We start from the raw sequence: 68,300 nt of genomic DNA, 5'->3' as shown, positions 1-68,300 counted from the left end.
AAACTGTCCAAAATAAGACGCTTCATCTGTACCTATTCTATCGTCCAGTTAAGCTGAGTGGTTTCATTCAAGCTAACTGTTACGGCGCTAGTGAAGGGAGCGTCTCAGCCCCCCTCTCACAGCTCACAATTAGTTCCTGTTCTATCCTCCAGTTAGCTGAGTACTCTCGCTCAAAGCTAACTTGCTACAGTGCTAGTGAGGGAGTGTCTTCGCTCCCCTCTCACGGCGCACAATTGGTTATTTTATTTAATCGTTTATTTGACAGGGACAATGCACTGTAATGAACACTTAAAACATTTAAAGGTGTCAAGCGTAACAGTGCCAGATTTAGCTTTGAGCTATTTTCCATTCCCTCACATAAAACATTAAGGAAATTACTTTTTACAAACAGGGTAAAAAAAAATATATATATATATATATATATATATATATATACACATGATATGCAAAGAGTGGCAACGACACATAAAGTGTTCCATCCTCCAGTTAACTGAGTGCTCTCGCTCAAAGTTAACTTGCTACAGCGCTAGTGAAGAGAGTGTCTTCACTCCCCTCTCACAGCTCACAATTAGTTCCTGTTCTATCCTCCAGTTAGCTGAGTGCTCTCGCTCAAAGCTAACTTGCTATAGTGCTAGTGAAGAGAGTGTCTTCGCTCCCCTTTTCACTGCACACAGTTGGTTCCTGTTCCATCCTCCAGTTAACTGAGTGCTCTCGCTTAGGCTAACTCGCTACGGCGCTAGTGGAGAGAGTATTCCGCTCTCCTCTCACGGCATAAACCCATTAACTGACTTCATTTTTTCTCACTCCAGTTAGCAGAGTGCTCACGCTCAAGCTAACTACTATTGTGCTCACTCCCCTCCACGGCATATTTGTTTCCTGGCCAGTTATTTACAGGCAGCTGAGTGCTCTAGCTATCGCTAGGTCTAACGGCTCTAACACCTGTATGGCTCCTCTTTAACCAGAGGATGGCCATGACCTTTGCCCCTCTTGTCTTGGCCTCGAGCATCTGAGGGAGTATGGAGCTAATTTCCTGCCATAACTCCACAAACAAACTAAACAGGTTTTACAAATGCCTTATGATTCACTAACAAACACAATGTGGTTTGCAAATACAAAACACCATCTACAAACTAATGAATTTAGTTTTGCAAAGAAAAAACGTATCTATCAAACAAACACATAACAATTTTTCTAATAAATCATGTTTCAGAGACAAATTCAGCTTAGGTTTTACAAGTACACAACTTTTTTTTACAAGTGCACACATTTGTTTTACAACTACAACACTTTGTTTTACAACTACAAAACTTTTTTTACAAGTACAAAACTTTTTCTTCTCACGGCGGAATATTACTGCCAAAAGTCACGTGACTGGAATATTACTGCCAAAAGTCACGTGACTGAGTCACGTGACTTTTGGCAGTAACATTCCGCCGTGGTTGTGCTCATACACACTCACACATGCTCACTCACACATGCTCCACGGCAGCAGGGGCACTACTGAGTCCATTGGGAAGGCGGGAGGTTGAGCAGAGCATGGAACAGCTCTTGCCAGCCTGATCATGACAGCGGTGTTTCTAGCGATCCAGCATCTGAATTTAGCGATCACAACGAAAACAGCCAAGACACATATTGAGCCCAGAAAATGAATGTTCTTAGGGCTGTAAATATAATAAGCCTTTGTCTAAAATAGACAACATTGTAACTAAGGAGATTTAAACTATACAGCGATTCTGCACTCGGTCAATCAGCTGCTCTTCATTTTCTTTCCTGCTATATTCAATGAGTGATACAAATATTTTTTACCATACGTTCTGAATAAAACTGATACTGTTGGACTCGGTACTAGTTGACTGCTACCAGAAATAAAAGGAAGTACTTTACTGTGTACTTTGTGAGTAATCCTCTGTCAGAGTCCCCTCCATAGTACATAATGCATGTTTTTTGCTATCTTTGATGAATGATAAAAGGGTCATTCCAGAATTGGAGGACAATTTAGACACCAACATTTTGGAAAAATGAACCTTTCATTTGATTATTTTTTGTTATGTATTTAGGAAAAACAGATAATAAACCATAAAAAAAAGTGATTTGCCCAGCTAAGGCATCAAATGTATATTTTCCAATGAAGAATTAACCCTGTTACTCTAATTATAGTAACAGGGTTGCAAGTAACAGGGTTGAAAATCAATGCTAATTTTAGCTTTTACCTCAGGAATTAATGCTAGCTGCACAATGTAATGCTATTGTCAAGGAATGGACACACTTTATATTATATTTATATTTATATATATTTAACAAAAGAAAGATACATTTGAAATTAATTTGTTTTTGTTTCATAATTTGAGTAACAGGGTTGCGTTTGTATGAGTGCCACACTCCTTCAAGAGTGACAAGATTGGAAATATATTACAAATAAAAGAGAGGACTTAGTTTTGGTCTACCCATGGTAGTAGCACATGGCTTGCTGATGTCCTTTCCACTGTGTCATGCGACAAACAGTTTTTTCACTTCCTCTGCCAAGCTAAAAAGGTTTCGGTAACAGGGTTGCGCGCATGTTGAGGGACACACCTTCTGTGCAAAATTACTGTTATTTAAAATGTGTTTATGATTTAACAAATTGATTTTACCATTACAAGACACATATATCAATAGAATAATACCAAAAAAGTAAATAAAAACCCTATTTTAAATGTTATAGTTGACATGCAAGTTGGTCACCAAGAAGCTGGGACAAGAGAAAAGGGCAATTTTAGGGGGTGTTCGAGAGCTATTTGATATTTTAAATAATATTTTGAAACCACTTTTTCTACAACTTTATATGCATCTTGTCTCAAGACAAGTATATTTAACACAACAAGTGCATGTCTTAGCTTTTTGGGCATGGATTATTAGATTTTTTATATGGGGGACATGAAATGTCCTCCAATTCTGGAATGACCCAAAAATAAAATGTTACCATTAGTTCTTAATGAAATTGATACGGTTTGACTTTGTATTAGTAAGCCTACTACTAACAATACATTGAAGTACTTTTACTGTGTATTCTTTTGAGAAATACTCTGTCAAAGTCCCCTCCTGAGAACAAAATCAAGCCACTTCTTCTAAGTTTGATGAGGGAAAAAAATATTTTTTGGGTGATTTAATGGGTGATGTAACATTAATGACAGACATAATATGAGGTCCTTGGCACTCTAGAGGGGTCATTTTGTGATCATGGGGCATCACCCTTACAGCATCAGGACAATATCATATGGAGTCAGACACTGGAAGTGGGCTGGAGGCGTTAACTGGGACTGATGGAAGGATGAGGCTGATGAGACTGAAGAATCTGCGAGGAACGAACTAGCGGCAGAGGAATAATTATATATTAAAAGACAGCAGCATCATAAGAGGGCAACCATGTGACAGAGTGTGTTACTTTGCTGAAGGATATTTGTGACCAGCTATCCATTCCAGGCCAGACTCTAAAGACTTTCCAAGGTGTGAAAATGCTGCTGCCGGAGTACTGACTGGAAGTATTGCTGATATCATGTCTACCATCCTCTTAAAATACTCTGTCCAACAATATCAGTCTCAGGAAGAAATGTTTTTTAACGCTTATTAAAAGAAAAACATGCATTCTTGTACTCAGGAGGGGACATTGACAGAGGATTACTGGAAAAGTACACAATAAGTACTTCATAGTACTTGTGGGGGGTAGTATCAGTAGTACTGAGTCCAACAGGATCAATCTCACGAAGAACTAATGGCAACAAAAAAGAATTCCCTCATCAAACTTAGCAGAAGTGGCTTGATTTTGTTCACAGGAGGGGACTTTGACAGAGTATTTCTCAAAAAATACACAGTAAAAGTACTTCAATGTATTGTTAGTAGTAGGCTTACTAATACAAAGTCAAACCGTATCAATTTCATTAAGAACTAATGGTAACATTTTATTTTTATCATTCATCAAAGATAGCAAAAAACATGCATTATGTACTATGGAGGGGACTCTGACAGAGGATTACTCACAAAGTACACAGTAAAGTACTTCATTTTATTTCTGGTTGCAGTCAACTAGTACCAAGTCCAACAGTGTCAGTTTTATTAAGAACTTGTGGTAAAAAATATTTGTATCACTCATTGAATATAGCAGGAATAAAAATGAAAAGCAGCTGATTGACCGAGTGCAGAATCGCTGTATACAGGGGCGGACTGGGACAACAAATCAGCCCGGGACTCTCGACCGGCCCACTTCGGTACCGCCGGCCCACCTCGGTACCGCAAGTAAGCGGCCCACCTCGGTGGTGCCGCAAGTAAATACCGCGAGGAAATTGTCGACGGGGGGGAAGGGGGGGTGAGCAGTGACTTATCCGACCGGCCCACTTCAGTACCGGCCCATCGGGATTCGTCCCGAACATCCCCTGGCTGTATATATAGTTTAAATCTCTTTAGTTACAATGTTGTCCATTTTAGACAAAGGCTTATTATATTTACAGTCCCTAATAACATTTATTTTCTGGGCTCAATATGTGTCTTGGCTGTTTTCGTTGTGATCGCTAAATTCACCTTGTTTATAATATTATCACTATAAACACCTGTCATCAGACTGGCAAGAGCTGTTCCATGCTCTGCTCAACCTCCCGTCTTCCCAATGGACTCAGTAGCGCCCCCTGCTTGCCGTGTAGCATGTGTGAGTGAGCATGTGTGACTTGTGTATGAGCCAGCCACGGCGGAATATTACTGCCAAAAGTCTCAGTCACGTGACTTTTGGCAGTAATATTTCCAGTCACGTGACTTTTGGCAGTAATATTCCGCCGTGAGAAGAAAAAGTTTTGTACTTGTAAAAAAAAGTTTTGTAGTTGTAAAACAAAGTGTTGTAGTTGTAAAACAAATTTGTGCACTTGTAAAAAAAAGTTGTGTACTTGTAAACCTAAGCTGAATTTGTCTCTGAAACATGATTTATTAGAATAATGTTATGTGTTTGTTTGATAGATACGTTTTTTCTTTGCAAAACTAAATTCATTAGTTTGTAGATGGTGTTTTGTATTTGCAAACCACATTGTGTTTGTTAGTGAATCATAAGGCATTTGTAAAACCTGTTTAGTTTGTTTGTGGAGTTATGGCAGGAAATTAGCTCCATAAGGGAGGGCCTTTCGGAGGACCCGTGCATGAATTGCACCATCATGCCTCGTGCGGTAAGAGCTGCGAGGTTGAACTACTGACTGAGGGTGGCCTTCCCCCCCGCACAGTCGACTCAAGCCCAAACCTACCCATCCTAGGCGTTGGGCCGCAGAGGCTGCGGGTGCAACCGCCCAAGAAGAGGACTAAGCCTGATAGGCTGTCCTCCAGGGTGGACCTACTCACTACTGAGCTAGCCCAGATGAGGTCACTCCTCTTGGCTCTCCATTCCCGAAACAGCGCCTGCCAGTGCGTTCTTTAGGCGCACTCCGGCACCCGCCACCCGCCACTGTTCCTCCCTCTTGTGAGTATCTGAGGGAGTTACATGCATGCTGGAGGGACACTAAGGCTCTTTACAGTCTTACGTCCGATTGGCCGAGCCTTGGTAGCCATGCAGGATGCGGCAAGAGTTGGCCTTGACCACACGCCGGCTGTTGAGCCTACCATTGCTTCCCTCATAGTTTCCCCTGACGAAGCCCCCTGAGGTCATGAGGCCAGGTTGCCCCCTCGACTCCAATGTCGGGTCACTGATGACCTGCTCACTAAGGCTTACGATGCAGCGGCGCGCATGGGCCGTGTAGGCACCTCATGCTCGCCCTCTCAGTCTTCCCTGCAGCAGGATGCTCTTAGCGCTTCCTTAAACTCAAGGGTACAAGCTTCAGTTCCGACGCTTGGCCCCAGTCTTCAGCCCGGTCAAGATGACCACCATAAGCGACCCGGCAAAATAAATCGCCCCTAAACCAGGAGCTGTCAGTCCTCCTTGCCAAGGGGTGCAATCGAGCCTGCGGACCCCATCTCACAGCCCGGGCTTTCTACGCGACCTACTATCATGGTAAGGAAGAAAGGCGGTGGACTTTCGCCCAATCCTCGATCTGAGGGAGACTCAACAAGTTCCTAAGGATTTTACCTTTCCATGTGCTGAGCACAGCGGACGTTCTTCGTACCGTGGCCAGGGGGGAATGGTTCACGTCCGTCGACTTGAAGGACGCTTATTGTCATGTGCCTATTGTGCCTCATCACAGGCAGTTTCTTCGCTTTGCCTTCAGAGGTCGTCATTTCCAGTTCAGGGTGCTCCCATTTGGACTCTCCCTCTCTCGGACGACTGGTTAATCTGTGCACCATCCCGGTTACAGACGATCCAGGACACGACTCTCCTTCTCTCTCATGTCGCCCGGCTAGGCCTCAAGGTGAACATGGAGAGGAGTTGTCGGAACCCCTCTCAGAGCCTAACCTTCATTGGGGTGGCTCTGGACACAGTCACTCAACCAGCGAAAACAGTGTTCTCGCCCCCACTCCTGGTAGACGTGATGCTTTATTCTAGCAGCAGCCGACTGGATAAACCGTCCTGCTAAAACTTCTTGTTTTTTCCAGCTAGGTGAAGGCAGTGCTCTCGCTCCCGCTCCCTCTGCTGGTAACATGGGTATAGTTACATCCCTTTTGTGTTCGGCGAGTAGGAGCGTTGCTCTACTCTTTCCGTTCAGCAGGTAGCTGGTGAAGGCTGTGTTGTCGCACCCCGCTCCCGCCTACGCTGCATCTGGCATTCGTTATTAACTCAACCAGTGAGGGCGGTGTTCTCGCCCCCGCTCCTGATAGACGCGCTTCTTCATTCTCCCCAACAGGAAGGACCTCTTGTCTCAGTTGGAGGGTCGGATGTGGCACCCCGACCCCTGCCACCTCCAGCTGTGGGTCTGGCCACTGGGCCCGACCCACTGCTGAGCGACTGCATAGAGTCTGTCAGGAAGACTATTCTCAAATGCTAGGGCACAACCTACTCGTAGGCAGTACGAAAACAGGTGGAAACTGTTTTTTGACTGGTGCCAAGGGCGAAATGAGGACCCAGCATATTGCTCGGTGCCTACGACCCTTGAGTTCCTTCAGTCCCTCCTGGACGACGGCCGGTGTCCCGCTACCGTCAGGGTGTATGTGGCTGCTATATCAGCTCAACACGCAAGGGCTGACAACAGCACAGTGGGGAGCCATAGGCTGGTATCCCTCTTTTTAAAGGGGAGCTCTGAGGCTTCGCCCCCCGAATATCCCAAGGGCCCCTACATGGGACCTGCCCTTGGTGCTGGATGCCCTATGCTTGCCTCCTGTTGAACCTTTGTTACAGGCAGAACTGAAGTGGCTCTCAGCTAAGACTGCTTTCCCTCTTGCCATCACCTCAGCAAAACGTGTAAGCGAGCTTCAGGCCTTGTCTGTGAACAGCTCGTGTCTGAGGTGGAACTCAGATGGCTCAGGTGTCACCTTATGGCCGAACACAGCGTTCCTCCCTAAGGTGCTGGCACGCTCTCATTTTAATCGGCCTATCCAGCTGGCACGGTTTGACACCCCCATCAGCGACACCCCCGAGGGGCCGCCAAGAGAGGTCGAGAACTCCTATGCCCGGTGCGGGCCCCTTAGAGCTTATGTCCAAGACTACCGCTGACATGTTGTCAGTCTTGAGCAAGCTCTTTGTGTGTTACGGTGGTCCTAGAAGGGGCTGTGCGCTCTCAAAACAGCGCTGTCCCACTGGATTCGTGGACGTCACATTGCCCAGGACATACTAAGGCAGAATGGACCGTCCCTTGCCCACCTAGAGTAAAGTGCCCACTCTACCAGGAGTTGTCTCCACATCATGGGCGACCTGGGGAGGTGTGCCCCTGGCGGACATATTGATGGCTGCGCGCCAACATGGGCATCTCCGAAGGCACATTCGCCAGATATACAGGGTGAATGTTGCCGCCCCTCACCCGCTGGGTGTGGTCCTCCTGCAGAGTCCGTCCTAGGGCCATCCTTATAGGTGAGTATTCAGACTTCCTCGTGACCTGTGTTGATATAGGTTCATCCAGTGCTAAAGGCACCGCCTCTGGCGGTCAGTAAGTATGAAATCGATACCGATAGTTACGTATGTAACAGGTTACGGTTCATATGAATACTGGATGACCCGCCAGAGTTCTTGCGTTCACTCGGAATTTCGTGTGTTTCTCGCGAGAAGATTCCATAGGACTGAAGCCCAGTTGACAGCACCGGAACTTATACCTTCCGGTGTCATACGGGGGTCCACACGTGACTTTGTTGATATATAATATCTAGACCTACGCATGGCGCGACGACAAGAAGATCTCCAGTGCTTAAAGCCACCGCCTCTGGTGGTCATCCAGTATGCTCAATAGAAACCGTAGTTACATACGTAAACTATCGTTCTTTCTCCATACAGATGAAGCGTCTTTATTTTGGACAGTTTAAGTGCCCGAGGTGGGATCGTGATCGGTTCATGCACGTTCCGTGATGGCCGGCCGGCCCCCAGTCAGACTTGATACCGCCCCCCCCATGATAAATACATTTAATATTGTGAAGCCAGCTGCAATGGATCATGATCCACCAGGGGGTGCAGTGGGGTTCCACACTGGAGTCATGTGAAATCAACTTCTAAATAATAGATGTTGTTTAGTCGGAAAAAACGAACGAGCCGGCTCTCCCGATTTTTAATCCTAATTTAATCATCATCATTGATGTTTATGTTCGCCGAATTGACATGAAATCACTGACAAATATGAATATTCTGTATTCAACTTCATTGAAACGATCAGGATGGGTGTTATTTTTCCCCACAATGACCAAGTCGCTGCAAATGATCCCATGTATTTACATGTACATGGCCACATTCTCAACAAAGTTCCATTAACGAACATTCTGTATTCCTTGCTTACTTTTTATTTAATGCTTTATAACAGCTGGAATAGTTCGTTTAGAACAGGCACCTCACTCGCAATCTGCTCCTCCGCAACGCCTACCTCCGGCTGAAATTATGAATGTACAGTAAGGCATAGTAATCATAGATAACACGGCAGGGTCCGTTACAGTTTGTTTTCATCTGATTTAAATATTTCAAATGTCTGAAGTTAATAAATACATTCTCAGTGTTCAAGTCAATAATAGTCATATAAGAAAAGTACTGATCTAATAACAGAGATTTTATAAGGACTTTTCAATGTTCGACATCGCTCATGTGAAATACAGTAAACTGGATGTTGTGGTGCCGTAGAGGCGGGGTATCAAAAGTAACAGCTAACTTTTATTAGCATCTGAACACACTTGTAAACAACGTGATGCCCGGGAAGCCGAAGACCCGGCGGAAAACAGCTGGTCTGGTTCACTAAAATGTCCGTGTACAGTATATCTGCGTACTAATGTAAGCGGATCTTTGTTAAGATCCATATGTCACGGATAGAAACTCATATTTGAGCTTTAAAACAAATGATATATATTATAATAAAATAAACACCGGCTGTTGTTATGCCTGCTGTAACGTTTACTTTCTCCGTTCTCCGCTTAAGTAATTATACTTCCTGGTTAGCTTTCCGCTCGAAATTTAAATCTGAAAATGGCAAAATAACGGAGAAAAAAACGTTCACAGAGAAGACGACAACAATTGTCACTTGCACTTGTCATTTAGCATCTGAACACACTTGTAAACAACGTGATGCCCGGGAAGCGAAGACCCGGCGGAAACAGCTGGTCTGGTTCACTAAAATGTCCGTGTACAGTATATCTGGTACTAATGTATAGCGGATCTTTGTTAAGATCCATATGTCACGGATAGAAACTATATATTGAGCTTTAAAACAAATGATATATATTATAATAAAATAAACACCGGCTGTTGTTATGCCTGCTGTAACGTTTACTTTCTCCGTTCTCCGCTTAAGTAATTATTACTTCCTGGTTAGCTTTCCGCTCGAAATTTAAATCTGAAAATGGCAAAATAACGGAGAAAAAAACGTTCACAGAGAAGACGACAACAATTGTCACTTGCACTTGTCATTTAGCATCTGAACACACTTGTAAACAACGTGATGCCGGGAAGCGAAGACCCGGCGGAAACAGCTGGTCTGGTTCACTAAAATGTCCGTGTACAGTATATCTGGTACTAATGTATAGCGGATCTTTGTTAAGATCCATATGTCAGTAGAGATGGGATGGCAGAAGGTGCTATATATATATATATATAATTCCAAAGCTGGTAAAGACCTTTCAAATTTAGCAATAATAGTCATATAAGAAAAGTACTGATTTGTTCTTGAATCAACTTTTTTATGGAAAATGTTTTATGTAATTTTATTTCATTTTAAATAAAATGAAAGACATTCACAGTTAATGTAATTAGATATACATTATGAATGCCATACATTTTTAAATGTAATTAGATATACATTATTAATGCCATACATTTTTGCATAAATATTTATTCAGTATGATAGCTGTCTAACAGAAGTTAAATCCATTTCTCACTTATTCTGACAATGTACTTAACCCCAAATAAAAGAACCCAATAAAAATAGTTGTTAAATAATAGTGAAGTCACGTTGTAATAACAATAACTCATCTCTCTCGGTTTTTTTTTTGTTTTCTTTGTGTGCTTTGCCAAAAGCCACTGTGTCAAGTGTCCTAGTTGGGTTACCGTAACGAACAGCAGCCGGCTCTCGATTTTTAATCCTAATTTAATCGTTTATGTTCGCCGAATTGACATGAAATCACTGACAAATATGAATATACTGTATTCAACTTCATTAAAATGTTATTAACGTGCCTAAACTCAGTAATTCACTAAAAATTACTGATCCCTCCGCGTCGCGGAGGGATCTTGATCCCTGGGTGTTATTTTTCCCCATAATGACCAAGTCGCTGCAAATTATCCCGCTTATTACATGGCCACATTCTCAACAAAGTAACGACATGACTCCCAATATTAATTAAAATGCTTTTATGGATTTAGAAAATATTTTTATTGATTTAAAACATAGTTCTATGTATTGATTTAAATTTACATGCATCCGCTAAGAAAAATAGTCCGTTGTTACCGTTTTTTAAACAGTCAGAATGAAACGGCAGCTCTCAGCTGTGTGTTCACACTCCTAACTCTGATCTTTCTTTTCCAACAGTTAAGTTAACTGTAGGTTACTCTGAGTGACAAGCTTACAGTTAGTGAAGTAACACTTTTTTTTTGTGAGTCACGACCTCGCTGTTTCATTCTAACATAACGCTCCAAATATGACTGTTTCCACTCGGACTTCAATACAGCAACACCATTGTTTGGTTTCCATGGTAGCGTGTCTCTTTAGTAGCGTGCACTCCTTTCCTGTAAATTACAGGTCCAGCCAGGCAAAACAGTAATATGAAATATGAACGTTAGTTTTTAACTGAAATGATCAAATAAAGTCAAAATGTCACAGTGTTTACAAACATTGACCATACCGTTCACCAGCCCCCACCCCACTCTTTGTTTTAAAACGAATTGGCCATCGGAATGTGTGTGTCCCAACCCCCCCCTGTGATATCTCTTCACAGGGGGGAGAGAGTTAGACGCTCGTGAATTGTCAACGGGGGGGGGGCCTCTCTGCACGGAGGAGCCGCGGAGAAGTGAATCACAGTGATCTGCTATTTTAAAGTAAATTCAACACATATCGACCCTAAATATAGCATATATTAAGAACGAGAAAGTGTTAACATCGTTTTTTGTAAACATATGACCAATGTGCGAGGGTGATGACATCAGAGCATCGTCCTATGGGCTTAGCCCCGGACAGGTACAACAGGTATTCACTCAGAGGGGGGTAGTTACCCATTTACATGTCAAAAAGCAACATACAGTAGGCGGGTGGGGGATGGTGAACGTTTACATTTCTCTACAGCAGTGGTTCCCAAACTTTTTGTGCCCAAGGCACACCAAAGGACAAGTAAAAATCTCAAGGCACACCTATTGTGCGAAATAGCCCTTATAACACGTGTTATCACTCATATCATGTAAAATATCTGTAAATGTGCATAATTATTTACTAATGCCAAATAAAATGTATAGATAGAACAATCAGTGGTTCAAGTTAGTATATTCCCTCAGTGTAACATATCCACTAGTTGCAAAGCTTAAACATTTTTATATATTTTTTTATTTTAAGGGAAAGGATGTTTTCACTACTCAGTTTGTCAACTATGTTACGGACAAACTTGATGTCATTACAATCATTTGATTAAGTCCTGCACTTCAAGTAAAATCAAATTTGAAAGGCTCTTGAGTCTATTCTACCATATATCCAAAGATTTTTTAAAGTTTAAAAAATAATTGTATTAAAGTTTTGTTTTTTCATGTGATATGTTCAGCACTGTCATTAAGTTTAGGGATATTTTGTATTATAAAACTACCATACAGGTCATTTTGATAGTTTTAAGAGATGTCATGTAAAACTCCAACCTGTGTAGATATACATTATACTATAAAGGATATCAGAAGCACTATTTTAGATATTTTAAATTTGAAAAAATGAGGTGCAACATAGTTGACAATGAAAGTCAAACATTTGACGCAAATAACATAGTAACAAAATATTGTAAAAATGTAGAGGACAATCACCACAGTGTGTTCAAAATGTCTGCCAAAGAGGAACATGGCATCATGTGATGCTGGTGACATGGTATTGGGACAAACAATTTTTGAGTTAAAGGGGGAAGTTCTGTTAGTAACATAGTTGACAGAACTTTGCGGACATTCATATATTAAGATATTTTAAATTATTTAAAGGGGGAAATCAATTAAAAATATGTTATTATTCTTTAGTATTTAGACTTTTGAAATAAATGAATCATTTTTTAAATTTACTTTAATGGTTTTTATTCATTATTTTGAATCCAAGACACCCTCAACTGAAAAACGGACATAGCAAAAACTGACAATTTAAGAACATCATGACACATTTCAAGCTAAATAAAGCATAGGATGCACATAATGTTTGTGTGATATTATAACATGCTTTCCAATAATAGGCAAAATATGATATTTTTGAAGAAAATAGTTAGAATAATTATAATTATCATCAATGGACATCAATGGACATGGAATGTACCCTAAATTGTAGAATCACTCAGCAGTTACATACACCAAACCTTCCAGTTATATTCCTATCAATATTATGAAGGCTTTTACGGAAGGGTTTGGTCATATATAATTCATAGCCTGAATTATATAACATTTTATACCTAAAAACATGGTGAAAATTGATATTTTAGGGCTGTTGACAGTATTTTCTGATTTATGGAGTGATACAAAGAGATATCCAAAATCCCTTCTGTAAAAGCCTTAGATACTAATATGACTACAAAATGAAACAATAATTTTGATCCTGGCTTTATCCAAAGTTCAGATTTCGGTTCCTGAAATGTGTTTAAAATATGCGCATATTTCATGAGATAATGGTTCATTTGGATATTTAAACATGCTATTTCAGAAAACTTGTAATACAAAAAACAATTGCCTTATTGTAAGTAATTAACTGGAGAAATATTTAGCTGATATCTTTAAGTTAAAAATACCCTATTCACCTGGGGTGTCTCGCCTTAATTAGATGTTTGATAAGTGCAGATCACATAGTAAAACACGTACACAGATACATTATTTTGTATTTTTATTAAATTCGACAATGTCAATTTCACTTTCCACTATGTCCACCGTTGTTTTTCACAACCAATGGCAGAACTTTATTGAGGCCTGTAATTAGTCAACTACAGGTCTCTTGAGTCAGTCTTTTTCTTCCAAAAAGCTTGTGACAAGATGTTATTGCTCTTGGGGCATTAAAAACAAGATTTTAACTTTAGTTTTTATATAATATCTGCATTTTCTATTGTGAAAAACTAAGTCTTAGTTATTTAATATATAGCGCCATCTCCTGGTTAAACCCTGAAATTGGAGAATAGTGGGAGGGCCTAACATTCCTGAATACTGGTCTTTGGCAGGCAACTGGCTGGCAACTGGCTGGCAGTCGGCAGGAAGCTGTATGCTGGGGTCCAAAATAAGAGGCTCCATCTGTATGTCCTGCCTTTATCTCTTTTCAACAATCAAAAATAAAAATATAAATAATCTTTTTGTTGTTGTTTTTTTCTTCCCAACCACTGGTCCTCAACCTATTATATGTTGTCAATGTTTTAAAGAAGAATACATTGAGTTTCAATTTGTTTTATGTTGCTCAAAGCATTTAAAGAATTCTGATTCTGATTCTGAAAAGCTTGCTGACAGGATTATCTATTGATTATGCTGCTCGCAGGGTTCAATACAAAGAAAAGTATGTTTACTATTATTTCAGTGAAGTATAGCAGTGCAGGTGGAAACACAGTAAGGTCAAGCATGGATTTCCAATAGAAAACAGTTGTAGGAGCCTTAAAGGGGGTTAGGTTTTCTGTGGGTTTTCTCATAGGCTGACCCGTAAATTCCAATATGAGTTTTGTGCTTGCTTTGCTCAAGTTTGAAATGCCAATGTCAATCGGTATTTTACATTGTATTTCAATAACATATTACAAAACATTTTAACTATGTTTTTTGTTAAACAATCACCAGAATGCTACACTTTGGTAAGTAAGCAAGCCCAGTGAGAAAGAGCTTTGAGCTGAACTGGTAGTACGTTTGTTGATTATTGTATAGTGCTTTTTCAGTGTTGTTCCTTATCTGACGTAATGATTAATAATTCCCCCTACGATGAAATCGTGTCTATAAAATGTTGCTACAGATGAGATATTGATAGGTGCAGTGTGTCAACAGTGCGTTGGGAAGCGATGAAGAAAGATTAAAAGAAAGGCGGACTCAAATGTTGGATTACTAATCTACAAGCAACTCTTTCTGAACTTTTTCCATTACTCATCATTTTCTGATACATTTATATCCCAAGTAAATAATATTTTGTTCCTGCAGCTTTAGTTACGAACCATCAAGGTAAATTAAATCTTACCTGTGACTTAAACAAGATGTTGTTCTTTCAGGTTGATGGAAAACTACACCTACAACAGCCTTACACTCCAGCTGGAGGGTCTAAATGTTTCTAAAGAGTATTTGTACCCTGTCTTTCTGTTTCTCTTTTTCTCTTACCTGTTTATAATTGTCACAAATGTGAGCATTGCAGTTCTGATTTTCATTGACAAAAACCTTCACCAGCCCATGTATCTACTTTTTTGCAACCTGCCATTTAATGATATTCTTGGAAACTCTATCTTGGTGCCCCGTTTGCTTATGGACATGTTGAAGCCTCCCTCTGAACGCCTTATTGGTTATCATGAATGTGTGCTCCAAGCTTTTACCTCACATATGTTTGGTACCACCTCTCACACAGTGCTCATGATTATGGCTATTGATAGATATGTGGCTATCTGTTATCCTCTGCGCTATGCTGCTATAATGACAAATAAGATGGTGATTAAGCTGACATTTTCTGCCTGGGGAGTAGCCTTGCTTTTGGTCGGGATTCTTCTCGGTCTGACCATGCGGCTGAACCGATGTAGGACTATGATTGAAAGCCCTTACTGTGACAATGCCGGTCTGTTTAAACTATCCTGTGATAATGTGTTTATTAATAATGTCTATGGCCTCACCTTTACTGTAGTCCTGTTCACAGCTTCAATTGGCACTATGGTTATCACCTATACTAAGATAACAGTAGTCTGTCTCACCAGTAACAGCAAGTCTTTGAACAGTAAAGCTCTGAAGACCTGCAGCACTCATCTGGTTCTTTTTCTGATTATGATTTTTAGTGGAATGTCTATTATTACTCTGCATCGCTTCCCTCAGTACACAAACTACAGAAAATTCACCAGCATTTTGTTTCATATTGTCCCTGGCAGCCTTAACCCCATCATTTATGGTGTGCAGTCAAAAGAGATACGAATGTTTTTGGCCAACTCCTTTAAGTCGAAGAAAGTTTGGCCATTATGTTAGAGAACATGTTCTACCATGTTTGTCCATTGTCTATCATCACTTTTTATAGATAATAAATATGCAAAGTCCTTGTTAAATCTTTACGACAAACACCAGTAAATTCTAGAAAAAGGTTTTGACATGTACAGCATGAATTGTGGCAATTAAATGCAAACCCACCTATGTTCATCTTCTCTATTATATAGGCAATAGTACAATAAAAAAATATTTTTGTGTAATAATCCTAAAGATTTCACTATTAGTTGCAAGTTCATATACTATAAAAGAATGAGCAGATACACACGATGGATACACATACAGTACTTTGAGTGTACAAGTGTATAACCAAGACATTATACTTTGGTTTTCTGTGCTTTATAATGGAAACAGAACGTTTTTGCAAAGTAGTAATGAACAGTTCCATGTATTTTGTGTTCTGTTTTGTCGTGTTCAACACATCATATAATGTGCTACTGAGTTTCTTCCTTTTAAAGTACACAGTGCATGATCACTTTTAACTGTATGCTCAGTAATAAAGGTTGCAAAGTCCTTGCAAAATATGTGCAATAAATACCAAAAGAGTCATTTTATAGAAAAACTGTTTTAATACGATAAGCATGGCTATTAAATGCATGCCACCTTTGTTCTGCATTAGTACATCAAATATAGAATATATCCTACTTCTGCCTTAAGGGGCTTCACAATATATAGGGCACACGATACGCTCTGTCTTTAGGCCCTTGCAGCTGCTATGGAAAAACTGAGTTGAGATCCCTTTCCCAGGATATTGTGTCACAACACCACGATACAATTACAACACAGAATAGACATTAGAATAGAACAATTTGACTTAACAATACGTGTTGCAGAGGGCCTAAATTAGTTATTGGGGCAGCCTGATACTAAAGAGTAACAATATTCCACCAAAAAAGGAAAAAATATATTAAAAAAGGTTTTCCTGCCTATTTCTGAGACAAGATGTGCCTGGTTTTTGTGACATCACATATATTTTATTGGAGGCAGTCCCTAAAGTTTTTTTTAATGTTCCAGTTAAGAACATATCTTAACAAAGATTCCTTGGAGATAATTCTTGAAGCCAGGGTAATACCTGGCCAAACTTTATTGTTTGGAAGTTGTTTGTGGCGAAGTATAATCATTTCTGTGTAGAACATCTAAACATTGCAGGTGATTTAGGCTTCTATGTCATTGAGGCGCGCTTGATGTTTAGTTGACGTACTTTAATCTGACTTGATCGACAGACATAACTCGGTATCATCTAATCGACAATTAAAGGTTATGCAGTCTTTACTCATTATATTGCCTAAAGGAAGGTGAATAAAAAAGGTCCAAGGTCAGAGCCTTGCGTGACTATAGGATTCATTTTATTGTATTGACGATTCATCAATAACATGTACAGTACAAATGGAGATCTCTCAGATTAATAGATTAGATTAGTGAGATTCATTTAATGACAATTACATTTTCCAGTCTCTGCTATAAAGTGTGCTGGTGAAAGTTGTTGAATACAGCACTAATACCTTGTCTGATGCAATTAGAAGGTCATTTGTAACTCCCACTAGTGCTGTCTCTGAGCCGCTTTCTAAATCTTGACAGGAAATCTTCAAATAAACTATTGTTATGTAAAGAAAATCCCAAAACTGTTTTATTTTGAATATTATTTTTTTCGTAAAGTGCCTTTCTCTGTAATATCTAATATTTTTGTTTTAAAATTCAAGCCAAATACGATACCCGTCTCCCAAACCATTGCCATTACAGAGGGTGCCCATCCTCTGGTTTCTAACCAGCCCTTTATATCTTACAATGACCTCACAAATCTGTCTACTCTAAAGTTATAAATATCCTGTTTCAAGCAGACCTTACTTTATACTTTTTTAAATGATTTTTTATGGGAAACAAAGTGGTCTTCCCGGCTTCCAATAGCCATCCTGTTACAGGTTGTACTTTTATTTTTAAGAGTCTACTTTCAGTTCACACATTCCCGCGCAGTGCCGCAAAGGTTTGCTCTGGTCGGAGAACGCACTGCAGAATAGCGTGAAGCCTAAAAATGGTAAATGTGCAGACAGCCCACCACCTCAGCAACAAACTGTTCTGTCGGCTGACGTCTGGCAGGCGGTACCGCAGTATCCGGACTAAAACCACCAGACTCAGGAACAGCTTTATACCACAGGCCATAAGAATGCTAAACACCTGAGCTCTGTTAAGTGCCTCGATAAACATTCATCTGTTGTCATCTTGCAATTTATTTATTTTTCTAAATATTTTATTATATATGTTTCATTGTTGGAGGAGCTCGGGTCCTAAGATTTTCATTGCTATTTCTACACTGTAGCTTATGTGCATATGACATTCAAACCTTTGAATCTTGAACTGCTTGCACATCTGCATGACCACAGCGATCCACAGCAACTGAAGACTAAAACATTTACGAGCCTTTAAAGTTATGATTAAGGGAAAGGCCGCATTTAGTAGCATGTGGATGCACTAACATGTTGTGCCGCTAGCTGTCCACTCCGCTGCGTCACACCTCAACTCCACCAACTATCAACCTCATTGCTGATTTAAGGATAAGCTGGGCAATTATATCTTTCATGAAGCTGCAACTGGGAAAGCACCTTGGTAACTGTTATTATATGCAAAGCCAAACCAATTTAGCGCGTTTAAAGCTCAAAAGTCCTTTATATTAAGGTTAAGGCTTGCAGTCTTTCAGTTTCTGTTGACAGCCTCTGCCACATACGAATTATAGGAGAATTCCCTAAAGTTCAAATCTACATGTACAAAAGAGTGCAACAGCGAAAAACGTTTCAGTGTCGTTGGATTTTACTAGCAGGGTAGGAGATTCAAGAAAAAACGGAAGAACTTGAGACAAAAAGGTATGGATCTAACAACTGTTTAACACATTTCACAACTTCTGGGAATCATTTCTGACACCTTTCTTCTTTCAGCAGCTAAAGAAACAAGGAGAAAAAGAAAGCACATACCTAGACACATACTTCCTTAAATGTTCTTTAGTGCAACAAAATATAATAAACCAGAATATCTGTTAATTCAAGGGAAGTTTATGTTGCATTCACTTATACTATCTGTACCCTCTCTTAAAATATGATCCCTGATTGTTTTGTTTGCTCTTTCAGGTTGATGGACAACTACACATATAACAGCCTTGAACTCCAGCTGGAGGGTTTCAATGTCTCGGAAGAGTCTGTGTTCTCTGTCTATCTGTTTTTTCTTTTCTGCTATATTTTTATAATTGTTGCAAATGTGGGAATTGTTGTTCTGGTTTTTATTGACAAAAACCTTCACCAGCCCATGTATCTACTTTTTTGCAACCTGCCCTTTAATGATATTCTTGGAAACTCTATCTTGATGCCCCGTTTGCTTATGGACATGTTGAGGCCTCCCTCTGAACGTCTTATCAGTTATTATGAATGTGTGATCCAAGCGTTTACCTCACATATGTTTGGTACCGCTAGTATGACAGTGCTCATGATTATGGCTTTCGATAGATATGTAGCTATCTGTAATCCCCTGCGCTATGCTGCTATAATGACAAACAAGATGGTGATTAAGCTGACAGTTTCTGCCTGGGGAGTGGCCTTGGTTTTGGTCGGGATTCTTCTCGGTCTGACCATACGACTGAACCGATGCAGGACTATGATTGAAAGCCCTTACTGTGACAATGCCGGTCTGTTTAAATTATCCTGTGATAATGTGTTTATTAATAATGTCTATGGCCTCACTTTCACTGTAGTCCTGTTCACAGCTTCAATTGGGAGCACAATTATCACCTATACTAAGATAACTGTAGTCTGTCTCACCAGTAATAACAAGTCTTTGAACAGTAAAGCCTTGAAGACCTGCAGCACTCACCTGGTTGTGTATATGATCATGATTTTTAGTGGAATGTCTATTATTGCTCTGCATCGCTTCCCTCAGTACTCTGACCACAGAAAACTCTGTAGCATTTTATTTCATATTGTCCCCGGCAGCCTCAACCCCATCATTTATGGTGTGCAGTCAAAAGAGGTACGGAGATTCTTGACTAAGTGGTTACAGCCCAAGAAAATTATGCCATCCTTCTAAAGACAATTTCCAATGTTTATTTATAAACGTATTAACACAAAAAATATTTAACGTGAAAAGGCTGCCCTACTATAATTCATGATCTTTTGTTTGCAACTCATGACAGTCCCTCTTACAGCTTGATAAAAGAAAGGTATACATATATCATTTCAAGGCATTTATTTTATATATTGTCATAATGATATGCATCTTCATTTTTTATAATCCCAGATAATACATATTTGATGTGCAGTTAAATGTAGAGATGATCATAACCACTTGCCTAGTTCTGATGTGTGTTTTCTACAATTGTGCCATCACTATTAAGCTAGAAATCTGTTGATGATTAACAACCTTATTGTCTCTATACTATAGTACCATATTGATTTGTCAGTGAATATGAAGTAGAAGTAGCATTATAGCTTTGAACATAGCGCAGAGCAGTGTAGTTATAGTTTATCTGTTGGTGATTAGATGCTAAACCTCTTCAAGACTCACGCCAAGTCCCTGTTTCCTGCTTGCAATCTGTTGATTAAAGTGAAATTCAAAGTGGGGAAACCTTCGAAGTCACAAAAAACTCCTGCTCAGGGTCATTTAAGGTGGGCTAACATTCAAGTTGGACCACTTAAAAAATAAAATGTGAAAGTTGAGTTGCTTCTCTGAGTCTTGGTCGGTTGAGATTTATTTTCTATGTATTATCCCTTAACAGTTTTGATTATATTTAACTGTCCTTTTACAATGGGATTATTCTGCTCATTGCTTTATGTCTTGATGTTTCCAGGTTTTTTTCCATGTTAACCACAAATGGACTTGTAGCTGATATGTACTAATAAACTGGCCCTGTCTTTGTTTTATCACTTTTTTTACTTTTTATTTCAATATATATATGGGTTCACCTTTAGACTTTTTAAAAGCTGATTTAACAGTCCTTTTCATCATTTGTAACTTTCACCAGTGCTTTGCCATTATCAGTCTTTTAAGGCGAGACACGGCAGGCAAAAACATCGTTTTTCCTGCACTGGTCAATTTTGAGATTTTGTGCTATTTTGATTCCATAACATGTTTTCTTTCAGGCTTTTGGAAGGAAAACGTACAAAATACACATTTAAGTGTTTATTTTACTATAGTTTGTCTATTTGCGTCTGTAGATTTCTCCTAAATTCACCAAAAGTTAGCATTCTAACGTAACATAAAGTACCGCGACCGCTGTTTGCACCATGTCATCAGAGGTATCGTTGGAAAGCTCCGTGTCTCCTGCACAATCTCATCGGATCCAAATATGGTCATTTCCTTTGTATCAGCAACCAATCGTGAAAGTACAAAGGGGTCTTAAACCAAGAAACGAAATCTCATTGGCTGGTGTCAATTTCTGACAACGTGATTCATTCAGATGCGTCACGTGGTGTGCTAAAGCACTTCCTGGTTAGCTTTCCGCTAGAAACTTAAATCTGAAAATGGCAAAATAACGGAGAAAAAAACGTTCACAGAGAAGACGACAACAATTGTCACTTGCACAAAGCAAGGTGATACAAAAAACAAATGACCCCGAACATGAAATACCTTCAGGGAGTGCGTCGATGCGCAAGCTATCATCCAGATAACAGGAGGGTTTAGGTAGCGTCACACTGCAATCTTTAAAGGTCGTTTTCTCAAAATGAGTTTTTTCTCCTACTCTGAGTTCGAAATTTCCACTTCAGTAGCAGTTACATACACCAAACCTTCCAGTTATATTCCTATCAATATTATGAAGGCTTTTACAGAAGGGTTTGGTCATATATAATTCATAGCCTGAATTATATAACATTTTATACCTAAAAACATGGTGAAAATTGATATTTTAGGGCTGTTGACAGTATTTTCTGATTTATGGAGTGATACAAAGAGATATCCAAAATCCCTTCTGTAAAAGCCTTAGATACTAATATGACTACAAAATGAAACAATAATTTTGATCCTGGCTTTATCCAAAGTTCAGATTTCGGTTCCTGAAATGTGTTAAAATATGCCCATATTTCATGAGATAATGGCTCATTTGCATATTTAAACATGCTATTTCAGAAAACTTGTAATACAAAAAACAATTGCCTTATTGTAAGTAATTAACTGGAGAAATTTCTAGCTGATATCTTTAAGGTAAAAAAATTACCTTATTCACCTGGGGTGTCTCGCCTTAATACAAGGCATCTTATTGCCAAAATCACTAGTCCAATTTCATGTTAATGGATCAGTATGTAGAGTACGAAAGCCATTTTAATAAGAAGTTGTCAAAGATTAAATACTTGCTGCCAGAAGAAATGATATAGCTAGTCTAAAGGGTAGAGAATTAAAGAACATCAAAGAACACAAACCTGACCAACGTGAAAACTGAAATTGTAAGAAGTGTTTAAAAGAAAAGGGCAAGTCGGGTGGGTCTGTTGTTTCGAATTGGATAAGAATAAGGAGAATAAGCCAACAACGAGGACCAAAACACCCGTCTGCTACATCCTCTGACAAAATATCAATCAACAACAATGTCAGACTTTATCTTTTGAGTTTGGTACACATTACTTCCAGGACAATGCAAGCCCTTTAATTTCTATCCAATAATTAAAGAGATCACATCCTCCTGCCTTTTTCAACTATTGTACTTTATAAAGATAACTCCCAACAAATGAGATGGAGGCCCTTCTACTTTAAAAAGGGACTAAAACAACTTCAACACTGTTACAAAGTTTGACTTACTTTGCATGTAGTGACTGGTTTTCCTCAGAGTACAGTTAGCAGTTTGGGAATATACATTTTTTTCCACGTACATTTTCTTTGTTAAAAGGGCATTCCATGCAGCATTTTTAGAGCGGATGGTTATCAATTTCAGACTCAGCAAAAAGAGAAACAGTTCCCTTTCTTGTCGTGGGAGGTGATATTGTAGCTTATTAAAAGTTGAGAGGCAAGGATTAAAACGTTTTAGCGTTGCATCACACACTTCCTGACGGTAGATTCCCCTACAGATGGAAACACGTCTTTACGACATTTTAAAAGAGCACACCTGTTGGATATTGCCACCAATGGACAGGGTGACACAAGAGGAGAAGTGGAAGGATTGGAAGCAGAGCCACTCAAAGAAGGTTTTTACTTATCTATATGTTTCCCTACGATACTTTATTTTCTATTGTATACCTTATTTCTATATTGTTGCTACTTCAATGATGAATTTACTAAGAGAAAACATAGATTACAAATTTGGAAAAAACAAATGTAAAAAGTATGATATATTTAATAATATGGATATCCCAAAGCCTCATGTTTCTGTTGTGGTTAATAACACACTAGTACTTAAAATAAACACAATCTCTGATATCCAAACTGCTCGGACATTACTCTGACATTTCTTTGTTATTTCAGGATGATGGAAAACTTCACCTACAACAGCTTCATGTTACAGCTTGAGGGATTGAATGTCCCAGATGATTCTATGCACCATGTGTTTGTTTTTATCTTTTTATCCTACTTATTTATAATGTTTGCAAATATAGGCATTGCTGTTCTGGTTTGCATGGACAAAAACCTTCACCAGCCCATGTATCTCCTTCTGTGTAACCTGTTATTCAGTGATTTACTTGGAAACTCTATCTTGGTGCCCCGTCTGCTTATAGACATGTTGAGGCCTCCCTCTGAGCGCATCATCAGTTATTATGAATGTGTGCTCCAAGCTTTTACCTCACATATGTTTGGTACCACTGCTCACACAGTACTCATGATTATGGCTTTTGACAGATATGTGGCTATCTGTTATCCTCTGCGCTATCATACAATAATGACAAATAAGATGGTGATTAAGCTGACAGTTTCTGCCTGGGGAGTAGCCTTTGTTTTGGTCGGGATTCTGCTCGGGCTGACCATACGACTGAATCGATGCAGGACTATGATTGAAAGCTATTACTGTGACAATGCTGCACTTTTTAAACTGTCCTGTGATAATGTGTTTATTAATAATGTCTATGGCCTTATTTTCACTGTAGTCCTGTTCACAGCTTCAATTGGCACTATGGTTATCACCTATACTAAGATAACAGTAGTCTGTCTCACCAGTAACAGCAAGTCTTTGAACAGTAAAGCCTTGAAGACCTGCAGCACTCACCTGGTTGTGTTTCTAGTCATGATTTTTAGTGGGATGTCTATTATTACTCTTCATCGTTTCCCTCAGTATACATACTACAGAAAAATGTGTACTGTTTTTTTTCATATCGTTCCCGGCAGCCTTAACCCTATCGTTTATGGTCTCCAGTCAAAAGAGATACGAATGTTTTTTTCCAATGTCTTTCGATCCAAGAAAGTTTTTGCAACGTAGTAATGAACAGTTCCATGTATTTGGTGTTCTGTTTTGTCGTGTTCAACACATCATATAATGTGCTACTGAGTTTCTTCCTTTTAAAGTACACAGTGCATGATCACTTTTAACTGTATGCTCAGTAATAAAGGTTGCAAAGTTCTTGCAAAATATGTGCAATTAATACCAAAAAAGTCATTTCATAGAAAAACTGTTTTAATATGAAAAGCATGGCTATTAAATGCAAACCCACCTTTGTTCTGCATTAGTACATTAAATATAGAATATATCCTACTTCTGCCTTAAGGGGCTTCACAATATATAGGGCACACGATACGCTCTGTCTTTAGGCCCGTGCAGCTGCTTCAGTCCTTGAAGTTTTGTTAATTTCCAGTTAAAAGAATGAGCAGAAACATAAGATGGATACACATACAATATTTTGAGTGTACAAGTTTTAAGAAATAAAATCAATGTGTATATGGCGTAATTTAAATTAAATACACTGTTTTAATGTATAGGACAACAAGAAAAGCAAGCCAAGAATCGCTCTCTTCCGCTCGCCCCACGCGCCAGGCAACAGCTGATGGGGAGAGAGCCTCCACTCGCAAAATCTCATTTGTATATCATCGCATTATTTTGTTTAATTAAATGCTGTTAACTTTTATAAGCTTCCTTGGACTCTTTTCAGTTTATCCTGGTCTCGGGGTTTAAGAATTCCTAACAAAGTCTATAACATAGACATTACACAGTTTGGTTTTCTGTGCTTTATAATGGACACTGGTTGGCTATGTCACCTTCAGCAATTTAGAAACTTCTGGGGTTTAATGTATTACATATTTACAGAAAAGAAAATGGGTTCCTAATTCATTATCAGTCTTTTAATACAAGGCATCTTATTGCCAAAATCACTAGTCCAATTTCATGTTAATGGATCAGTATGTAGAGTACGAAAGCCATTTTAATAAGAAGTTGTCAAAGATTAAATACTTGCTGCCAGAAGAAATGATATAGCTAGTCTAAAGGGTAGAGAATTAAAGAACATCAAAGAACACAAACCTGACCAACGTGAAAACTGAAATTGTAAGAAGAGTTTAAAAGAAAAGGGCAAGTCGGGTGGGTCTGTTGTTTCGAATTGGATAAGAATAAGGAGAATAAGCCAACAACGAGGACCAAAACACCCGTCTGCTACATCCTCTGACAAAATATCAATCAACAACAATGTCAGACTTTATCTTTTGAGTTTGGTACACATTACTTCCAGGACAATGCAAGCCCTTTACTTTCTATCCAACAATTAAAGAGATCACATCCTCCTGCCTTTTTCAACTATTGTACTTTATAAAGATAACTCCCAACAAATGAGATGGAGGCCCTTCTACTTTAAAAAGGGACAACACAACTTCAACACTGTTACAAAGTTTGACTTACTTTGCATGTAGTGACTGGTTTTCCTCAGAGTACAGTTAGCAGTTTGGGAATATACAATACAGCTTGCATGCCTGGGACAGGGATTTAAGCAAGTCATTTTTTTCCATGTACATTTTCTTTGTTAAAAGGGCATTCCATGCAGCATTTTTAGAGCGGATGGTTATCAATTTCAGACTCAGGAAAAAGGGAAACAGTTCCCTTTCTTATCGTGGGAGGTGAAAGTTGTACATTGTAGCTTATTAAAAGTTGAGAGGCAAGGATTAAAACGTTTTAGCGTTGCATCACACATTCCCTGACCAACCCGGTATCACGGCCAGACGTGAACATGTGATGATCTACCATGCTGGGAGACGTGAAGATGTCGCGATTTCGTCCCTTCAAACGTGACAGTTACACAGTATTGTTAACATGGTCCAACCAGTGGAGATATACCCGGAAATGCCAAGCAAATGCTACCCCGACGGTCGGTTCTTATTGTCAATATTAATATAATAATGATTTATTTTGTAATAGTCACACTCGATTTCGCCAATTTTCTTGTTGCCCCAGCTGGTCGACACCTCTTTTAGCAGAAACAAAGGCTACATTAATGTATTAAATCGATGTTAATCCATGTGTGTGGATGTGGAATTAACGGACGTGACGTTGTGCGATTGCGTTGCCAGGCAACAGCTTCGGTTCATGTTAATTTACAAACTCTTCAACTAGAACCGTAGTTATATTTACAAACATTTTAGAAGGCCTCACGAAATACTTTAATGTAAATGTAAATTTAAATGTGAAGGAATGTGTGTATAGAGTGGCGAAGTCACGCCCATCTACTTCCGCCCCATGGGACCTTATTTCGGAAAAATAATGTATTGAAGTCAATGGAGAGAGAAAACTTATCTTTCGATCCCGTTTAAATTGTGCCATGAATTACACATATGATGTTTGTCAATCTTAAAAAATAATTTCCATCTCAAAAAAGTCACAGTTTGTCGTAAAACTGTTAAATATAATATAATAATATGAATAATATAAATATAAGACTATGAAAAATACGTAACTAGAAAGACTACAAATCCCAGAGTCGCGTAAGTGATGTCACAATTGTTTTCCTCCACAATAGAGATAGCTAAGATCAGCGCCATATAGATATATCTATATGGCGATATAGATATACATATAGATATATCTATATGGCGCTGGCTAAGATAAGATAACTTTAACAAGATGCCTGTGTGCTTAGTACCAGGTTGTTATTATAACAGCAATGGGTCTTGCTCGTTCTTTCGCTTCCCGTCTGATGAAAGGACCAGGAGTGTGTGGATCATGCTAGCTAGTAGCTAGCACGTTAGTTAGCATTACAGCCTTGTCATTTTTATTTGCCTTAACATGAAGTAACATTAAGTAACCCACAATGTTAAACAGTAAGAGTAGTAGTCATATTTCGTGAACCCTTTGAAGAGTACTGTCACCGGTGTGATCATTCTATAATGCACCATTTAAGCCCGGGGGATAAATGCTAACGCTAACGCTAGCGATCTTCTCTACTTCATGCTATCTGCACAAATGGTTGACATTAAACATTAAAACGACCAGGCAGTTCAGAGAGAATCAAAGGAAGGCAGGCAGGCAGCTTTGCATGACATTCTTCAGGACGTGTTTCATTGTGGTGATAGTCAATCGTTTTGTTGACAAGACAGTAGTGACGGCCATCTTGGTGACGTGTGTTGTTGACCAGAGATGTAGTTCATTGAGCGTTTCACACAAACAAATGTGTTACTTCACAGTTTTACGACACATTTTTTTTTTTTTGACTTGCAAAATTATCTTTTAAATTGACAAACATCATATGTGTAATTCGTGGCACAATTCAAACGGGATCGAAAGATAATCTTTCTCTCTCCATTGACTTCAATACATAATATTTCCGAAATAAGGTCCCATGGAGGTCCACCGGAAGGGGAGGGACTTCGCCACTCTATAACAAAATACATCCGTCATAAAAAATACCGGAAACAGACGTAGGCAAGATCCTCAGCTCGGTGATTCGATGGTTTAGCCGCAATGCACGTTGGGAAATGGTGTTTATGCGATGTGAAATCCGAAAACATTTTTTAGAAATAAAATAATACTTTATTCCGAGTGTGCTTGCTTTTCTCTTTGAAAGTCATCACATAACGGCATTGTAATACACGGTTCGGCTGCATTAAATATTACACATCTGCCGTAGTTCTGTATTTATAGAGCCCTGATGAGAAGACTTCTAGAGAAACAGGAAGCACTGCCGCCAAAACTGAAAACGTGACGTGGATCATAAATATATCAGCAATTAAACAACATCTTAGATTTCTTTTCACACAATACGTCTCCTTGCAGTATCAATACTAATTCGGCTGACTTTTATATTTGATCCAATTGGTAGATAGGTTATATTTACACCATAACGGTGCTAAAAGAGGTGTCGACCAGCTGGGGCAACAAGAAAATCGACAGTACAACAGTTATATCTCTCACAGGCTCCGCCCTCTACTGGACTCTATGGGTACTTCCATATATCCTATCTATGCACGCATTATTTTACTGAGACTTCCCTACCCGTAGCCGGCCCCTGGGCGGGCCTACCTGAATGCGCGCGCATCCACTGCATAAAACGCGGCCTCGCCCGCTCACTGCTATCCCTTTCTCTTTCAGCTAAGCAGCTATTGAGTAACTGAGCCTGAGGGATAGTGGTGGTCTAATGGATAGTGAGGTGGGTTGAAGATCGGAAGGTTGTGAGTTTAAATCCCGCCAGGAACACCACCACTAGTGTGCCCTTGAGTAAGGCACTTAGTCCTTAGTTTCTCCAGGGAGAATGTCCCTGTAATTGGTCATTGTAAGTCACTTTGGATAAAAGCGTCAGCTAAATGAAATGTAATGTAATGAGCGAGAGATAAACAGGATAGAAAAAGAACAAAGAAAAGTTTTGTCGGACAATCGAATATGGACTCACCTGAGGAGCCCGTGTCCTTCGTGTCCGGGTTCTATCGGGAGTGATGATCCCCATACTCGATGTATTGAGTGTCTGGGGTCTGACCACGTGACAGCTAACCTGCCTCCATCGGCAGTCTGCAGCGCCTGTCGGATGTTTACCCGATCCAGCCGACTGCACAGAGTGGCGATGTACGAGGGGTGTTACGTCTCGCCGGTGGAGGACCCAGAGCTTGACGTGGTGGAGATGGAGGACCTCGTGCAGGGAGTGCCCTTCGTCTTCGACATCCCAGCAGCCCAGGATCTGGGCCCGGTTCGGGACAGCAGAGGTGGATCTGTTTGCCAGCCGGCGCAACACCCACTGCGCACTGTGGTTCTCCATGGCTCTGAGCGACGACCCGCCTTCGGGGGTGGACGCGTTTGCACACGAGCCATTGCCAAAGAAGCTGCTTTATGCCTTTCCACCGTTGCGTCTCATTCTCCCTCTCCTGGGGAGAGTGAGGCGGGAACGTCTGTCAGTCATCCTGGTAGCACCGGATCGCGTGGGGGCGCCGTGGTACTCAGAGATGACACAGATGACGGTGGGCCAGCCCAGCCCCAAGTTTGGGGGGTGATCTCCCAGGAGCCAGTTGCAATCGGGGCGTTACCCACGCTGGGCCATCCTCTCCAGGCTTGGCTCCTGAAGGGGAGAGGCTGAGGCGGGAGGGATTGTCTGATAGTGTGATTCAGTCTATCCAGGCAGCTAGAGCGGGATCCACCACAGCCTGTTACAGGCCAAAGTGGCTGGGCTTCCGGCGATGGTGTGAGGAGCGGAAAATAGAGCCCCTATCTTGTAAATTGGGGTCTATTTTGTCGTACTTACAGTTGTTGGTGGACAGAGGGCTTGCTCATTCCACAGTGAAAGTGTATGCAGCAGCCATCTCGTCCTGCCATGAGGGATTTGACGGCAGGTCAGTTTTTGCCCAGCCGCTGATGTTGCGGTTTTTGCGGGGGGTCAGCAGACTGCGCCCAGTGGTGCGCACCTCTGCCCCGCAATGGGACCTGCCGCTGTTGCTCGAGGCTCTCGTCACAGGACCATTTGAGCCTCTGGAGCTCTCTTCCCTGAAAGTACTGTCATGGAACTTGCTACTTGCCTTAACGTCAGCCAAAAGACTGTCTGAGTTAACTGCTTTATCAGTGCACCCGAGTTGTTTAAACATCCGGGGTGACCAAAGCGGGGCGACACTCAGACCGAACCCCTCCTTTGTGCCCAAGAGCCTAAGGAGTACGTTCAGGTCAAGGGCTATCCAGTTGGGGGTGGGACATAGTGGGGCGAGGGAGGCTAAATTGCACCTCCTCTGCCCGGTGCGCGCTAGCATGTTATGTAGAGCAGCACAGAACAGCTGTTTGTGTGTTTCGGCGGTGGGGTAATTGGAAAAGCTCTGTCCAAGAAACGCCTGGCAGGCTGGCTTTGCGAAAGCCTTCCCCACGGGAGTCCGTGCACACTCTACACGAGCCGTGGCTGTATCAACAGCCTTATTTAATGGCATAAGTGTGGAGCACGGCGGCATCTTGGTCAACACCAGGTCCCTTCATTAAGTTTTATCTCTTGGACATGTCTGGCTCCTTTTCATCATCTGTGCTTGCTGGGGCAACGCAGGACTGGTGAGGAGAGAGAGGGGGGCTGTGGGTCAGTGGGCATCTGACCCCCTCCCCGGACGTAATGCGCATATGGGCCCATAGGGGCTGGAGGTTTCCTTTCCCCTGCATTAAGACAGGAGGAGGGAATCCTCTACGTTACGTTACACCTCCGCGGGGTAAGCGCGTCAGAGTGTGCCCGGCCAGCCATGAATTCCCTTAAGTAAAAATCACGTCTAGAAAAGAGTGCAACAGTAAACAACTTTCAGTGCTGATGGGCTTTACCAGCAGGGTAGGAGACACAAAAAGAGAAGACAGATTGGAACGAGACACACAAAAGGAAGGTAGTATTCAAACTGTTGTGTCACAAATGTCATGTCTATCTAATTCTTCCAGATAGAGAAAGGGCAGAAGTAAAACATACTACCTTAAAACAATGTATTGTGCAATAAAATACCATTGACTAATATCTGGTAAATTCAGGAAAATATGAACATTTTGGTTCCTCTTCAAAGAAAAATGGTCTATGATCATTTGTTTTGTTCTTCTAGGACGATGGAAAACTACACCTACAATAGCGTTACACTCCAGCTGGAGGGGTTCAATGTTTCGAAAGAGTCTATGTATTTTGTCTTTGTCTGTTTCCTTTTCTCATATTTATTTATAATTGTCGCAAATGTGGGAATTGTTGTTCTGATTTTCATTGACAAAAACCTTCACCAGCCCATGTATCTACTTTTTTGCAACCTGCCCTTTAATGATATTCTTGGAAACTCTATCTTGGTGCCCCGTTTGCTTATAGACATGTTGAGGCCTCCCTCTGAACGCATCATTAGTTATTATGAGTGTGTGCTCCAAGCTTTTACCTCACATATGTTTGGTACCACTAGTGTGACAGTGCTCATGATTATGGCTTTCGATAGATATGTGGCTATCTGTAATCCTCTGCGCTATGCTGCTATAATGACAAACAAGATGGTGATCAAGCTGACAGTTTCTGCCTGGGGAGTAGCCTTTGTTTTGGTCGGGATTCTGCTCGGTCTGACACTACGGCTCAATCGATGCAGGACTATGATTGAAAGCCCTTACTGTGACAATGCCGGGCTGTTTAAACTGTCCTGTGAGAGTGTGTTTATTAATAATGTCTATGGCCTCACTTTCACTGTAGTCCTTTTCACATCCTCAATTGGGAGCACAATAATCACCTATACTAAGATAACTGTAGTCTGTCTAACTAGTAAGAATAAGTCTCTGAACAGTAAAGCTTTGAAAACCTGCAGCACTCACCTGGTTGTGTATATGATCATGATTTTTAGTGGAATTTCTAACATTGTGCTGCATCGATTCCCTCAGTACTCAGACTACAGAAAACTCACTTGCATTTTGTTCCATATTGTCCCTGGCAGCCTTAACCCCATCATTTATGGTGTGCAGTCAAAAGAGATACGAAAATTCTTGTTTGAGCGCAAGAAAGTTAAGCCATCCTACTAAAGATTTTTATCTTATATTTATTTATTAGATATTTATATTTGTATCACATAACAAATATAAAGGGGGTACAAAAGGAGTGCCCTATTGTAATTCAGGATTGTGTACGTTACTGATTGTGTAGTTAATGGCATGATATCACCACTGCAGTTAATCAATGCTATTTACAAAAACCTTTTATTTATTTATTGGTAATTATGACAAACATATATCTTTCTAAATATGGTGAAATGTAGAGAAAATAACCCAGAGCACCTAGCTCTGAAGTATATATTGTTAAATGTTGCCATCACTGTCAAGCTAGACCTCTGCTAGGATAGGAAACTCCGGTTCGTGATTCTTAATTAGCTATTTGATGATTGACATAACATTAATTCCACTTCATTGATTTTGCTGGCCTGTATGTGATGACGGTGAGAATGAAGTAGCAGTTACAGTAAAGGTTTTTTTTACCATTTATGTTTTTCATAAAGCAATGTGAATTAATTTGTGGCCTAAATGTGCTATTAAAATAAACTTACCTTGGTTTTGTTTGATTGAGTGATATTATCAACCCTTATTACATGGCTTAGTTGAATACTCGATTCTGATTGGTCAATTCAGAACATGTGACACGTTGTTAATCCAGAACAGACAGACCGCTGTCAAGGATTTATTTAGTGGGAGTGCTGATACAGCATTCTCACTACTTGTTCTTCGACGCACAAAATTCTTTATTATTCCGCCGGGTTATTTTGCGCTTCTTCTGCTCCCACATTCCACATCGCAGAAACTCTGTTCAAACATCAAAACGTTCAGCTTGGTCGGGAATCGTTGGCCATTACTTTTCTCATTCATAACTTTCATAATTCCAGAGATATATCCCATAATTCATCAAATGTTTAACATGGAAGTCAATGGAGAAACTCTTCAGATTTGAAAAATCTTCATGCGACTTCAACTGCTAACTGTTCCTTCATACTTTCACTCAGAAACCTCATTCCAACTTTAAAATGTTACACATCTTTCTGACATTATTCGTCTAACACAACTTTTAAATCTGATTCATATTTTTAGAGATATTAAAAATTGTTCAGATCTTGGTAAAGAGGCCTTCTTCAGATTTTAGAGTGCGTGATGTTTTTTATATATTTTCTTTTAAACCTGCCATAATTCCCAAACCCTACATTCCTGAGACATAATTTGTCATGACAAACGTAGGAAAACATCTCGTAGCTTGAAAGATTAAAAAGAAATTAAGCAAAATAATTAAACAAAATGCCTCTTGAGCAGGGGCGGACTGGGACTAAAATTCAGCCCTGGAATCTGACCCAGACCGGCCACATCCGGGGGGGTCGGCATCAGAAAATAAAATACAGTAGCCTACTATTAGTTAATAGAAATCAGCTGTTTATTAGGCTTATGCAGTTCAAGGGATAATCCTCACCTAAAGAGGGAGGACACTCAGAAGTCTTAAACACATGGGACATCGTAAAACAGTAAACACACAAACATACAGTACTATTTGTTATTAGTTATTAGAAATCAGCTGTTTATTAGGCTGCATTTATGCAGTTCAAGGGATAATTCTCACCCACCTCTTGCGCTTGCCCTGCACTTGTATGTGCCAGTTGAGCTGGTTCTTCCACCAGCTCAACTCTCTGTCCCTCATCATGAATGCAGCGCAGTGGCGACGCCAGAGTATTTTTGTTGGGTAACGTATGGTAGGGCTAACCCATACAGTGGTGGGGCTCAAGTCAGTATTTGCAATGTAATTACATACACGCTATATCGCCCCCCTTGACAGTGAAACACCACGCGTGAGGTTTAGATTATTTCCCTGTGTCAATCAAAACGGAACTGTATGAAATAAAACGGCACATTTGTCTCGTAGTAAATAAAAAGGGATCACTGTGAACGTGACGTATGATAGTACACGTTGAAGATCCAATGGGGATACTGAATGGCGGTTCCGATTGATCTCAATCAGTAATGCATAACGCAGACCCAACGTTTTGTTGCTCTGATTGGCTGTAGGTCTATTCAAATTGCATTCGGAGGCATTTTGATCTGACCGCGGCCGCGCTGATATTATAACGCCAGAGAATTTTATTATTTAATTGAATTTGCTTACTTTAACATCATTTTTCATGGTGGGGCTAAGGTGGGGCGAAGCCATTTCTTGGTATGGCTGTAGCCTACCCCAGCCATACCCTGGCACCGCGCCACTGAATGCAGGAGGCTGGCTGTATATCTGAACTCGCGCCCTCCTCATTCTCTTCATATTGCACTTGTTCTAAGCTGCTGATGATAGTGCTTGTGGCACCGCTGCTGCCAAAAAGATCTGTCAATTTGCAACATTTATATGCTTCACCTGCGAGTGACTTCACCTTTTTTTCTCTTGCCTTCTCGGCCCCACCTTTTTCTGTTCGTTTTCTTTGATTTGTATCAATGTTTTTTCATTCTCCCTGTCTGCCGCGGCGTCTAATCCCTTCTCTTCGTGTGGCCGGTCTTTTTTCTTCTTCGTGTGTGATTATTTGACAGATAAGAACCACACAACTGCATTAGCGGCCGCTGTCGCCCTCTGTCGGCCGTCAGCGCAACGTAAAAGATGACGTTAAACACATTTTTTTAAAAGGGCCGGCCGGCCGTCAACGGCCCTTGACGACCGGCCGTTCTGTGGTTCTCCAGATTCTACAGATGGCCAGTCCGCCCCTGCTCTTGAGGGCATGAAGTGACAAAAACTTTCAACATGTCTCCATTAAACCCCATTGTAAGTTCAGCCTCATCTTTCCCCACCACAGCAGCCGCACACCTTTAGTTAATCGGCCAAAAAGGCCACATTATTAACCCGAAAGTACACAAAAAGTACACTTCAGATGCTCAAGTTCCTTGACATGCTTCACGCTTTGAAATTTCACCGATATCTGTTACGGTTCTTCAACAAAACGTTCACATGTACGTGTGGTACGTATAGCTCAAATATAAACACCTGTGTCATGGAACACGATGATGTCATAACTCTTACTGTAATGCTCAGAGCAGCAGACTTCAGATAATGGTTAACACAGCTCTATATCAAATCTGATGTTACGTAATGTGGTGTTACTATGGCAACGCATCCCTCGACATAAAACAGCAGCAGACTTCAGATAATGGTTAATGGTCCTGCCCTCAACAGCTCTACGTCAATTATGGGGTGTCTTCATATGCCGTTTCCATGGAAACGCATCCCTCGCCATAAAACACGATGTCGCTGTAACTCCAATGGACACGGTCCGATCGTCCCCCAAACTTCGCTTGTATATCACCGGTCCATGCCTCAACACCTGTACGCCAAATCTGAGATCTCACCATAGGTTGTTGCCATGGAAACGCATCCCTCGCCATAAAACACGATGTTGTCGTAACGCCTATGAAAAGGGTCAAAACAGCACCAGACTTCAGATAATGGTTAACAGTCCAGCCCTCAACAGCTCTACGTCAATTATGGGGTGTTATCATATGCCATTTCCATGGAAACGCATCCCTCGCCATAAAACACGATATTGCTATAACTCCTATGAAAATGTTCAAAAAGTGCTCAAACTTCACATGTTTGCGAACAGTCCAGCCGTGAAGACATCTATGGGTCAGTTTTGAGATTTCTTCAATTGCCGTTGCCATGGCAACACAATGCTTGCCATGAAAGACGGTTTTCTCATAACTTCAGTGAAAATGCTCCAAATGGCCCAAAACTTCACAGGTTTGGTAACGATGCAGCCATCAACGCATCTAAGCGTATTATGGGATGTCATCAAATGCCGTTGGCATGGCGACAGATCACTCGTCATCAAGTTAGTTCAAAAGTTTGCAGTTCAAATATTCTGCTGCTTTTCCAAGCCTTTTTACTTTCTTTTCTTCTCTCATCACACATTCAAGCCCCCAATGTTCATGTATAATTTCAATCTAAATTCTTCACTTTCTTCTTACACATTACATTTCAGCATAGCAGTTTAGCATCAGCTTTTCAGCATAAAGCATTCCCACTAGCAATTTCTTCAGGAATTGCATTCTCTAGTTGACCGTTGTTAAAGGTGGGGTAGGTAAGTTTGAGAAACCGGCTCGAGATACACTTTTTGTTATATTCCATGGAATGCTCTTAACATCCCGATAGCAATGAATATCTTAAGTGCTTTGACAAAAAATCCATAAAGAAATGTCATCTGTGGAAGCCGTAATACTGTAAAAAGCACGACCAATCATTTTAGCCGGCCCGGCTAAAATAACTGGATGGCCTACCTGCCTGTCAGCCTTCCATCTCTGCACACATTTATCCCGTGCCCTCATTGGTCATGTGCGCGTTCGTGTGTGTTTGAGGAGGGGCTCTGTAAGGAAGTCGCAGATTTTTTCCGGTTGTGTATTTTCAAATTCTCGCGCACTCGAGCTGGTTTCTCCAAAATTACCTACCCCACCTTTAAAGGGAATATGTATTAAAATGGTCAGATGTGAGTGAAAAATACTGCTTTGCAAGGCATCCAAAAGAATGGTGGTGCATGTATTTTATAAAATGGCAAAAACACTGGATATTTTAATTAAATTCACACCTAACAAGCTTGATCACAGTAACCCTTGAAGATTACGTAATGTTTCTTAGGTAGTGATCAAGGTTTTCCCATGGGAAATAAGGCTGATAAAACGGACTCCATTGAGTTTATTCGTCAGAGGAGGCCTGAACAGGAAGGCCTCAAGACTGTTGCACAGAGAGGTTGTTATTGTTGTTTTACTGACTTACTTAACAGTAACATCAATTTAGTTTGTCATGCATCTCAGTACAGCTGGTAATAGTGCAGAGCAATTGTTGTAAGTTACTTTGTTTTCATGCAATTTAAACTTTAGTGTTGGATTTCAAGATGTTTTACCTTATTGTTTCAAGGCACACATCTAAATACTTTGGGTGGTAAACTAATTGATATTAACTAGATTCAAACAAATCTGCAACTGGTATACTCTGGCATTCTGTTTATGCATCTGTCTCTGGTTTTCCAACTGTGGCAACTGCATTGTAGTGCAGCCAAATCAAAAGGTTGCAATAATACAATCTAATGTATATAAGAGAGATTTCCTTTCAGCATTATGCAAACATTTTTACAATTTTTACAAGAGTTTGATTTATAGTCTTACTGTTATTTTGTCATTGTCTTGCTATTGTCTGGGTTACCATTTAAAGCATTCTAGAACTGTGTCAGTCCAATGTTGAGATTTTGCATCAGAGATCAGTTTTACTCAAATGTGTAGGTACTTTCATTTACAATTAACTGTCTGTATTATGCTTTATGTGTTTCTTTAAACAATTGTCAGTGTTTCGACAGCACCTTGGCCAATAGAAGAACAAAACTTCTGTTCTGAACACTTACAATGGTTTGACTTATTGTTGGCTTATGTACTTGCAGGATTCTTCTTATATATTTTTTGTTTTTTGTCGTACACTGCCTACCGACCGTCATGTTGGGAACCACTGTTACCAGTTATTTCATTGCTGTAAGTATGTTGCTGATTGTTTCTCTCCTCTCTTTTTCTATTCTTGTATTTCTGCATAGCTCTGATGGAAAACTATACATACAACAGCCTCACTCTTCAGATGGAGGGGTTGAGGGTCACCGAAACTAACAAGTACCCTATCTTCTTATTCCTGCTCTTGGCTTACATGTTCATCCTCATTGCTAACGTGGGCATTTTGATACTGATATGGAAAGAGAAGAGCCTCCACCAGCCGATGTACCTCCTCTTCTGTAACCTCTCGGTGAACGACGTTATGGGAAACTCTCTCCTTGTTCCCCGGGTGCTCTCAGACATCATGGTTCCGCCGTCTGAACGCTTTATTCACTACTATGAATGTCTGATACAAGCATTCACCACACACATGTTTGGCACCAACGCTCACACTGTGCTCATGGCTATGGCTTTTGACTGTACAAGTTAACCAATTTCATGTATTTAAAGAGTCACCTAGTTCTGTTTTTTTAAATGTTGACTTTGATATGTTAGTTTACTTTAATGTATATCCTTGCTGTTAACTCAGATACTGAAAATTATAAAAAATATAATATAAATTCACTTTATTTTTTGATGTGTTAAAGTTTTCCCAAAATCTGACTTTCTTTTGTAATCTTACTTTAATGAAGATGTTTTGAATCGGTATCACTGTACAATAAAATGTTCAAAGTCATCTAAAGTCTGAGATTCATTTTTTAGAGTTTGATCTTTGGAGAATGTTTTTTAAGAAATTGTCTTTGGTCCATTGGTGCATAAATAAGCACAGTAGGGGAAACTAGAAAAAGGTTCTGAGTTTGTCACTTAGTCAATAGTTGTATGTTGTACATCTGAAGGCATTCATTTTACCATTAAACTGCAAATTGACTTTCAAGCTTCGATGAATCTCAAGCTTTGGACTCAGGATAACTGGAACTATCCAACTTTTCCTTATCCTTTCTGCAGCCCAGCTCTAGTTATTTATTGGCATTTAGCTTTATAATATGGAGGCTCAGTATGTTACTCATAGTGAGATGAAAAAGTGATGAAAATGGTCAGTTATGAGTAAATAAAACAGCTATGCAAGGCATCCCCAAGAAAGTAACTACAATATGTGAAGAATCATGGTATGAGATATTAAATTGGTGCATTTAGATTACAAAATAACAAAAACACAGTATGATTTACATGAACTCCCAACCAACAAGCAGGATCACAGTAACCCATGAAGATTACATAATGTTTTATTGGGTAGTGATCAAGGTTTTCCCACAGGAAATAAGGCTGATAAAACAGACTCCATTGAGTTTATTCTTCAGAGGAGGCCTGAACAGTAAGGCCTGAAGACTGTTACACAGAGAGGTTGTTATTGTTGTTTTTCTGACTTTCATGAACGTCAATTGAACAGAACCATTAGTGTAAGTTACTTTGTTTTCAGGCATTTTTAAGTATAGTTGGTTTGGTTGATTCATTGTTTGCAAAGGCGAGATCTAAATGTAAATTACCTTAATGTTTGACAGCACACATCTGAAATAACCTATAGGTAAACACATTTAAATAAACTAGATTAGAGATTCAAACAAATCTGCAATTAGCACATAAATATATACTATTTCCGTTTTCCTTTCAGCTTTATGTCAATCATTTTACAATTTTTACAAGAGTTAGATCTTCACTCCTTTACATTCAAGTACACTTAATTGATACTTTTCTTTTGTCCTCTCTTTAGTACATTTTTACATATAATATCATAGTTTTCTATTGTCTGTGTTACCATTAGCACTGATGTAAAGCCTTTAGTTCTTTGTGTGTCCTGTTCTGTACTGTTGAGACTGAACAGTTATTAATTGTAATTGCTAATGTTGTCTACATCAGTGGTTCCCAGTGTTTTATGTTTTGAAAATAATTACACATACTTCCATCGCAGACTGAAAACAAAAGAAAGGCTAGCTCTTACAAAGGTTTATTTTATTTGAAGATAATGCAGTTTCAGGATTCTACATGTAAGTTGCTTTGTATAAAAGCATTAGCTAAATGCAATGTAATGTAAAATTGTACAGAGGCTAATTAAGCGTTTTCTTAACCCTAATGCTCTTCCATTTTGTCTGTATGCTTTAATTGTTTCTCTCCTCTCTTTTTCTCTTCTGGTATTTCTGCATAGCTCTGATGGAAAACTATACATACAACAGCCTCACTCTTCAGATGGAGGGGTTGAGGGTCACCGAAACTAACAAGTACCCTATCTTCTTATTCCTGCTCTTGGCTTACATGTTCATCCTCATTGCCAACCTGGGCATTTTGATACTGATATGGAAAGAGAAGAGCCTCCACCAGCCGATGTACCTCCTCTTCTGTAACCTCTCGGTGAACGACGTTATGGGAAACTCTCTCCTTGTTCCCCGGGTGCTCTCAGACATCATGGTGCCGCCGTCTGAACGCTTTATTCACTACTATGAATGTCTGGTACAAGCGTTCACCACACACATGTTTGGCACCAACGCTCACACTGTGCTCATGGCTATGGCTTTTGACAGATATGTGGCCATCTGTAATCCATTGCGCTATGCTACCATAATGAACGGCACAATGGTGATAAAGCTGACCGTTTCTGCCTGGGGAGTGGCTTTTGTTTTAGTGGCCATTCTGCTCGGTATGACCATACGGCTGAATCGGTGTCGGACTTTAATCACAAACCCTTACTGCGATAATGCCTCCATCTTCAAACTATCCTGTGAGAATGTGTATGCCAATAACGTGTACGGCCTCACGTTTACTGTAGTCCTGCTCACGGCCTCTATCGGCTGTGTAGTCCTCACCTATTTCAAAATCACAGCAGCATGTTTGACCAGCAAGAGCAAGTCTTTGAACAGCAAAGCCTTGAAGACCTGCAGCACACATCTGTGCCTGTATCTCATGATGCTTGTCAGTGGGTTTGTCCTGATCATCCTCCATCGCTTCCCCCAGTACGCAGAGTACAGGAAGATTGCGGCCATTATGTTTAACGTTGTTCCTGGCAGCCTGAACCCCCTCATCTACGGGCTGCAGTCCAAAGAAATACACAAGTGTTTGTCAAACATATTCAATTTTAAAAGAGTTAAACCCTCCATTTGATTCTAAATGATTTTGTGTGTTCTTTTCTTTCATTTCTATGTACAAAACTGATGTGATTATCATTAGTGAGGAATTTAAAAGTCATTCAAGTGAATATCTGATTATATTCTTCAATAATTGACCCGAACAATACCCATTAAAACTGCAAAAGGTAGGAATTGTACCAGATACTGTACACTTGATTCAAAGAGAAGCTGTTTTTTTCAAACATGTAAAAAGAGGGAGAGGTTAACCAATTTCATGTACTTCAAGAGTCATGTAGTTCTGTTTTTTAAATGTTTACATGTTAGTTTACTTTAATGTATATCCTTGCTGAAAACTGAAAGTTCAACAATAAAAAGTTCTTGATTCTTTATAAATTCAATTATATTTGATATGTTACATTTTTCATCATCATCCTCCATCGCTTCCCCCAGTACCCAGAGTACAGGAAGATAGGGGCCATTATGTTTCACGTTGTTCCTGGCAGCCTGAACCCCCTCATCTACGGGCTGCAGTCCAAAGAAATACACAAGTGATTGTCAAATATATTCCATCTAAAAAAAACGTGAATTTAATTCTGGATGTTTTTTCTAAACATGAGTGATCTTTCCTTTGATTTTTGATAAAGACCATCATAGTAAACGTTAACTTTTAAAACTGCAGAAAGACGGATCGTAACCGTGCAGTTTGTCAAAGAGTAACATTTAACCTGTTAAGCCCTGAGCCTGTTTTTCAGGCTCGAAAATGACATTACCAGAACAAATGACCATATCTTCCCTTCTAAAAGGGTTAAATTAATAATATTTGTTCTCAAAGTAAGGATAAACCTGTGAGTTGGATGTAGAAAAGTCAGAATCAATATAGATGTTTTTTATTTTAAAGAAAACTCAGATTTTACATAGTAAAAAACTGTAAATTATAGTGTCCGTCCAAAAATTCTTTTTTACTTATAGTGAAAACTACCCTTGGATGATGGTAAGGTAGATTAAAAGCTTTAGGAATCCAAAGTACAACATATAATAAGTACCCTGTATCAAGATTGATGCAAAACAAGTGACATTTGACCTTTTTAGAGAGGTTTAGCCAAAAACACTCCACCTCTGAGGTGATTTGGGTGTAAATGTTTTTGTTTTCATATCTCTGGAACCCATTGGTCGATTTTGATGGTTGACACCTCTTTCTGACCGTTAGAGCCAATAGAATCGAAGGGGGAGTCCCCCACACACACACATGAAACAAAAAGGTAGGGGCTTTGCGCATGTAATTTTGCATTAGAGTGAAGCTATATTCTAGCTCTGACATCTAGAAACGGAATAGCATGGATTATCCGTTTTATTGATCATGGATTATCAGAAATCATTTCAAAGGGACACAGACACATTGGATTAACCTATGGATTAACTTCAGCAGCGTTTTTATCATTTTAATGCCATTGAAGACCACTTTGGAGAGACTACAGAGCCAAGGTAACCTTGTTAGCATTTTTAGCTACCTAGCGTCACCTGTTTTGATGTCTTTTTTTGTTTATAACGTCGCAAATCCATATAATTCAGTGATAATGAGGGTACCCATAGATTCTGTGTCACCTCACGATGTGAATCGATGTCATGGATGTGGAGAAAAGATAAATAATAAGGTTTTGTGAGTGATTTTCGGTGCAGTAAGGTGTTAGCATGTTTCGCTCGTTGCTAATTCAGAGGCTCAGTGTTAGCATTGTGGGTTTTCTTTTGAAAAAAAAAAAAAAAAGATCAGTTAGATGAGTTTCTTCCCGTTACATGGATATAAAACATTCATAGTTTATTAAATGAACATGCCCTCAGACACTGTTTCCTGCAAGATGTTGCGGCAGTGCCCCGGTACCGGGGTCTCTCGGGCTTAACAGGTTAAAAAGAAAGAAAGCCAATTACCAATGTTATGCACTCCAACAGTCATCTGGTTTTGTGTCGATATGATCAAATGGAAGTTTGTTTGCTTTTATGTATTGCCCTTACTTTTAAACTTTTAAAATGAATAAAGTTGATTGTGTATAAATTCCCATATATTCTGTTCATTTTACAAAATGTGTCTTTTACAAACAAGGTTTGGTTGGTAAAAATGTAAAATAAAATGTATGAAATCATCTGGTTGAGATTCCTATTTTAGAGTTTAATCTTTATTCCAGCAAATTGCACACTACACTAATACATACAGTATATTACATAAGCTTGACCACATAAATAATAATAATAATAATAATAATAATTTGTGTTATTTATAGAACAATTTTTCAGAAACAGATTCAGAATTTGATTCATTGCAAGGTAGGTTTTCACAAACAAGGAATCTACATTGGAGTATGATGGCACAACTCTTCATACAGGTAGGCGGCAGTAGTTCGTATGCATCACTCACCGTAAGGGCTTCATGGAGTAGACGCGTACACTTCGCACGAGTTAACACGGGACCCGCACGTGCGAGCAGACGGCTGGACCCTTTCCCTCGGGTCCACGAGGCGCTAAAAATAAGTGGGTGGGCTCGTTGCACTTGGGGCGCCCGGCAGATTGCCGTGGGAAAAAAAGCGGTTCTGTGGCCCTTCTGGGGCAGAGCTGCATTTTTCCAAAGTTCCGACCAGACTCACGCTGTTCGCGCCAAGTTCACAGGGAGGCACAAGGCATCCACTTCGAAATACACCGTGTCCATCAGTAGTGTTTGAAGCGGACGACCACTTCCAATACGCCGCCAGGATCCCGGGTTTTCGAGGCGAACGTTTGGACAATGTCAACCTTTTTGAAGTCTTGCACAGGCTCCAAAGTGGGTACAGGGACACAATAGCCGCGTTCACACCAAGTACTTTCCTGTACTTAGTTCCGGCACTAAGAGCCCTGGCGCTTTTAACCCCAGGGTACTTAGTACAGATCACGTTCACACCGGAGTACTTTTCCCTGAGGGAAGATTACAAGTACAGTAGGTGGCGGTAAGCACCTTAAAGTTGTTTGCAACCCGCTACAAAACAAGAGAAGAAAAACTGATACAGGATCTGTTTAATTGCCATGTCGGTTTTCTTTATTGCACTCTCAAGACATAACATTAAATAGAAATATTTTAAATGTAACTAAAGTGTCAGTTGTACATGTCAGTAAACATTGTCAATATAAAATAAAGTGTCAGTTGTACTATATAATAACAGTAATAACAATATAAAATAAACTCCCAGCTGTAGGGAGTCTCAGCAGCAAACCCACCTTTATTATATATCTTCCTGAGACCCACTGCATCCGTCTGCCATAAACACTATGCAAACATACATGTTAGTTTTGGCCCATAGTGGACTCCATGTTGTGTTGTGTGAAATGGGGGGGAATTAAAAGTTTAGGTCAAATAATATTTAAAATGATATAAATTGTCATATTTGTGTATGTGCCCCTGCCATTCCCCCACAAGGTTGCAACATTGATGATAAATAAATGACAAATAAAGCTTTGCCAGTTTATAACCGATGAAACATGATGGTATCAGAATAATCACTTACATGTGATGTATAGGATGCTACACAGGTCACAAAAGATAAAGTGTCAGGAGAAATAAGCTTAATCGCCATGTCGGTTTTCTTTATTGCACTCTCAAGACATAACATTAAATAGAACAATTTTAAATGTAAATAAAGTGTCAGTTGTACATGTCAGTAAACATTATATATAAAATAAAGTCATAACAGTAATAACAATATAAAATAAACTGTCCCAGGTGTAGGGATATTCTCAGCAGCATGCACACCTTAGTGCAACGTTGTGTGTCGTGTGTCAGTATTTACAAAAACTATACCAAATAAACTGTTATTAAATGCAGTTTGTCGCTCATCCTGCCGCTGCGCCGACGCTTCCTCATGGCGCAGCGCCCACACTTCATCCTGGTGCTGCTGGCGCTCCATCTGCTGCTTGAACACTTCTGCCTGGCGCTCCATCGAGGTGAGCATCTTGTCCTCCGTTTCCTGGGCCTTGGTGAACAGCACCATCTGATCTCCACGCAGCGACTCATTCACCACGGCACGCCGGTCCTCCAACGCCTGGGCGGTGTCAAAGAAATTCGCATCCCGTGTCCGCTTTCCTAAGAGGGGAAAATAAGCAATATACAATATACAAGTTTAGTCGCCATGTAGTTTTACAACATACTAGGAATGTGTTTTTTGTATTTTCACAAATAGAATTAAGGTTTCACAAATCTGAAACTGTGTTATAAAGAATGTTTAGACCCTCTGGGATAATCCAGTCCAAATAAATCGGCTATGCAGCGATTTAAGAGGTTCAAACACGGAGGATTGTTCCTTTTTGAAGAGTGCTTCATGTATGCTTGAACTTTGTTTAATGTTGTTGAGGCAAGTTAAACATAAAATATGATGAATATTATGAAATAAACATGATTGTGAACATCAGTTCGATGCGCAACGTTCTTTCAAGACAAAGTTACAGTGTGTGTGTACTGTGTGCTCGGGGCCGGTGTTAGCCTATTATGGCTAGCATGGCTAGCTTGATCTACTGAGCAAATAAAAGTACATCTGAGACCATTATTGTGCAGATTAAAACCCCAGTGCATGTAGTTGATTTTACCTTCGTCGTGGTCGTTATCGTTGGCCACTGAATCCGCCGTTTGTAGTCCTGCCCGAGTTTCTTTATTTTTAGCCGGTGTGCCGTGGGGCTGTGCACATTCCCAGGTCGAGTGAAAGCTACTGAACTGGCTTCAGTGCATTCCCTGGGTCGCGTCCTCTGCGTAGATCTCCAGAAGCGCCGACACCTCCTCATCATTTCTTGATGCTTGCCATAACTGCTTTCAAAAACAAACACAACGCACAGAGCGTTGTGTTTTTGTAGCGAGGAAAAACAATGGCGGCTCTACACAACATTTTCAGAGTTGTACGGGCGTGGTTTGCAATTCGCCCAGCCAATCAGCACTGGGGCACTTTTGGAGAACTTTTCACCCACAGAAAAGTACGCTCTCTGAGTTGGCTCTAAAAATGGGGGTAAAAGTACCCGAGATTAAGTACGATTTTTGGTGTGAACGCGACTCACGGAACTAAAACGTGAAAAGTACGGTGAAAGTACTCCGGTGTGAACGCGGCTATTGGGTCCTGGGGAATTCACCCACAAAGTTTGGGGGCCATGCACACCCGTTGACCCCATTAACACACTTGGGAGATATAAGTCCATGTCCACTTCACATACATTACTTAAATGCTGATCTCTGGTATGTTCAGTGAATCAAATACACAAGATTCTGCAGAAATGTATTTAAAGTGCACATCCAAATAAAATACTTAATTGCAGAATCTCGGGTACACAAGACGATGCAGTTATGTATTTGAAGTGGACAGGGCCATATTTAAACATTGCTACCGGCCAGCAAGCTGATACTTGAACTGTGTCATGCTTCCAGCCCATGGATTGAGTGTGTCGATTTTGGAGATGATTGGAGAAACCTTTATTGTTTGACCTTTTCAAACTCATCTCTGAAGACTTTTCCTGAAAAACAGGTCAAAATTTAAGTTGCTCCGATTTGCATGATAGTTGGTGTACTGAGAAAAGTGGCCTCACAGATAACTACTTCAAAGTGACGTGCATGTAGCCCTTGGCATCTTTGAAATATGACCTTCTACATTTCAAATACCACAGGTTGTGTAGTGATGTATTTGAGGAACTATCCACATCGCATACCTGAGGTCACGCAGTCAAGTATGTGCCGTATACAGGAACTTGGTCTCTGAGACTCAATAAAGCCTTTTTTGCCTACCTGTCCACTTTGCATACCTGAGGTCGTGCAGTCAAGTATTTGACGTGTACAGTACATGACAAATATATAACTGCAGTTTAGCGGTGGTGACGTGAAGCTTTTTACTACTAAAGTGGTGTTAATATGTGGAGATTATCCTGCTGAACTAAACGTGTAAAGTTTGGACTCCAAGCAATTAAACTAAAGAGCTTCTGGTCTTTAATTAGGACATTAAAAACATTTGAAGCATACACATGTTACTTTGGCAACACGGACAATTAGGCCCGTGTTTATGATGCTTTTCTTTCCAGGTGTTTTCTTTTAACCACAGAGGTAACTTAAAAGTGGTCCCTTTGGTATTCTTTTGCTGTCCTGTGTACAATTTATGTTTTTAATGAAAGGGATGTCATGTCACTTTGTGTAATTAAGGTTGGTTGTTCTCACAATTATCTCTGTTATAATCAGAAAAAGCTCAGTTGCTTTTGAAAAAGGAAAAAATGTGGATGTGGATAAAAGTCTGCTGACTGAACCCGACTGAGAAGAGCCACGTTGGATGTTTAGATCTCAGGTAATATCTCCAGGCATTTAAAAAACAGAGTTAAAGAATTGGTGTTTTGTTAAAGCTTTCTGATGCTTTGAATACTATTTATTTGCTCTTAATTTTAACCTGTGCACAGGTGAAGTCACGTTCAAAACTTTTATTGTATTAGTATTAGTGTCCTCGTCCACCGCCTGTTGTTCTGTCTGCTGAGGAGAGATGGAGCTTTTCCTGTTTGATATTTCTCCTGAAAGCCCCAGAGGTCTGTAAGAATTTCTGTGCTTTTCATTCATTGCTTCACTGTTTTATGCTGATCAATGTTATCACTTAGAAGACAATGGGTAAGCAATTATGGCACAATTACAAAGGAGTGACCAAATAGATTTTTTGTGTATTTGTATGTCAAAGCTTGAAGGCATTATTTGACAACTTATGATTCTAAAGGGATATCAGGATGTTTAGTTGTTTAAATCTACATGACTTTAGAGTAAACAACCTTCATATTCAGATTTATTAAAAACACGACTAAATTATGTGTACGACGTTGTCAACATTTCAGTTTTTTACGTGTGGAACTTACGTTTATATATACTGCTAATCTGTTGTCATATTCACCCTTTAGAGGGTCACATTATTTACAAAAATTGAATTAATATGTTGAATAATTTTGTATTGAGGTTGTAGAAATCTGCAGTGATGGACATTAGTACGTTTATTTACTCAAGTACTCAAGTAGACATACCTCAAGTTGTCTTTGAGTTCCTGCTAAATATTGTACTTTATACTCAGCCTTATTTATTCGATAACTTTAGTTACTTTAAAGATTCTGGACAATAGCACTAAAAAGTAGTCACTAATAACTGATCATGTATTGTCGAATAAATGTGTTTTAAAATGGGCCTTTGTGCAGAATGAGTACTTTTACTTTTAGTACTTTAAATATATTTTGATGGTAATACTTTCGTACTTTAAAGACTTTTGATTGCAGGGCTTTATATACATTGTGCTCTTAGTACTTTAACTATTAACTGAGTACTGAGTTCATCAGAGAGAGGGGGTTCATACCAGGCATTTGGTGCATTTTAAATGTGTATTTTTATACTATTATAAGTGTTTTCATTGTCTTAGTGTTTTTATATTTAGTGCACCGTAACCTATTTGTAAATCTGCATGAATAACAATGATAGAAATGCTATAAACCAGTAATCACTAACGCCTTTCTTCTCTGACTCCCTCCATCCCCAGAGTCTTTCCTGCCATTGTCGACCAATCACAGGTCGGGATCTGTTAACGTCACCTGGGAGCCCGATGTCACTTTCTTCATCCAGGGCCTCGCCAGCCTCGGAGAGAAAAAGATTATCCTGTTTGTGATCCTGCTTCTGGGTTACATTATCATCCTGGGAGGAAACAGCATGATCATCTTTGTGGTACAAAACTAAATCTCTTTATCTGTCAGGGTCTGTTGTTCAGTTATGCCGTTAAATGTAAACGTCTGCTCTGCCTTGATCTGATATAAAGCGGTAAAAACTGTGAATAAAGCAGTAACTAATGGTGAAAATTGTGAAAATGTAGCTTAAACCTGTATAAAAATAACATTTATCACAGCTTCTGGCAGGCTGATGCATGCTCAAAGATGATACGGCACATTTGGGTTCAGTTCCTGCCTCAGTCTGACCTGAAGTCTTGGTTTCGTAAGGACTGCCATTTTTCTCCTGCAGGCGTTGACAGATTCGAAGCTCAGCTCTCCGATGTACTTCTTCCTCTCCAACCTCTCCTTTGTGGACATCGTCTACACCACCACCACCATCCCCAACATGCTGTCCGGCCTCCTGACACACGTTAAAACCATTTCGGTCCCCGGCTGCTTCCTGCAGATGTATTTCTTCATCCAGTTAGCCGTTACTGGCCGTGCCATCCTGACCGTCATGGCGTACGACCGCTACGTGGCCATCTGCAACCCTCTGCGCTACACGGCCATCATGACGCGACCCGTGAGGCTAATCCTCATCGCGGGAGCCTGGAGCTTTGGCGCCTTCTGCACGCTGCCGTCCGCCGCTATGGGGTGGCAGCGGTCTTACTGCGGCCCGTACGTGGTGAGACACAGCTGGTGTGACCCGTCGTCCGTACGCCGGCTGGTGTGCGGTGACACGTCGGTGGATAACATCGTGTCGCTTTCCTCTGCCATGGTGTCGCTCCTGACCACAGGAGTCCTCATCCTCACCTCCTACGTCCTGATCGGTGTTTCCATGTCCAGGATGGGCGTGGCTCAGAGGCTGAAGGCTGTCGGGACATGTGCCGCCCATCTGATCGTGGTGTCCATCTCTTACGGTTCGGCCTCATTTGTATACATCTCCTACCGGGTGGGGAACTTTTCACCGGAGGTAGGTGATGACACCTCAGTGTTTCCGTTAAACATTTAAAAAAAAAAAAGTAGAATTCCGTCAAATTCAAATCTCTCCGGTCATATTTTCCGGTAATATATCATTTTATTTTTATTTTTTATTTCATCTTTAACTTTAGTAATCTCTAATCTGTGTGAATCTGTGTTGTCCTGTTTTTCATTCTTACCCTGTTGCTGTTAAACTACTGAATTAATGAAGGTTCATCTTATCTTATTTGATCTTATCTTAAAATAATTTGCCATAAGCACAATTTAAAGTGTACTAAAAGTAGTCTGAACAGATGAGTCAGCACTAGCCCGGCTTAATATAAAATACATCTATATGCCTTTGATGATACCTTCCTTTATATAGCTTTCTTCATCACTTTTCTGTTCACAAATAACGATCCATCACCACCAAACTGTGCTGTAGTGAAGGGAAACTTCATTTTTCGCAGATGACATTTGGTTTTAAATGTTGATTTAAAGTAATCCTGGAAATAAATTCAGTTTTGTTGAATAGGAAAGACATAATCAACCTGCCGCTATAGTGGGTAGAAATGCTTTATCTCCTCGTGTGATAATGTGTTTAATAAAACATGACTTCTGATGTTGTTCCAGGTGCGTATCATTGTGTCCGTGCTGTACTCCGCCCTGACTCCGTTCCTGAACCCGATGATCTACAGTCTGAGGAACAAGGAGCTGCGAGAGTCCATCCGGAGGACTCTGAGCAGCTTCAGACCTGCTGCCGTGTCCCCCAGAAAGGACGTCTCCACAGTGTCCTGACAGCAACTCTATCAAAAAAAAAAACATGAGTAGTACCCGAGCGAAGTAGAAATACCTCAAATTGTTTTTGAGTTCCTGCTGCTACCTATACTTTTACTTCACCACAATTCAGAGGGAAATGTTGTACTTTTTACACAGCCTTATTTATTCTATATTTTTAGTTACTTTAAAGATTCAGGACAATAGCACTAAAAAGGAATCACTAATAATTGATTATGCATTGTTCAATATGTGTTTTAAAATGGGCCATTGTGCAGAATAAGTACTTTAAATATATTTTGATGTAAATACTTTTGTACTTCTTCTCAAGAACTGAGTACTTGTTCATCAGAGACAGGGGTTCATATTTAGTGCATGGCCGATATGATTTCTATGTTTTCTCGCCCCCAACTCGTCAACCACGCATCAAACTATGGCACTTCATGCACCTCTCTAGCGTCAGTTTTGGACGCACAGTTCTTACTGTATAGCCGTTGTTAATGGAGTGGTGCTGGAATGAGTCGAAAAACCAGGGTAAAAGTTGTCTTGAATAAAAAAACAGTGTTTAGATATTGTTTTTTTAAATCAGTGTGTACAGTAGTAATGGCTCCTTGTCCTGTTTCATATCTCTGTTCCAATAAAGAGTCAAATCACCTCTAAACGTTTCAGATGGTGAATCTAAGTACTGTATAGTGCCTCTACTTTGACATGTCTCCATGCTTTAATGTTCATAAAGCTCTTTTTCTCATAATGCCTGTGCTGCAGAGGGTTTTTAGTCTTTGCAGACCATTTACAGGCACACAAACCAATAAAACACACTACATGAGAGGGAACACCACAGAAAGCAGAATAGGGCCTCTTTAAGCACTTCCAACCTGTGAGACTGATGGTTTTATAAAAATTGACATATTTGAACCATTCTTTATTCAAACAAAAGTATGCAACAAAACGAAATACAGTATAATAAATCTCCCATCTGACTATAAAGTTACACCATTCCTTAAAGGGGACCTATCATGCAAAATACACTTTTGTACGTCTTTTATACATGAATATGTGTCCCCGGTGTTCCAGGGAACTCACCAAGTGTCAGAAAACACAACCCTCTCTATTTTCCTCCATACCCAAATCTCTAAAAAAGGGGCTGCAACGGATCTGATCAAAACTGATCCAGATTTGAACACTGTCCTGACATCAGGACAGTGGCGCTACGGCTATTGGGCCAACTCTCCACCTATCAGGGGAATGTGTTGTATGGTGTTGGTGGATTTGGCCCAATAGCCGTAGCGCCACTGTCCTGACGTCAGGACAGTGGCGCTACGGCTATTGGGCCAACTCCACCAATCAGGAGGAGACAGCCACGGCCATTGCCGTTCGTAAGCGCTGGAGACGCTGTAGTACATATGCCAGGCCAGTAGATGGTGCTGTTCTCACAGAATCAGCCCTTGCTAAAACAGAGCTAGAAATTGTCAAATTGAGCGAAATGAGGCATGGCTAAAATGCATGATCTGTTGGGTATTTTGAAAAAAAAAAAGTATAAATATGCCTTATATAGGTATGGTCCTACATTATGTTATTCAAATATAGCATGATAGGTCCACTATAAAAAGCTTACATTGGAAATGTAAAATACATTAAACTGAGGATTTACAGTATTTAATAATAGTGAAAAATATTTTAATTTGTTTAGCAAGAAGAGAAAATGTATATAAGGAATGCAATTAATTAATTTGCAAATTATTCATTTACTCAATGGTACAGTGTCCTTGGGTGTCATGAAAGGCGTCCTTAAGGAAAATGTATTATTATTATTATTATTTATTAGTCCCGCAGCGGGGAAATGTATAACGTTACTGCAAAAGTGACATAGCAGGTTAAAGGGCAAGCAATAATAAGTAGTTATTGCTGTTAAATATAGAGAAAAAGCACACATTGGAGATACAAATAAGTACACATCTGTGGCTGAAAAATGAGTAGCAGCATTTAAATATGTAAGTTTGAGATACTTTAAAAAATATAGATTGCACATACAAATCACTACAGTCATTGCACAGTACAACTGCCCAAACAAGTGGATATATTGCACATTACAGGTTGAAAATGTTCTAAATTTGAATTATTCTCAGAAAAATGTACCCATTTCTAATTTATTCAAAAAATCAGTTTGTCCTGAAAGTTTGACTTTTTTCTAAAAATGCAAAATAAAAAAGTTGAATTCATCAAATAAAACCTTTTGATTGTTAATGTTGGGGATGAATGTGCATCGATCTCAGGGTACTTGACTCGTATAAGGAGGTGTTTGAATATTCATCAGTTATTTATGAAAGCTTTTCACATCCTTAACTCTGTTGAAAATGAGTAGCAGCATTTAAATATGTAAGTGTACATATTAAAGGTGGGGTAGGTAAGTTTGAGAAACCGGCTCGAGATCGCTAGAATTTGAAAATACACAACCGGAGAAAATCTGCCACTTCCTTACAGAGCCCCTCCTCCAACACACACGAACGCGCACATGACCAATGAGGGCACGAGATAAGTTTGTGCACAGATGGATGGCTGACAGGCAGGTAGGCCATCCAGTTATTTTAGCGGGGCCGGCTAAAATGATTGGTCGTGCTTTTTACAGTACTACGGCTTCCACAGATGACATTTTTATATGGATTTTTTGTCAAAGCACTTAAGATATTCATTGCTATCGGGATGTTAAGAGCATTCCATGGAATATAACAAAAAGTGTATCTCGAGCCGGTTTCTCACACTGACCTACCCCACCTTTAAAGGGGACCTATCATGCAAAATGCACTTTTGTACGTCTTTTATACATGAATATGTGTCCCCGGTGTTCCAGGGAACTCACCAAGTGTCAGAAAACACAACCCTCTCTATTTTCCTCCATACCCAAATCTCTAAAAAAGGGGCTGCAACGGATCTGATAAAAACTGATCCAGATTTGAACACTGTCCTGACGTCAGGACGGTGGCACTATGGCTATTGGGCCAACTCCACCAATCAGGAGGAGACAGCCACGGCCATTGCCGTTCGAAAGCGCTGGAGACGCTGTAGTACATATGCCAGGCCTGTAGATGGTGCTGTTCTGCCCTTATCTGCCCTTACAAACACAGAGCTAAAAAATGTCAAATTGAGCAAAATGAGGCATGGCTAAAATGCATGATCTGTTTGGTATTTTGCAAAAAAAAAAGTATAAATATGCCTTGTATAGGTATGGTCCTACACTATATTATTCAAATATAGCATGATAGGTCCACTTTAAGGTTTGAGATACTTAAAAAATGATGTATTGCACATAAATATAAGTATGGTTATTGCACAGTACAGGTTGAAGACGTTCTAAATTTGAATTTCAAACCGATTTCTAATTTATTCCAAAAATCATTTTGTTCTGTAAACTTTTTATGAAAATGCAAAATAAAAAGTTTAATTCATCAACTAAAATCTTTTAATTTTTAATGGGGGTGAATGTGCATCGATCTCAGGGTACTTGACTCGTATAAGGAGGTGTTTGAACATTTGTCAGTTATTTATGAAAGCTTTTCCCATCCTTAACTCTGTTCCTGTGAAACACGCTGAAGATCTTCAGTCGGAGCTCTTTGCACTGCAGCCCGTAGATGACGGGGTTCATGACGGGAGGGATGACGAAGAACAAGATGGACGCCACCTTCCCGCTGTCCGCCCACTCCGGCCGCCGGTGGATGATCATGGGCGTGAAGGACATGGTCAACATGATGACGTACACAGCCAGGTGAGTGCCACAGGTCTGAAGCGCCTTGCTGTTCAGCGTCTTGTTCTTCCCCGTCAGACACACTAAAGCGATCCTCAGGTAGGTGAGTGTGACGCTGCACATGGAGGATCCCAGGATCACCACCGCGCTGCCCAGCCCATAGATGTGGTTGTAGAGCAGGCTCTCGCAGGACAGCTTGAACAAGGAGGCGTTGTCGCAGAACGGGTTGACGATAACCCGCCGGCAGCGAGACAGACGGATGCTCAGCCCCATCAGGATGGCCACGGAGATGAAGGCCGCGAGCCAGGCACCCGCCGACAGCCTCACGACCATCCGGAGCGTCATGATGGTGGCGTAGCGCAGAGGGTTGCAGATGGCCACGTAGCGATCAAATGCCATGATCATGAGCACGGAGTGGGAGGTGCCCGCGTGGAAGTGGGCGGCGAAAGCTTGGACCACGCAGTCGATGTAGTTAATGGATCGCTCTGAGATGGGAGTGAAAGCATCACTTAGGAGGCGTGGGATGATGGTGGAGGCCCCGAACGCATCGTTAATGCTCATGTTGCAGAACAGCAGGTACATGGGCTGGTGCAGGCTGCGCTCCGTGCTGATCAGAACCACCAGAGAGATGTTAGACACCATGATGAAGATGTAGATGAGGAGGAGGAGGATGAAGGCAGAGATGGAGGACTGAGGTGTGACCTTTAACCCCTCAACCAGTATAATGTCCAGGTCCCCAGTTTGGTTCTCCATCCTGCAGATGGAGAAACCTGCAGAGAGACGGGTTATTAATAATGATGCAGTTTCAACCTAAAACAGAGCAAAAGAAGTAATCAGGAATATTTCAGAATAAAAAGCATTATTTATTTACCTTTGGAAGTTGTAAATGTAATAGAGCAAATAGAGTAAGTCGATGTTTTTATACGGCAAAATAAAACATTGTTTTACTTTTGAAATGTTAACTAGCAAATGTAATAGCGCTTGCATTTGGCCAAAATAAACATTTTTAATTAATGAAATTTAGCAAATAGAGTTAAGAAAAATAGAAAGTCTTGAATATGAATATTATTAATTTTCACATTTTTGTATCATGATTATAGATTTTTCTTGATTTATTAAAAAAGGAAATTATTCAATATAAATCATAGATTGTATAAAATAATGAATCATTGTCCTGTAAAAGCCTTTCTCCCTGATTTTATATTCAAATGTTGGTTTCACAATGTCTCTACCACATCAAATATCTTTGACTAAATCAGAAACAATACAAACAGCTGTTCGTAGCTATTGTTTATTAAAACTTCACGGTCAGAAATATATTGATTCTTCTGGGCAACATAACAAAACTAACCGTATATAAGCTTTAAATGACGCTGAATCCCAGTGCACATAGAAAACCCATAACCCTAACCCATGTATTAGGTAATTACACCTATACACTTACATATATCCATGTTTATATGTTTTTTTTTTACCATTATACAACGATAAACTACCTGAAAGTTCATATTTAATCTCAACAATTCCACTTAAATGTTGAAATACAAAATACCAACAAATATTCAAATTTTTCCTACTTTGAGTTCAGACGCTTAACTTCTCTTTAAATATTTGTTTCATTCAAAGAGAAAGAATGAATATAAGATACGATTGACTTTATTAATCCCAAATTGGGTCAATGGGTCATGTTTTCGTTTGAGAAATAAAAAAAGAGTAGAAAATTAACAATTATACAATATAAACATCTTAGAATAGAATATATAACAGAACTAAAAAAAAAATATGAAAGTTGACCATATATGTGACCTGCTCTATCGAAATCAGTCGCATTGACCCGAAGACACATTTTGAGTTGTATACACTGTTGGAAAGAGGAGATTCCTAGCTTTCTAATGATATCAAGATTGTTTTTGTACTCCAAATATTAAGCAAAATATGTCACATTATATAATGACTGTCACCGAGTCATCATTTTCAGAAAAAGGCCTTCAAAGTTTCCTCTTCTCTGGAATCCATCGATCTGATTGATTATTAGCGGAGCAAATGATCAAAATAGTCCGGAGGGAAAATATTTCCGTTTGGATTACTGGTCTGGGGGAAGCTCGCGAGTGTGTGTGTGTATGTGTGTGTGTGTGTTTGTGTATTTTTGCGTTTGTGTGTATTGTGTTTATTTCCCGGGGAAAACACTCACGAGAAACACCGGCTGTTGTTATGCTTGCTGTGACGTTAAATGACTCCGTTCTCCGCTTGTAAATATGCCGTTACAAGCTTCATAGTTGTATTTATCATCTAAATTTGCCGAAACAAGTTTAATATTCTGAAAGCCAAGACTTTGTTTAATTGAAATCAGATGAAAACAAACTGTAACGGACCCCGCCGTGTTATCTAGATAACTATATGCCTTACATTCATAATTTCAGCCGGAGGGAGGGGGAGCTGCGCTACGGAAGAGCAGATTGCGAGCGAGAGGTGCCTGTCATCTTCCCTTCACAAGCTTCACAAATGTATTTATCGTGTGATTTTGGAAATAAAAGTTTCATATTCTGAAAGCCAAGACTTTGTTTATTTAAAATCAAACAAAACACCCGAACCCCGAAAAAATAGTTTTTTACGCAAATCCACGTTTATTTTGAAATGAGCCGTTGCGACATCCGACTGATTTCGATAGAGCGGGTCACATATGTAGATTATTTGACAAATAAAACACTGTTGACGGGCTAATTTACAGCGAACACAATATAAAAGTAGAATATTATTCACATTAAGTGTGCAAGAATGGCATATTATATTAAATATCAATGTAAAACAGTGATAAGTTATAAGTCCAGTTAACAAAGAGAAGCTATGGATTTCCTCTATCTATTTCTGAACACGTCAGTAAAGACATCACACTCTAACGTCTAAAGAAAACAGTCTCATAAAACTTTAAATGTAAAATCAGATTCAGAAAACCAATGTATTACACTCCAACCGGCCGTCACACTGACACCACGTTTATAACAAAATACCAATATTAAAATCAAAGAAGATCCAAGGAGTCAACATGTCATAAAGTGTCTTGCATGTCTAACATTTCTCCACTGTAAAGCCGATTGTCAAAATTGTTAACACACTTTTTTATATTGTTTATATTTCATATACTATTTTCTTTTTCATTTTATTGTATTTTTTATTATTAATTGTTGACTCCACTTTTTAAGTATTTGTATTTTATTTTAATGTTGAACTCACTGGTCCTGTAACAAAATCATTTCTCAAATTGGGATTAATAAAGTATATATCTATCTATCTCATTTGATTTGATTTTCAAAAATGTTTCATCTGGAGAAAACTAGTATCTGTTAGTTTTCACCTTTGTTTGCAGGCAACATAAACCTAGAAACATCTACAATATTAGCCTCTGAATATTTTGAAGCTGAAACCCTTTAGCTTTGTTACACAGGTCATACCTAAAATCTCTCAAAACTCACTTTTTCACTCTAGCTTTCAAACTCTGATCAACAACCCCCGCCCTTTTTCTCCACAATTGGATTATGTTTTTTGTTTAGTTTGTTTTGTTTCTGTTCTGATTCTATGTCAAGCTCCTTAGAGCTTTAGGAAAAGCACTATACAAATCCCATGTATTATTATTATTATTATTATACCAGCTAGAAATGGCTAAAACCGTATCTTTTGAGCTTTGAAATTACTTTAATTAAGTTTTTGCAGTAACCTCATTTGTTTTTTTCACTAGACTAGTTCGTTATTACATTTTAAATCTCTTGCCCACTAAACTTCAAATTCTTTAACTTTGCTGCATTGTTATCACCAAGTCACAGATGGTGTTTAAACAAATCACAACAAACCAGATAACAGTTGTAAAAAGTGATTTTCTGCAGACAGAAAAACATTTAGATTTGACACATTTTCCATCGAGTTAGAATTCACAATGCTAAACATCAGCAGTTTCAACAAAAGCATTTAAACAGTGAAGACATCAGTTTGTGTGTGTGTGTGTGTGTGTGTGTGTGTGTGTGTGTGTGTGTGTGTGTGTGTCTGTGTGTGTGTGTGTGTGTGTGTGTGTGTGTGTGTGTGTGTGTGTGTGTGTGTGTGTGTGTGTGTGTGTGTGTGTGTGTGTGTCAGGTTTACCGCTGCTGTCGTGAACCTCCTCCTGACAGACCACTGTTGGGCTGACACTCAGCTTTTATAAGCCGACGGATCAGATGTTACCCTGGAGACGGTTGCCGTCAACTCGGCATATTGTCATTGTTTCTGTCAGCGTGGATCATATACAACCCTGTCTCCTAAAAATTAAATTCCCACAGAACTAAACTGCATTCTCAATTACGTTTAGCAAGAAATGTATTTTCTCCCACATTACGTTTGTTATGAACGTATCTCAAATACGTTTATTTTCTACATATCTTCTAGAAACATATTTTCTCACACATTACGTTTGTTATGAACGTATCTTAAATACGTTTATTTTCTACATATCTTTGCCATTTATTGTCTTGCTTATAATAATGATAATAGTCATTTATAAATATTATTTTAGAGCACACATTTTGAAATCGACGATCGGGCTCGATATTGTAATTTTGCCAGCTGTTACTCTCATGAGCGAGGCAGAAAATAATAGTTTTAACATGCCAAAAAGCTGCTGTGTCGTTTATTGCACCTCAAACATTAAAACAAATCCAGAGTTACGTGATTCTGTAAGAAAGGACAGTAACAGAAGAGCTCTGTGGCTTCAGGCTTGATCGCCGTTCAAATGACAGCGTTGGTTTCCCCAAAAGTGGGTGGGGCTGTAAAGTGACGTAGATTTTACTCTCATCTATTATTCAAAACCATTCTATTTATTCTAACGTAAATTACATGCCAGTGTTTTATCTTTTTATTTAGCAATTTTTTTTGCACTGGGAATGTTTTCATGTGGAACCGGAAGTACGCCACCCTTCAATGTAGCATAAATGTGAACTCTCATTACAGGAACAATACCGGAAACAGATGTAGGAAAGATCCTCAGCTCGCTGATTGGATGTTTTAGCCGCAATGCACGTTGGGAGATGGTGTTTATGCGATGTGAAATCCGAAAACATTTAAAAATAAAATAATACTTTATTCCGAGTGTTCTTGCTTTTCTCTTTGGAAGTCATCACATAACGGCATTGTAATACACGGTTTCGGCTGCATTAAATATTACACATCTGCCGTAGTTCTTTATTTATAGAGCCCTGATGAGAAGACTTCTGGACAAACAGGAAGAAGTGCCGCCGAAACTGAAGACGTGACGTGGATCATAAATATATCAGCAATTACACAATATCTTACATTTATTTTCACAAAATACGTCTCCTTGCAGTATCAATAGTAATTCGGCTGACTTTTATATTTGATCCAATTGGTAGATAGGTTATATTTACACCATAACGGTGCACAGCTGATAGAAAAGGACTTGTAGTTTTTAAAGATATTACTGATTTTCTTTGAATATAAGAATGTAAATACTGAGTTGAGAGAATAGTCAGGGGATTTGGGTGATGGGAGACACATCTATGGATTCACAATTTCATTTAGCTTACCATTAAATGACGGATATACCTTTCTGTCTGTGATGTTTTACAAATCAGATATTAATGTGTAGAAGTAAAACATGAGAAATAGTATAGCAGTATCCTGTAAAATTATGTAAAAACATGAATAAAACTACACATCTTCAGATGTTATACATACATAAGTGTCCTACACTAATAATACAAAGTTATTATTAGTATGCTGTGTGTACCTTGTGTGCACCGCCTAGTGGTTAAAGCACGTTATTGAATTATTTTTGTTGAATAATGTTATTTTTGTTGAATAATGTTATTTGATGAAAAAAATATTAAGAGTACATACTTTCATAGGGGGAAAGTAGAAGGTCAATGATAGAAATATATAATATAAAAAATCAAGAAGATACTGTAAGTGATCTCTACAATAAAACAGTTTAGTGCCGGATGTATAAAGATATTAATAGGAGGATGTGCAAAACAGACAAACTAATTAACCTTTATAAACACATTCAATAATACTTTAGGTTAAGGTCTTCTTTTAAATAAGAAAACAGCTTTGGGGGTATTTACAGATCCATATTAAGCCTGACAAAGTACTTAACGTCTAATATATTGCTTTCCTGCAATGTTAACTATGTTGAAGCACATATTTTAACTGATATTATACACATTAATTATACTCTTATGTATGTAGATAGTATAAGAAATGTGCAGAATATGACAGTTTAATGGTGGAGGTATACACACATATTGATAGATGTCTTGTAATGCACTGTTGAGGAACCTGTGACCCAAGTTTTTCATTCATTGCATAACTACACCGTAGTTGTGTATATGATGTGTCAATAAACCTTAGAGAATCATGAAATCTTGAAAGGGATGTGCAAAATAGCACATCCCTTTCAGGTGGGGGTGGGGGGGGGTGGGGGGTAGGACACGTTCGATTCCTGTTTTGAATAGTGTGCCGTCGATGGGTTTCATTCCATTTCAAACTGCTGTTTGACGCTCGGTGTAAACTTCGCGCACTGCCACTCCAACATCCAATCACAGCGCTTGAAGACTAATCACGGGGTTTGTCAAGCAAAGCACATGGTGTAGTCCCAAACGATAGCTGAGGATTCTGGGAAGTGTAGTGTCTTCTGCCATCCTAAACTCCGAAAAAATATTTGTTTCTCCGAATCGAAAAATACAAAAGTATTGTACACAATTTAAACCAATCAATGTTGTGTAATTAACAAGGATAATCTGGTGTTTTTGAGTTGATGAGTAGTGCAGATATCACTGTAAAATCAATCGACAGTAAAGAGAATACTTACTTCCGGGTGTAAAATCCTCCGTTATCCAATGGGAATGGACGCTCACATTGCCTTTGAGACTGTGTTGAAATTACACCCTCACCTACTGATTTTAATTTAACCATATATCGAGCCCGATCGTCGATTTCAAATGTGTGCTCTAAAATGATATTTATAAATGACTATTATCATTATTATAAGCAAGACAATAAATGGCAAAGATATGTAGAACACGATGCATCAAACTGAGCCTCTCATCTTCGTACAATAAACGACATGCTATCCAACATGTAGCTCAGATCAGAGACGTCACGGTTTTAGATATGTAGAAGTCTGGACCAAAATAAGTGGGTTCCTCGATTGCAATTTGATACAAAAATCAAACACTAATCCCATTTATTTCAACATAAACTCCTTCATTTCCATACATTTGAAAACATCATGGTTACATTACATGGCAACTGAAGAGCCTGAGTAGTTATACATATCCCGCTTCCATCACATTAGTATGCATAAAAAGTGACAGGTCACATCCCCCCACTACTTATGCAAATGACCTCCTTTGATATGCTAATGACCCCTTTTGTTCGAGATGTTATCACAGGTAGGTGTGATATCACAGATAGGTGTGATATCCTTTGATGTGAGGGGGGTGAGGTGTTGTAACATGCCGGTGTGATATCACACCGGCGTGTTATAAGCCTTTGATGTCAATCTAATTAGCCCTTTGATGTCTGTCCTTTGATGTAAGGGGGGGTGAGGTGTTATAACATGCCGGTGTGATATCACACCGGCGTGTTATAAGCCTTTGATGTCAATCTAATTAGCCTCTGAAGTCTGTCCTTTGATCAGTGTTTGTAACTAGTGTTAATTAAGGCAGTCTCTTTGAAGTTGTGTGAGACTGTCTCGCACCCCGTCCCCCTCTCACCCTCCCTGTCACCCCCCTTCCTTTTGCTGTGATGCCAGAAGATAGTGAGGGGTGGAGCTTGGTAAAAAAAGAAATCCGTGCAAACTAGATAAAAAGCCAGTCATTTCCACTCACCAAGTCACCTAAAACTTTTATTGTCCTCTCTAAATTAGATTAGTTTTTAATGTGATTTGTGTTAGCTAAGGATGTTCTCTCAAAGGTGTATGGCTTGTGACCTAATGTTTAATTACTTTATTAACTACAAGGGACTCTCTTTTTAAAAGAGGGTAATAATAATTAAAAAAGAGGTTAATCACCCCCTGATATTGTATTTGTAATGTTTAGTTACTTCACACAACTTTAAAACCCCCTATGAAGTTGTTGTTAACTAAGGATGTTCTTTTGAAATTGTAGGGCTTGTGAACTGGATGTGCTCTTAAGCTGTATGGCTTGTGAACTAATGTTTAATTACTTTATTAACTACAACGAAGTCTCTCTGAAGAGGGTAATAATAATTTAAAGATCTTAATGACCCCATGGTATTGTCTTTTTATTGTTTAATTACTTTATTAATTATAAGGAAGATTTACTGGTGTGCTTCCCTAGATGATGCAAATAGTCTAAGTGTCATGTTAGGGGGACATTACGGAACTCAGGAGTCCGCCCTTGGAGGCTTGGAGAGCGGATAAAGAGAGGTGTATTTACTGGTGTTGAGCCTTGGATGATGTAAATAGTCCAAGTGCCATGATAGGGGGACATTACGGAACTCAGGAGTCCGCCCTTTGAGGCATTGTTAACATTAATGCTTTTTGCTTTTGATTTTGATACTAAGATACTTTTTTAGATACACTTTTGAAGTGAGCAACACTTTACAACTGGTCAAAAGTTAAGTACTTTGTATGGAATTGGGTTTTCTTTAGAGCTGTTTTCAGTGAGACAATGCAGTTTTTGATCATTTTAAGTTTCAAGTTTCAAGGCTTTATGGCATATGCCCATTAGCTACAGTGTAGATATGTCAATGAAAAACATAGGTCACAGGCTCATCCAACAGTGCAACAAATATATATATATATATAGAGCACATAAAAGAGATAAAATACTGCAATAGAATGTTTAATTCTCTCACAAAGGAACTGTAAGATACACGTTTATGTATGCAAAACTTTATAACTTGGTAAAATATTCATTAATTTGTAATGAATTGAGTTTCTTAAAGAATCAAACTCTAAATGGAGAGTTTGTGATTTTAACACTATTTCGATGAAACAATGCAGTTTTGATAACTTGACTTGACTAACATTACTTTTTTTAAATATATGTTTTTAGATGCTTTACTTTGATTTCTTTCATGTTATTACAACATTACTTTTTTCATATTTTTCAACATACTGTGATATTTTGTTTTTCTCTCCTTTTTCCATTATATTTTTGAAAAACTACACAGTGATCTTTATCAAAATACAACATGCAACTAATACATTATACAATATTACGACTTTTTGCGATATTTTCAACACAATATACTTGTACCTTTTTTTTTTTGTAGGGCTTCAGGATATTTGGCATGTCATGCATAAAACCGGTGTCATCTTCCTGAAACTGACGTGCTGTCCGTTTTACAAACAAGTAATTTTTCTGCTTCTTCACCCTCTGAATTTTCCTCCCCCGTCCCTCTTCCTTCAGCCATCACAGCAAAAATCAAGTCAGATCTGTCAAATTAAACACCTCTTCCCAAAGTGTGACTTCCCTATTGAGGGCGTGCGTCTAGGGCAGTAGGGTCTAAACCGATTGGCCAAATATACTAACATGCAGAACGTATGGTATGTTTGAAAAAGACTAACCATTTATCCAGTTCAAGCTGTCTTTAAGATGTGACATTGCAATAACAATAGGTTTTAAATATATTATGTAGCCCTACTTTTTGACTAACTGTATTATGCTTTTTTAATTTATTTTTTCAGATTTTCAACGTACACAATGACTTTTCCATATATATTTTTTTCTGACAAACTATACTTTGACTTTTTCCGTAAAATCGTGACAAACTATTACTTATTCTTAAATTTGACCTCTTGCTGCTTGGTTGGAAATGATAGATGAAAAAGCTACAAAGCTTAAAGAACTTTCTAAAAACTCTCAATTCTACAGATGACTCCCCCCACTCAACGCAATAAGTCCACCCCCACTCAGCAAATCATCTAAAATGAAGGACCCCACTAAGACGACCGTTGAAAACTAGCCATGGATCTGCGAAAAACCAAGTCTCCCCCCACGAGTTGCAGCCAGGAACAAACTCCTGGACTACCATCATCACTACCATTGTGGACACCCAAATCTTGCAGTACTACTGCTGCTGATGTTACTCCTTGGGCCAAGACATCTCTGTTTTTGAACATAGTGAAATCGGAGTTGGTTGATATTCTGGAAAGGGTGCTGCATCGGTACAGAGAAGAAATCTGCAATGGATGCCGAGTCAGTCACCCCGTCCAGAGGCAACACGATTGTCTGAATGACATTCCAGAATATTTCTTCAGAAACAATTACAACGCATTAATGAAAAGACTTTGGCTCGCCGACTTCATTACTGTGATTGACCAGAGTCTTAATGATAAAAACATTTACACGGCTGAATGGAGGATCCAAGGGGCTTCGGAGGCTTTTCTGCACAATCTCAAAAACTGCAGACGCCTCAAGGAGAGACTTGAAAAGATCCATGCCGAGCTGGATGGAGAAGAAGAAGACTAATAACCAGCGGTTGATTGAAGCCAGGGATTTTTTCTTTTTTTTTCCCGATACTTTGACTTTTAAGTAAAATAAAAAATGGGTAACTACTATGGAAAACAATCTGTATATATTTATCAGAATGCAGTCAATACCTGTTTAATAAGTGTGTTGTTGATGACGATTGAAAACAGAATGAGTAGTGATCCCCGTGTAAACAGAATGGCTGAAGTTTGTAAACTAGAAGACATTTTGGATATCGTTCATTCTGGCAGTACTATTCCGGGTCATTGGGAAACGATTGTAAACTAAACATTTAAAGTGGTACTGGAATCTTCATTTTCCGAAACATTCTGTAACATTACCGAAGAAATGAAACAAACACCAAAAGTGTATCATGTGCTCGCATTGTATGCTCTGTTTGTAGATGTAATGCATCTTTGTGTCAAAAACAGCATACACATGAATACTTTGGCCGAAGTGCAAAAACTCCATTATAATATTTCCCTTCATCTGGGGGATTCTGTGCTGGAGAAGATCCTGGGGATGTTGCAATCAGTATAACTGTATTATTGATTCCTATGGGGTGAAAACAATAAATTGTAAATATGAAATTCTGCAAATAAAAAAAGTGTTTTTTACATTTAAAAAAACTGTTGTCTTCAAATCATAGTATAGTATTTCCTATATATCATTTTAGTGGCTATAGCATTTGATGCAATTCTAAAAGATAGTCAGATTCCTAAAAAGTTACAAACGGATGCTGGAAAAGAATTGCTGAAGAAACAAATAATTATTTTCCAGCATCCGTTTGTAACTTTTTAGGAATCTGACTATCTTTTAGAATTGCATCAAATGCTATAGCCACTTCTGTAGCCTTACAGAAACACTGAAACACAGAAACACAGAAACACAGAAACACAGAAACACTGAAACACAGAAACACAGAAAACACAGAAACACAGAAACACAAAACACTGAAACACAGAAACACTGAAACACTGAAACACTGACACACAAAAACACAGAAACACAGAAACACAAAACACTGAAACACTGAAACACTGAAACACAAAACACTGAAACACTGAAACACTGAAACACTGAAACACCGACACACAGAAACACCGAAAACTATTAAACAGCCCTGCTATATACTATGCCCATTCTTTACTTATTTATAATATGGTTCAAATGGAGTAATTTGAGTTGTCTGATGCACTTGATACAATTTTACTTTTTTAAATACTGATGTGTTTATTCAAAACCATTTCAACACACAATGTCATGACTTTTTCAAGATCTTTTTGTCAAACTTTACCATGACTTTCTCTCATTTTTTTTTTTAGAGATCCTATACTGACATTGCAGACAAACTATATAATATAATTCTTAACTACATACTATACTTGGACTTTTTTCAAGATACTTTTAACACACTATACTAGTACTTTTAAAATAAATGTTCGGACATTCTACACTGTGACTCCTTTTTAAAATGATATATAGGAAATACTATACTATGATTTGAAGACAACAGTTTTTTTAAATGTAAAAAACACTTTTTTTATTTGCTGAATTTTATATTTACAATTTATTGTTTTCACCCCATAGGAATCAATAATACATTTATACTGATTGCAACATCCCCAGGATCTTCTCCAGCACAGAATCCCCCAGATGAAGGGAAATATTATAATGGAGTTTTTGCACTTCGGCCAAAGTATTCGTGTGTATGCTGTTTTTGACACAAAGATGCATTACATCTTCAAACAGAACAAAGGGGGTTGAAAACCGTATGCACACTGAAAAGGGGAAAGACCAGTAGCGGAACTGATGAGGGTGTTGTGGGCATACTCCACCCATAGGAGTTGTTTAGACCAGGTCGTAGGATGATCGGAAACTACATCAGTCGCCAGTCCGTGAAGGCGGAAAACGTGGAGAAGAATAAGTTCTGCCGTGTCCTTAGCTGACGGGATCTTAGGCAGGGGTACGAAATGGACAGGCGTTCACAAACTCCCGGGTGTCAGCCTCCAGCGTGGCCCACCAGAACCGTTGCAGGACCATCCCTCTGGTACGTTGAATCCCAGGGTGGCAGGAAAGTCTGGAGCTGTGAGCCCACTGAAGCACCTCAGCCCTCAAAACCTGAGGCACAAACAAACGGTTAAGAGGACAAGAACTAGGACCGGGTTGGTCCACCAAAGCGGTCTTAACCCTCTCCTCAATCTCCCAAGCGAGGACGCCGATCACTCGAGGAGCAGGAAGAATAGTGTCCGGGATACCGCAGGTGTCTCCCTCCCTCCCGAACTGCCGGGACAGAGCGTCGGCCTTCACGTTGCAGGAGCCCGGGCGGTAGGAGAGGAACAAATTAAACCGGGTGAAAAATAACGACCACCTGGCTTGCCGGGAATTCAGTCTTTGTGCCGACCTGATGTATTCCAGGTTCTTATGGTCGGTCCAAACCTGAAATGGTTGTTCTGTCCCCTCAAGCCAGTGTCGCCACTCCTCCAACGCCAGCTTGACTGCTAGAAGCTCCCGGTTCCCCACGTCGTAGTTTCTCTCCACCGGACTCAATCTCCTCGAAAAGAAAGCACAGGGGTGGAGCTTCTGGTTCTCACCAGAACGTTGCGACAGGATGGCCCCCACCCCTACGTCAGAAGCATCCACCTCCACCACCAACTGACCAGCAGGGTCTGGTACTTGCAGGATAGGAGCCAACGTAAACCGGCGCTTGAGGTCCTGAAAAGCCTCCTCGGCTGCATGGGACCATCTGAATGTTACTTTGGACGAGGTCAGGGCGGTGAGCGGGGCGGCCACGGTACTGTAGCCACGGATGAACCGTCTGTAAAAGTTTGCGAATCCCAGGAAACGATGCAGCTCCTTCCGGGAATAAGGAACCCGCGATGAGGTAACCGCTGAAACTGTGGAGGGATCCATCTCCACACTTCCTTGACCCATGATGTAGCCAAGAAAGGCGACCGAAGAAGTGTGAAACTCGCACTTCTCCGTCTTGACATAAAGCGAGTTCTCCAGAAGTCTCTGGAGGACTGTCTGGACGTGGTGGATGTGTTCTTTGAGGCTCCTTGAAAAAATCAAAATGTCGTCCAGATAAACAAAAACATAACGATCCAACATGTCCCGGAGTACGTCGTTCACCAACGCTTGGAAAACTGCAGGGGCGTTGGTAAGTCCAAATGGCATCACCAGGTACTCGTAATGTCCCGAAGAGGTGTTGAAGGCGGTCTTCCATTCATCGCCCTCACGGATTCATACCAGGTGATAAGCGTTTCGTAAATCCAGCTTAGTGAAGATTGTAGCCCCTTGTAGTAACTTGAACGCTGACGAGATGAGTGGCAGGGGATATCGATTCTTCACCATGACGTCGTTCAGACCCCGATAGTCAATGCAGGGTCTCAGGGTCTTATCCTTCTTCGCCACAAAAAAAAACCCTGCTCCTGCGGGTGATGTGGAAGGACGAATAATTCCCGCAGCCAGAGAGTCATTGACGTAAGTCTCCATGGATTTCCTCTCCGGTGCCGAAAGCGAGTACAACCGGCCCTTGGGTGGGACTGCGCCTGGATGTAGCTCAATGGCACAGTCATAGGGCCGATGAGGTGGGAGAGATGTCGCCTTAGTCTTGCTAAAAACCTCCTTAAAGTCCAAATACTCCGCCGGAACCCCTATGACATCCGGAACCAGGTTCATATCCACAGATAGTTGAGGTGCAGCGGCCTGCTTGAGGCAAACCTGATGACAGGAAGAACTCCAACCTAGGATGGACCCAGTTGACCAGTCAATGTTCGGGTTGTGGCGGCGGAGCCATGGATAACCCAAAATCAGAGGAATCTTGGGGGACCGTAGCACATGAAACTGGATTGTCTCATGGTGGTTCCCCGACATGAGCATATGGACCGGTGTCGTCTGGTGTGTCACCGTTCCCAGCAGGTGACCATCCAAAGCATTAGCCGGTACCGGCTGGGGCAACTGAACCTGTTGAATGCCCAGCTGTAGTGCGAGCTCCTCGTCAATGATGCTGACATCTGATCCGGAGTCGATAAAAACAGCCAGAGCCTGAGATTTGCCTGTCAGGAGAAGTCGAGCATGGCACAAGGGTCTTCCATTGGGGATCAGCTCAGAGGTTTGGCCCACCAGTATACTCCCCATTACTGATGAGCTCTGCCTTTTCCCGGACAACGGGAAACAAAATGTCCAGCCTGACCACAGTAAAGGCATAAATTACCTCTTCGACATAATTCCTTCTCCTCAGAGCTAAGACTGGTACGACCCACTTGCATGGGCTCGACCTCCCCGTACCGTGAGTCAGAGTAGGGATGGGAATTCTCCGCCGAAACCG

General features: G+C 39.9%; 8 protein-coding genes across 8 annotated transcripts in view; 6 read left to right on the top strand and 2 right to left on the bottom strand.

The window, feature by feature from the left end:
- The first annotated feature begins 14,947 nt into the window (after positions 1-14,947).
- LOC117469535 (olfactory receptor 1L3-like) lies at positions 14,948-15,892 on the top strand. Its single transcript, XM_034113964.1, has 2 exons — positions 14,948-15,299; positions 15,429-15,892. Exons 1-2 carry the CDS (start codon positions 14,948-14,950, stop codon positions 15,890-15,892), a joined length of 816 nt encoding a protein of 271 aa, XP_033969855.1.
- Positions 15,893-19,024: 3,132 nt separating this feature from the next.
- On the top strand, positions 19,025-19,972 carry LOC117469605 (olfactory receptor 146-like). The gene has a single exon (XM_034114046.1). It carries the CDS (start codon positions 19,028-19,030, stop codon positions 19,970-19,972), a length of 945 nt encoding a protein of 314 aa, XP_033969937.1. The 5' UTR covers positions 19,025-19,027.
- A 3,361-nt stretch (positions 19,973-23,333) lies between these two features.
- Positions 23,334-24,278, top strand: LOC117469607 (olfactory receptor 146-like). The gene has a single exon (XM_034114049.1). It carries the CDS (start codon positions 23,334-23,336, stop codon positions 24,276-24,278), a length of 945 nt encoding a protein of 314 aa, XP_033969940.1.
- A 6,534-nt stretch (positions 24,279-30,812) lies between these two features.
- LOC117469604 (olfactory receptor 146-like) lies at positions 30,813-31,748 on the top strand. The gene has a single exon (XM_034114045.1). The coding sequence runs from the start codon at positions 30,813-30,815 to the stop codon at positions 31,746-31,748; it is 936 nt and encodes a 311-aa protein (XP_033969936.1).
- A 7,653-nt stretch (positions 31,749-39,401) lies between these two features.
- LOC117469534 (putative olfactory receptor 52L2) lies at positions 39,402-40,864 on the top strand. The gene is made up of 2 exons (XM_034113963.1): positions 39,402-40,279; positions 40,777-40,864. Exons 1-2 carry the CDS (start codon positions 39,402-39,404, stop codon positions 40,862-40,864), a joined length of 966 nt encoding a protein of 321 aa, XP_033969854.1.
- Positions 40,865-46,942: 6,078 nt separating this feature from the next.
- On the top strand, positions 46,943-49,771 carry or101-1 (odorant receptor, family B, subfamily 101, member 1). Its single transcript, XM_034113962.1, has 4 exons — positions 46,943-46,946; positions 47,851-48,032; positions 48,324-48,986; positions 49,607-49,771. Exons 1-4 carry the CDS (start codon positions 46,943-46,945, stop codon positions 49,769-49,771), a joined length of 1,014 nt encoding a protein of 337 aa, XP_033969853.1.
- A 3,514-nt stretch (positions 49,772-53,285) lies between these two features.
- Positions 53,286-54,242, bottom strand: LOC117469532 (olfactory receptor 51E1-like). The gene has a single exon (XM_034113961.1). The coding sequence runs from the start codon at positions 54,240-54,242 to the stop codon at positions 53,286-53,288; it is 957 nt and encodes a 318-aa protein (XP_033969852.1).
- Positions 54,243-64,747: 10,505 nt separating this feature from the next.
- The window catches only part of LOC117469478 (olfactory receptor 5B17-like), a gene marked incomplete at its 3' end in the record, with an annotated part of 10,280 nt that continues 6,727 nt past the window's right edge, over positions 64,748-68,300 (bottom strand). Inside the window, exon 3 of the mRNA XM_034113895.1 lies at positions 64,748-64,788. Within this exon, the coding sequence (XP_033969786.1) occupies positions 64,748-64,788 (41 nt within the window). The remainder of the gene's footprint in view (positions 64,789-68,300) is intronic.

Source organism: Trematomus bernacchii, unplaced genomic scaffold (genome assembly GCF_902827165.1).
Source record: "Trematomus bernacchii unplaced genomic scaffold, fTreBer1.1, whole genome shotgun sequence".
Classification (NCBI taxonomy): domain Eukaryota; kingdom Metazoa; phylum Chordata; class Actinopteri; order Perciformes; family Nototheniidae; genus Trematomus; species Trematomus bernacchii.
This window is presented reverse-complemented; position numbering and strand designations above follow the sequence as displayed.

Excerpts from the sequence above, each read along its gene's own strand:
- LOC117469535 (XM_034113964.1), top strand. The coding sequence starts at position 14,948 with ATGGAAAACTACACCTACAACAGCCTTACACTCCAGCTGGAGGGTCTA. Across the intron at positions 15,300-15,428 it reads CTCTCACACAGTGCTCATGA|TCGGTCTGACCATGCGGCTG; the intron begins TTATGGCTATTG and ends TCGGGATTCTTC.
- LOC117469605 (XM_034114046.1), top strand. The coding sequence starts at position 19,028 with ATGGACAACTACACATATAACAGCCTTGAACTCCAGCTGGAGGGTTTC.
- LOC117469607 (XM_034114049.1), top strand. The coding sequence starts at position 23,334 with ATGATGGAAAACTTCACCTACAACAGCTTCATGTTACAGCTTGAGGGA.
- LOC117469604 (XM_034114045.1), top strand. The coding sequence starts at position 30,813 with ATGGAAAACTACACCTACAATAGCGTTACACTCCAGCTGGAGGGGTTC.
- LOC117469534 (XM_034113963.1), top strand. The coding sequence starts at position 39,402 with ATGGAAAACTATACATACAACAGCCTCACTCTTCAGATGGAGGGGTTG. Across the intron at positions 40,280-40,776 it reads CCCCTCATCTACGGGCTGCA|GAAGATAGGGGCCATTATGT; the intron begins GTCCAAAGAAAT and ends CCCAGAGTACAG.
- or101-1 (XM_034113962.1), top strand. Across the intron at positions 48,033-48,323 it reads ACAGCATGATCATCTTTGTG|GCGTTGACAGATTCGAAGCT; the intron begins GTACAAAACTAA and ends TTTCTCCTGCAG. Across the intron at positions 48,987-49,606 it reads TGGGGAACTTTTCACCGGAG|GTGCGTATCATTGTGTCCGT; the intron begins GTAGGTGATGAC and ends ATGTTGTTCCAG.
- LOC117469532 (XM_034113961.1), bottom strand. The coding sequence starts at position 54,242 with ATGGAGAACCAAACTGGGGACCTGGACATTATACTGGTTGAGGGGTTA.